We start from the raw sequence: 71,865 nt of genomic DNA, 5'->3' as shown, positions 1-71,865 counted from the left end.
AAATTATATTAAAAAGAGTTCACAGAATCACAGAACTGCCCATGTCAGAAGGGACTTTGAAGAAGGGAGAGAGAGAATGAATTTCTTAGATCTAGAGTTGTCAGTAATTCTTCTTGTCAGTCATAAAAGGAACAATACACAGCTGAAAAGTTTCTCAATATAAGATAAAATTTTAAATGAAAAAGGTAATATGGGAGCTGGGTCTTCAGTTATTACTGAAAATAAATAGGAGCTGGCTGATTGTCCCTTGAGCCTTCAAACTACCTTTCAATGTAAAAAAAATTTAGGGTTAATGTGAAAAAAATGTAATTTTAATCGTAACATAAATTTAATTGTAACGTAATTTTAATTGTAGTGTAATTTTATTTCTATCGGAAAAATAAATTTAAAATTTAAAAATGTGAAGAAAGTAATTCATTTTAATGCAAAAAAAATTTAATGTCAAAACCCACCTTTATAATGTAAAAAATTGGAAAAAAAAAAAGAAAAAAGAAAGGTTGAGAATTTTTGTATCCTGAGTGCTCTCACTGGTAGTAATTTTACTGAAAGAAGAAACTTAGAAATTAGTGTTTTAAAGGAGCCCCCTGCCCTAAATTAAACCATAATAGTGACAACAGACTGAGTTCAAATGAATAAAACCACAATTACCTCCCCAACTAAGGGTGTTACTCCATCTGTTCCATTAATCCAGACTTTTCTCTCTGTTCCCCTGACGTAGCTTCCATATGCACTTCCATTCACTAGATTTTGTGTGCTAATGGCAGGATCCTAAAAAAATCAGGAAACAGAAAAAAAAAAAAAAAGAAGAAACCAGCACACACTCCATTAATTATTGTAGGCAAGAAATGCAATAATTACAGAGAATAATGAAGTATAATAATAAATACTTATAATATTAGTGTTTAAAGGGGGAAAGGAGGTCATTAAATGCTTACCAGTATGATAATATATTTTTGTCCATAGCTGTGCATATACTCTGCAAAGTTAGGGAGATCTCTAAAGTTCTCTCCATCATAAGTGAAATCTTTCCTTGCCTCCATGTAATCAATGTCAGTGACCTGGGCATCCTGAAAGAGCAGGAATTCATCTTTTACACATGGAGTGAGATGTAAAGATTTTTCTGTTAGTCCAAAATAATTTCTTCTGACAATTCCTGCTTGTTTTATACTGAATTTACTGTGGGGACTTTATGGCAGTCTGGCAGAAAGTTTGCTGTCAGGACAACTTGGAAGCAACATCTCACCTTGGATTTACAGCCCTAATTAACTGTTCTGACACATCTTTTGTGCCTGAAAAGAGCTGCGTTTAAATTAACAGAATTTAAATGAATGCATATATTTGCATCCTTTCAAATAACCCCTGGACTTGTGGCTGTGTCATTGCAGTTGCCTGATTTCAAGAGCTATTCCCTTAAATCCAAATGTTCCTTCCTTAACTCTTTGGCTTAATATTAGGGCATTTTTATTCTATTAATACATCAGGTTAATGCCATCTAAAATCTAATTTTACAAGTTAATTGTACTTTACCTTTGACTGTCCATTAAGAACAATATATGGTTCCAGAGAACAATAAAAAAATTATTTCATGGACTAGGTGACATGAGAAGAAAAGTGGATACAGTTGGATATGTAAAAGTATTACAATAAAGTGCTCAAGTTACACTTTCTCATAATGGGTCTACCATTAAAATGCAGAAAAACCTCAGAAATGTCCTAATTTAAACTGAGCTGCTGAACAGCTTCCTCCTGCCCCCCTCACCCCATACTCACGTAGGGGAGTCCAATGGCCCTGTTCCTCTCCACCACATTCACCACCTCCTCCAGGGAGCCGTAATTATAGCGGCTCAGCTGGAAGCCCAGGCTCCAGTAGGAGGGAAACATTGGCAATCCCACGAACTGCAAGGGGAGAGAAAACATCCCACGTGCCATCAGTGCCCGTTTCCCTAAATCCACATTCCTCAAATCTGCTTGAATAATACCGCTTAATTGGGCTTTCCTTCCCAAATGCAATATTTTTCCTGTGTTTTTTTTCTTAATTATTATTTATTTTAATAAACAAAAATATCTGGGGACAAGGACCATTCCTTAAAATATCACTGAAACCTAAGCAGATCTTGAGAAGTACAAAAGATTCCAGTGATGTTTTATGATCATAAAATCATGGCATGCTTGTAAGCACACTGTCTGTGCTATAAAATTGCCTTATGCACAGGAATTTGTCCTGTGATTTACAGGAGTAAGTCACATTATTGAGATATTAGCAGTTATTCTTAGTTAGATATATACTGAGTCATGCCTTCAGTTAATAGGGTCAACACACACTGTCATACAAAGAGACAACAAAACTGAAATAAATCCCAAGAACTTTAAACAATCTGTTCAATGCACAACCTCTGTAGGTAAAGATACCTGCAGGTACTCCTGCACTACTTGCTCTGGAGTGTCTCCCAGGAAGATGTAGAAATCCAGGATCCCACCAATGGTTCTGTAGGTCACTGCTGGAGCAGGCTGCACCACAAACTCTGCCAGACAAGAGGGCACAAAACTGAGCCTGAAGACCATCTCACTCTAAAATAACTTCTTAATTTTCCAGATTAGCAAATTTATTGAAGTAAAAAACACAAAACACAAATACCCAAAGAACCCAAAGCCATTAATTGAACTTTCAAATAAGAATAAAAGGATTCAGATAACTCTTTTAAATGTCCAGGTTTCCATTCCTTTACATCCTACAGAGAAGAGAATCAAAAGAAATCCAATTGTTCAAGCTTTTATCTTTTAATTTTTACAAAGATTTCTTACCCATGGCATTGCTATTCATTAAGAAAACACCAAAGGAGGCTCCAGTGTTGTCTTCCAAACACAGGAAGAAAGTGTGAACTCCATATAAGTTACGCACTTCCTAAAATGATAAAAAGAACATGTAAGATGACTAAAATCTAACAACAATCTCTGTTCTGGGATAGTTCAAAATGTACAACAGGTAGAACCCGAAACTTAAAATGGAGCAAACAGCAAACATTTAAATCCTGACACTTCCCTACAGTTCTGTTTTCTCTTTCCTGGCATTATTCTCCTTTATGAGAACATTTTCCATTAAAACAAAGGTTCCCCAGTAAACAGACAATATAAGTGAGCAGATGTGATGGATCTGCAGGCAGGCAGCACATATTGCAGCACTATTTCTGGGTAATAGATGTGCATATCAAGCCAGCAGGAGAACTTGAAAGGTGCTTTCATCACCTTTGACCATAGATCTATATTTCTATTAACCCTGAAAGCTAATAATTTTATGTCTAATCTATGGAAATAAGAGTGCTTTGCTTCTTTTTTTTTTTTCCTTTCTAATATGTTGTTATTATTGTTTGTTTGTTTTTCCCTGTTGTTATTATTAGCAACAAAATCCCTTGGAGATGTTGGCAAGTGTTGCAATAGTTGTGTTGTTCTCCTGAAAAAGAAAACTCTGGTCTAATTAAGTAACAGAACCTGAGTGTTTTAAACTCAGTCTAACTTGATTCTGTTCACTGTTAGTTAAACTTAATGAGTCTACACTCGGTGGAACCTCAGCTGAGAACTATCTTAAACCAGAGATAATGGTGGGAAGGAGTCTCAAGGTAAAGGGTACATATTCCAAATCATTAATTAACTACATATAGTCATCTCACCTTCTAATTTCTGTTAGTACAGCTCCCATTTCAGTGAAACACTGAAGTTCTCTCTTAAATTAAAGCATATGGGTTGTTGCTTCATGAAATTGAGGTAATGGCAACAAATAGTCTCACAATTACTGAGAAATGGGTGCCCCAGAAATTTTTTTCATAAAGAGACAGCCAGAAAAACTAAAGAAAGAAATCACAGCTAACAGGCATATTTTATCTTGGAAAGAGACAGCTGTTAAAGAGAATTTTTCCATCATTTGGTGAGCTACAAGGATGTTACCAAAGCAGTATCTGAACTGAACTCTGCACACATTGCATTATTATCCTATGCATTAGGACATACTAATTATTTATTAGTCTGTTATTTATTTTACTTGTCAGTAGGAGCTGAAGACTCTCATCTATTAATGTTTATCAACTGGTTATCAACTACAAGGCGACACAAAAATCAGAAATGGAGGAATGTTCATCAGCACCATCGAGTGTGTCAGTGACAACATACAGTGCCCGAGAAGTCTTTTGGGAAAAACCCAGTGGATACATTAATGCCTAACAGGTTTGGGTTACAGAACTGCAAAGAATGAGGTGAAATGCAGCCAGACTTACTCCAGAGGGGGGGATGTCCCTGGCCAACATGGGCCAGGTTTTCCAGTTGACGTCGTGCCGGTACTGCTTGTGCACGTGCTCCCCCACCCCGTAAATGTTGCTGCTGGGCAGTTGGATTGAGAGCTGTAAGAACTGGTCAGCGTATACCAGGGGGCCTATGGTGGTGTCAAACCTGGTGAAACAACACAAAAATAATCAATCAATGGGAAAGTGTTTCAGCGAGGATCGCTGCAAGAACTGTTCAGTTGTTTTAGTTGGGTCCGGATGGCTCAGGTGTCCACCCAGACCGTTCAGGTTTTCTTGCAATCGGTGATAGCAGCAGATCTGTCAGAACTCTGATCCTTCTGGGGCCCTCCAGTGTGACAAATTGTGATAGAAGTTCACAGATTTTATAAATATCTGGACAATCAGGATTTTGGTAATGAAATGTAATGACACATTGGTTCCCACTTTACTTTTTCAAAGAGGCCTCCCTTGTGCAAACAAATTCATCAAGGATTTATCTCTGAGGGGCTGCCCTTACCCCATGATAACATCAGCTTCCTTTAGATACTCAGAGTCCAGCATCATTGTATCTTTCTTTTTCTCTAGAGACCAAAACTGTTATGAAATTAAACAAAAGCCTAAGGAAAATTTAGACAATGTTCCAGAGCACTGCTTCAACACAGTTCCATTGGACTGGGTTTGTTATTCCCCCTCCATACACCTGTTTCATCAGTCATGCACTACTGAGTACCAAGTCCATCTTCTGTGCCCTCTATAATTGCAAATCAATCATTGCAGAGGAATTCTAAGCAAGCAAACAATACTAATAAGAGCAAAAAGTAACCCCTAATTAATTAAACTTGAAACCTCGGTAATCCAAGTGGCCTGGCCCTGTGACAGGTAATCATTGCTGGGCTGGTTTAATAACCAGGTTCATCCTGACACTTCCCCTCTCTAATGGCCACTGGGTTGGGTTATTTATTTATTTTTAGAAAGGCAAATGGGATGAGAGAATCCAGTGTACAAGTCCATCAAATATCTAACTTACACCTTATATGACCAGTTCAGCAGTGGCTCACACAGCTATTCTGGATATCACAGGTCTAAAGGTGATTCAGGGATTCAACATGATTGCAACAAAGGAGATAAAAGATGCAATCAGGAGTTTTCCCACATGGTTTGCTCGTGCAAAGAGTCCTTCAGGTAATAAAAACTTCCCCAAATTAATTGAATAAAGCAGCTGTAGAGATTTCCCCCTATTGGAGGGAAGTAAAGAGAGAACCAGAACTGAAACCTTTCGGACAGAGCTCTCCATAGCACAGACTTTGCTTCCAAAGACCTCTCAGGAGTCCTTGCAGAGTATCCATCAGTCAAAAGATGAGAAGTCTATGCCCTGTGTGGCAACACCAGCTTTCAGAGAACACCAATGGCACCCCTGTCACCCAGCAAAGCACCAGAGTTACTCACAGCACTTTGCCATTGCTCACTCTGGTCACCACAAGACCAAAGGGGTTCTGCTGCAGTGTCACTTGGTACTTCAGGTTGGAGGCTGCAGATCCAGTGAATGCTTTCACATGCTCATGAGGGACTTCAAACCTCTGTCTTTTAGGATCAGTGATCTGCAAATATTTAAACAGAAGTGTTGGGCCTTTATAAACTAGTCCCCAATTCAAATATTTTTCAGCATAAGCGCATAGTTCTGACTCGGGGTACTTCCACCCTTATCCCAGTCTCCTCTTCTGCTTTCACTGTTATTCACTTCCAAATTCAATTACTAATTTTTAACCATTTTCCTCATAATACTTGACTCTGTCTTCCTGGATCAGCAGGAACCCACCATAAGATGAAGTCTACCACAGAAGCTGCTCAAGCCCAGAACTCATTGACACCCCACATTCATGGCATGGACTGTTGAGCTTTCCAAAGAAAACAGGAATCACTGGAAAAGCTAATGCTGTCTGTCAAAATGATTGAGAGGTATGGTCAGGCCACAAATAAAAAGCAAGTAAAATGTGTTTAAACCCAAATTTTTCCTGTGATGAGGACAAATGGTAGATAATATAAAACCTGAGATTTCCAAAGTCTCCAATTTTTCATGCAGAAATCCCACTGTGATAAAGCTGATGCACTGAGCAGAGAGGACAGAGAAAGGAGACAGGGATTTCAGCAGGAACCATGAGGGTGCCTCAGAGGGGTCAATCCAGCCCTCCAACCTCCCGCCTTGCAGAGAACACGAGCCTTGGAGCAGCAGAGAAAAAGGATTAACCTTGAATCGGAAGCGATTTGCTGTCTGATACTCCCCCGTGAGCAGAACAGTCTGGATGTCATTCCCAAAGAGGGAAGGTGATGGCAGCCTCTTCAACGTAGCCTCAAATCCTTGGGAGGAAAACACAGGTTACTGTGTTGTTCTGGCCACCAGCACATGCAGCAGTGGGGGAGCCCAGCCCGCAGCTCACCTGCCGTGGTTGATTTTTGTGACCGCACTTTGTACCCGTGTTTTGGGGAGAAGAAGCACCAGGGCACGCTGGTGTCGGCCAGGGGGCTCCAGCAGCAGCCACGGCGGGAGCAGGTCGTCTGAGATAAGGACATGGGAGGCACAAATGATCCGGTGTTACACAAATAAATGCATACTAAACCCATTTAAAAAGCACATTTTACCCCAAACACCAGTAATCTTAATAACATCTGCAATTGGATCAGCTCCTTCTCTGAAACTCTGTTGAGGGAACTCAGTGGCACAGAACACACTAAGGAGGATTCTTTCTGGATTCAGAGTCAACTTGCTTATAAAACATATGTCCTTACTTAAAACCACAAGATCCACAGGCAAAATGAACGTTTAAAAATAATTATTGAATGTTTAAAAATAATTATTGAAAATTAAAAAATAATTATTGAAACATTTGAGCTGTGCAGTATAGTGTCACACTATAGTGCACACAGTTGAGATGCAGTATAGTGTGATCAAAAGGAGGAAAGGAGCAGAGTTCACCAAAGACATCGGGGAGGTTGTTATAAAAGCTATCATTGAGTATAAACAAAGATGTGATCCCGGCCTCAGAGCTATAAAACCAGCACAAGAGATACCAACACCCAATAAAGCCAAAGTCAAAGCTTAATTAGGAATAATCCTGGATACGAGGAAACAGTTTATGATGGGGTACAGGATGAACTGTGCACCGAGGATTAAAAGAAGAGCTTGTCTCTGCTGTTACGTGAACTCAAACAGACCTTTACCAGCAGGAGATTTTGGGACAAAAAAACAGAAACCAAAACAACAATACACTAGCTCTGCTCACTGGAATTCGGATTTTACTGGTGTGTTCTGCATGTCTAATCAAACTTCACGAAAATTTTCCACAGCACCGAAGAGTTAATAAATATTTGCTTTCTTTCACCGACCTTGTGATCAGCTAATAAATTAATTTCTCCCTTTCTTCCTTTGTTTCTCCCTTTCTGTTTTCCTCCTGTTCTCTCATTTTTGCTTCTATTTGTTTCTATCCTCTGCAATCCTACTCGTTTTCTGGTTTCATCTTGAGCATATTCCGTGAATAAGGGAATCAAGGCAGACAAGAACCTTCTACATGAGCTTCAGCAAATCATGGTTTTCCCAGCTGCTGTTTATTGTAAAACCATTTGTGCAAACCACTACAGAAGAGTGATGTTATTCTAAGCAGGTGCCTGTGGTTTTCCAGCTCTGCTGGTTGCTGTGTCAGAATAACCTAAAGGACAACCTGATTGCTTCCAGGGGGGAATGTCTACAGGAATGAATGGAATCACTGGGCTGGGACTCTGTGTGGAAACCTGACAGCTTTCCTCAGGGCACGGGTTAGAGGTGAGATTTCTCTCTGAAATTATCCATGAAATTTGCTGCCTGGTCTTTCTTCACCGAGGAAAGAACAGATTCAGGAATCATTTATTTTACCTCTAATTCCATAGCAGGTACCCCCCAGTGCTCCAATGTGCACCTGGCCCTACATTTCTGCTGGGATCTGTAATTTGATTATTTTTAATTCTTTCTCACAGTTGCAACCAGAGCAACACTGTTTCCCTCCCTGTATGATGAGTGCAGCACTTAATGTGGGGTGACTGGTTCAAAGGTAGTAATTAAAGATTAAAGTGATCTGCATGACTTCCACAGTGCTGTGCATGTTCCTGGGGCAGGGAAGGAACAGCAAGAGCAGAGGAACAGGCTGTGATTTGAACCTTTCCTAACCTGTCCCCCCCAGGACTTGATTGAACTATATATCATAACAAAACCCATGGCATGACAGGAGCTTTGCAACTGTCATATCTGGAATTAAACTGGGAATTCCCTCAGAGATTGAGACAGCTGGCTAATAATTTTTTATGCTTCTGTGATTGACAGAAATGTCACACATCACACTGTTTTTTTTCTCCTAAGCTGCCCCTGCCCCTAATAAAAAGAAGATTCCAGGCATCCACCAGCTTCCATCAGAAGATGAGAACGTTCATAAAAAAGATGAAAAATAATAATTATTATAATTATAATACTCTTTCAAGGCTAACTATTACAGAATGTTTCTGAATGTGAGAGCACTGAAAAATAGAAGTCATAATAGAATCATGGAATGGTTTGGGTTGGAGGAGACCTTAAAACTCATCTCATGGTCAGGGAAACCTTCCACTAGACCAAGCTGCTCCAAGTCTGAGATGATACTTTTCACTGGGAATTTTAATTCAGTGGTTTTTAAGCCAAAATATCATTTCCATGATATTTTCCATAAGACACCCAACCAAGAGAGGAAGATGCTGAGGTTCAAAGTGCTTTTGAAAAGAAACTGTGGCCCTGTGTCTCACATTTCACAAGTCTTGCACATTTGAGCAAAGCCCATCTTCACCTGCTATTTCTGAACTATTACAAAGGCTAGATTTTGACCATCACACAAAACGAAGCTGTTCAGGCAGAGCTGTTTAAATAAAGAATGACTTTTTTTAACTGCTCGATGTCTGGCTCATTTTGTTTCCACCTGTCCCAAACCCAAACTGCTGGGGAGAATATTTTTGTTAGTAAGTGTGAGGTTTTATGGGAGAAAGAGTATTTAGTAGTATTTTCTAGAATATTTTCAGACCTTTGTTGCCAGTTCATCTGGGATGCAGTCAATCCTCTCCTCGTTTCGTATATTCGAGCATTGTGGGTAAAAATCTGTTTGGGAAACAAAAGAATGGGTTATTTACCAGCATCCCCAAACTGCAGGAATAACTTGAATACCTCTTAACACACTCACTTCTCCCACTGGCTCCATCTTGAACTTCTAAAATAGACTAGAATGAGTATAAATTACTGTTCATATGATTTACTTTTACCTTTGAAAAATTGCTCACGATTATTTCGGACGGGACAACCTCACTTTAAAGTTTTGGAACACAGGGGTAATACTGACAATATTGATGCTTTTATTTCTTAAGGTGTGCATTAATCCCATTTCTCTGTGGGTCTATATGCGTTGCTTCTTGCGAAAATAAGTGCAAAATTAAAATGAGAAGGAATTTTCTCTGTCCTAAATGTCCCTGTGGTGCTCTCATGGTGCTCCTTCCCCTGAACCACTGTTTTCCACAGGAGCTGGAATTAGAGCATCAGGTAAAAACACCTTAAAGCTCCATTAAGATGCTCCATTAAGATTTCAGGTTTGCCAGACTGAATTTAAGGTGACCTCCGGGCAGCTTTAGCTGGCAAAAGGGTGCACTGAATGTTACTTTACATATTTGGGAACATTGTTCATGTCTGGAATGAGGCCCACGAAGTGTAGAAGTGTGGCCTGGGGCTGACATGCACACACATCCCCAGACTTGCCTCTCTGCATTATCTGCACTTGTACTTTTTGCTCAAGGAAACTCCGACTCGTGACAGAAACAGGAAAATAAAATGCAGATATTGGCCTGAAAGGACAGTTTTATTAAAGCACAGAAATGTTTGCTTTGTATAAGCAATTATTTTTTGTTTTTTTTCTGCCATTTTCACCTTAAAGCTTTTTGCTTCAGTCCCTGTATGTAAATGGAATTACTCAAAATGGAACTGTGAGTAAAGCAGGTGCTCTAAATCACAGCCCTGTAACACAAGAGGGTTCTAATATACCAATACATTAGCAAGAAATACTGTTGGGTTTTAGGGTTATAATGTATCTCCCTGATCCCTTTTTTTTTTTCCCAGAGTTACCTTCTTTCATACTCACAAATTTTGAAATTATATGAGTTCTATGCTCATAAAGAAAGTCCAGCCACGGGAGGAAGAGGTAAAACATTTTTCATGACTATAAATTCTGAGTCATGCTATTTATTACATTCATAACTGGTAATTTTACTCAAATTATCCGTAGGAAGGACTGAGCATGATCCACCTTTGGATAATGGTAAGTACAGAACAGTGACACTGAATCAGGCAGCTCCCACTCAGGGGTTTTGCTCTGGCCCTACAGGATCCATGGAAAGTCCTTACCTGGATCTTTGACTCCAGTATGTCCTGTTGCAAAAAGCCCAATGAAGACACAGAGTATGGCAGTTACTATGCAGAAGAGGACGATCAGGCTGATCTCCAGCCCACTGAACTTCTTTTTGCCCATCTAGACCCAAAGAAACACAGTTGGCAAAAGGAAAACACAAGCAACAGCTTTGAAAACCCTACAAATTGCATTACCAATTCATTAAATTTGCAAAATTTTGAAGTGATTCAGGTTTTAAACCACATCATCTAATCCTGAGGATTAAACAAAACACTCTTCAAGGACTATGTGCAATAAATCTCCAAGCCAGGACAATTCACACAGCACAGATTATGGTTTTATTACACAAGTGGCCAATCACTGAGAAATGTATTTTGCTCCCTGAAAACCACTTTACACATGGAGAACAATTTTCTCCTGAGATTAACTACGGAGTTTCCTACCTCTTACTAAAATTCTTGAAACTGGAAACAAAGAAAATCTTCTTTCTTTTTATCCTTTTTTTTTTTTTTAAAGCTTTCTTTCCTGCTTTAGTACACACACAAGTTATCTTACAAAGGAGGAAGTTGATTAAAACTGTACTTGACAAAGCCTCTAATAAACTCTGATAATGTGTCCATGACACGTGGGAAAGGCAAGACAGAGGTAACGGGGTAAATTATTTACACAGTGGAAGAACAGATCATGTGTACAAGCCCGTGGTACTGTGGTTGCTGCTGAAATCACAACTTAAATGCAGGAGAGTGTGCTGATGGAGTCAGTGCCTTAAATTGCTGTAAAACTTACAATTTTCCCAGAATTTGGAGGGTTTTTTTGTTGGACAGAGTGGAAGCAGTTGCTCAGCCCCAGTCAAAGAACACCCCAGTGCTGTTAACACTGAACTGTGCACCAGCAATAAAACTAATTAAAATTAATCTCCAGCGTCCAGATCAATATCCGTTGGCACCTCCTACTGCATTTAACATTTGGTTAAGAACATTTAAGCTTATAAAACAACCTCAAATGCAGGGAAGTTGGCTCCTTTCAGTTAAATCAAGGAAGTGTGGGAATACATGTGCATTGTGTTGACACAGCAGAACACTCCTATGTGTTTTAGTGATGACCCAAAGCAATGAAAGACACTTTAAAAGAAACTTTTTTTTTGTGTGAAATCACAGTTTAAATCATTTTAGTCTCCTGCCTGTCATTTCTTCAAAGTACAACCCGTCGCCCTACAAGTATCCTCATCTCAAAAACCTCTTTTGCTGCGTCACCCCGCATGACATCAACCAGCAGTCCTAAAAAACTAATGGTCATTTTTCTGGAAACCAGGATCTTATTCAAGTTCTTGTCATCCAGACCTCTCCCCCTGCATTTCAGTTCTTTCATTCTCATGGTCTTCCCCCTGAGACCCAATACTCGGGAAATAAAGCTTTATAATTTATAAATATAAATCCTGTCATGTGATGTGCACATTCATTCAGCTCTCCAGAAACTTAGATGCAATCAAATGAGTGACATACCTTAAAGCTCCTCTGGTTCCTTCATGTGCTGCTCTTGGCTGTAAAGGTCAAGATGAAAACTGAAGCTTTATGTTCTGTGTTATCAGTTTTCTGCCTTGTTTGCAAACCCATCAGCCAATGGTAGGTACAACATAATTACAGGCACATTGCACACACTTTGGACTGAGCAGTCACTGAGATTATTGCAGGAATGGCTGGTTAATTATAAATATTTGGGTTCAATATAAAGCATCAGATTCTGCAATGAGGGAAAAAAAACAGCCATAAAATGCGTAACTCCTGGTTTCTATTGTCTCCTTTTCCCATATCTTTGTTACAGAACCTCCATGGAACCTTCACGTGATTTGTCACTCATATGTGCTTTAAGCACCACAAGAAGTCATTAAACATTCCCAAATCAGGAATAGAGCTATTTCAATAGTTGCAGGAGAGAACTGAATTAAAATCAGGATTAATTTTAAAATATTAATTTTAATAATAAACAGATTTCACGGCATGCTAAAAATAAATGTCAAAAGCAGAAGGAAAAGAGGAAAGATTAACATGGAAAAGAGTTTATAGGGAAGAGGCTTCAATCATAATCTTAATATGAAACCTTCACATTTAACTGAGTTTTGTGTTTTTCTCACAACAGATATTATATGACCTTAACATTAGGTCTTTGTTTTCCAAAGGAAAGCTTTCATGCTATTAAGTGTTTACAGGTTATTTTTCAACAATAAAGAAACAGCTGAGAAGTGCCACTTGTATTTTTTTTGAACCGTTCACAGATTTGTTCCTCTTCCACAACCTCACCTCTGACTGGGGAAGTGCAGGAATGAGACGTTTCCTCTGGGAGCACAGAGGGAATGGTCCTCTTTTCCTCAGTCAGCACTTCAAAGAAAGGAAATCAATGGCACACAAAGAGCACTGGGGCTCTCCTGCAACCATCCATCTTTGCCCAGATCAATGCCACCAGACTGCTTTTGGAATGCTGCCTGTTACTGAGCCGCCCCTCCCTCCTCTGTTTATTGGAACAACACCTGAGTCCCCACGTGTCCAAGCAAACTCTGGAAATATTGCTCAAAATGGCTAAATATGCTGCTTTATGAGTGCATATTGAGGCAAAAAGAATAGCTTCCTGTGGATTATGAAGATGATAACAGTGAGGGAGGCCTGAGGGGATTGTTTGACGTAAATCTCTTTTCCAAGGTGTGTATTTCATTTCAGTGTTCCAGGAAAGTGCTCAGTCCAGCCCAGCAGCTGTCCACAGCTTTCATTTAACCCTGCCATCAATAAAACAATTTGCTTAAGTGCTTTCCTGAATTCACAGTGCTGCAAACTTTTATTATCCATCACCTGGTGAACGTTCCCCGTGCCCTATAAAAGCACGAAACAAAAAGGCCTCACAAGAGGGTTCACCCAGCAGGATTCCCAGCTGAGGATGTTTTCATTAGTCTCCAAAGGGCATCAACAACAGGGCTCTCAGGGCAAAAGGTGGGATATTGAACTCCAAGAAGGAGGAATGGGAAAGGCTCTTCGGTCAGGGACACTGAGAGGCCTCGAAGACAACCAAGAGCTCCATTAAATCAAGAGCTGGAGCAGTGTGGGCTCCGCTGTGTCCTGCTCCGGCTTCCAGGAATTAAGAGCTGATTCATTCCTGACAGCTGGGAAGAAGAATTACTGGAAGCCCAGGAGTATAGGCTAGACTGGAGAGAATAGTGTAGGAAAACAAGGCAGGAAATTAGGCACCGCTAAAATGCAGTAATTTGAAAAGAGACATTTATCTCTTCTCTTGTAACTGGTACATTTTTTAATTAAATCATGTACAACTTGACAAACTTGTTAGCTGGTCAGAGCCAGCTCCCTGGTTGTATTCTTTCAGTCAGCTGTGCTAATAATTGGGATTTCAGCTAAGGGACCGTGTTAGGAAAAAGAAAGAGCTTAGAATTTTTTTACAGTTTCATGAAATTTGTTGTTTTTCAGGCATCAAATATTTAACATAACTTATAGTTAAGTTGCAGCTCTTAATTCCTGTAACAATCTGCTTGTGGATTATCAGTTCAGCCAGGAACATTATTATTATATTGTGGAAGGACATCACTCAGATCCAGTGGGAACCCACTCCCCACATGCCATGTTTGCATGGCTGAAACCACTCTGAGATCCCAGTTCAGCACACTGGGAGCTCTCCAGGGCAGCTTTTTTCAGTCACAAAGCTGAGCAGTTTTCAGAGTCCTGGAGTCTCCTCCAGACACCAAACTGAGCAAGACAAAGAACTGAGAAGCCTCACAAGTGCTTTGCAAACAGTTCCCCCCCCCACCCCCGGCAAAGAGACTCTGGAGAGAATGAATTTGGATTCATCCAGTGTTGTGTCATTTTCCCCAAACACCCCACAATTCAGGGTCAGGTGCTCTGAGCTTTGCCTCAGACAAAATTAGTTTTCATTTTATAGCAACTGACAGCCAAAATATTTTGATTTTGTTTACCAACCAGTTTCAGAAATAAAGTCAACTGAGTAATTTCATTGCAATGGGGAAGTAGAAGATATTTGAAGTTCATTTTCAAAATTAGTGCAGCTTTTCTAAAAGAAATGCAATTAGACATTGTACAGAAATGATCTTTTTGTAGGTAAATACTTCTCTATATGTCTAAGTGATGGAGTTTTGTCTCCATTCAAATGTCATGAAGTATGGCAAAGTTAATAAACATACTTTAAAATTGACTCCCAGCATTATTTATGAATTTTTATGAGGTCAAGTTGGAGACCAGTACTAATTATGACAGTTATTACAAAGATAAGAATTCCAATGGAATTTATGGTGTATAAAAAGAGGAAATTTTGCGGTTCTTAGTGGAAATTGAGGAAAATACTTGCTGTGAATCCCTGAAATACAGCTCAAAGTCTTCGTGCAGCCAGTGCAGTACACGTTGCTCAGGTGTTTGTGATGGTTCAGTGGGTAAGACCTGAAATCAGAGGAAAAATGTTATAAAATACTTCTAAAAAAACCTCCAGACCCTCTCATTCTTATTTTAATAACTGCTGAACACAAGAAGCTGAAAGTGAGAAGGCCTCTGATGTAGAAAGAACAAGTGTCATGATGGTTTGAACCGTAATCATGAATATAAATCACTTGATTATGTCTGGAAATTAATAACTGCTACTCTCCAAGATAGCAAATGGGAGGTCTTAGTAGAGCCAAGTCTTATGTATTGCCAGTATTTATTATCTACCTTTTCAGGTGAGAAAAATTCCAAGTTTGCACAAAAAACCCCCCACTTTTTCTTTGGCCATTCATGCATCAACATATGGAAATATCAAAATGTGGTTGATACAGTTATTTGATCAAAATCTCTTGCCTGCTTTTTGATATTTTTTTAGCTGTAATGAGAGAGCATTGGGGATATTCCAAAATGCAAAGTGCTCTGCAAGCAATTTGAACCTGTCATTTGTGGCTGACAGTATTAATTTTAGGATAGAGTTCACTGCCTATGAACAAAGGGGGAGAGGAGATTAACATTTGTTTCCATCTAATTTCCAGTTCCTGATAGTGCATCATTTTCAGAGAATACCACCAATAATTCAGGTACATCCTCACAGCTCTGGCGTTTGTGCTTTGGGCAAAATACAGAGCAGAGAAAACCATTCTTGAGTTGAAATTTGATAGAAACACCACTAAGAGCAAAGCTGAAAACAAACCCCAAAAAACAAAGAGAATTTTAATTCATTAGCACATCTTCCTGCTCCTCGAATACAAACTCACAGCTTGCTGACTTTTCACACCAAGCCCACTGTGGGTGCCTGTTTTGGAGCCTTTTTGCAGGGAATTGCTGACAGGTTTTACTTTCAATTCTTCTCTCAACTTCCTCAGCTTTACGTGACTTTCTTTTCCCTGCTCCTTCCTACCTGAAACGCACCAGCAGAAAGGAATTTTCACTTCTACCAGCAGATTTAGAGACATCAGAGACAGTTTCTGAACGTGGACATGTCAAGGTTAACCTTCAAGTTCAATTTTAACGCTGTGAATAAAAAATGGGCATTGCCCCACATGAAACCTAATTGGTGAAAAGCTGAAGAACTGAAACTTCCCTGAAACAGGAAAGAAAAAAAGCATATTTCAGGTTTTAAACCTCTTTAAAAAGACATCCTCCTCCTTCTGATTCCTCATAAAGGAAGAAAAACTGTCCCTTAAACCTCCCAAGGCATGTCATTAATTTTTTACCTTCTAGAAATGGATAAATTCACATATGATGTGCTCAGCTAAAGCACATACTTTCTAATAATTCAGCTATAGGCAAATGAGATTCTTGGATTTAAGAGCCCGAATCACCCCAGTCTGTATTTAGGCTGTCAAAATGCTCACTAACATAAAATAAATATTTATACAACTACCTATTTGTGCTTGTTTGAAGACACATATGCACAGACCACCAGGAAGCCCAAAAGTCTGCCAGCTCCAGCAATTCTTGAGTCATCCCTCAGGCAGATCCAAATCAGTGTTTGATGTACTTTCTAATGTTATTTAAGTAAAAACACAAAAAAATTGAGGACTCGAAATTTCTAACTTACAGAAGCATATTTTTTTTACAACCAGGAACATCATAACTTTTAGGAATCATTTTTTAAATAAGATTATCCTCTACGTTAATAATTATAATAGTAATAATTGTAAAAAGCTACCAATTATCTTAAGGGGCAGTTACAGAGCTGCAATACTGACAATAATCTAAAAGCAATAAAAAAACTCCAGTTACTAAACAGAGCTCAAAATACACCTTATCAAGCCCTAACTTCATAGTCCACAATTCCTAACCACTTTTTTTTTTAAATATATTTTTACTGAGCAAGAGCTGAAATGACAGATTGTGTCCCAGCTTTTGGAGGGAGGAAACGATAATGCTGAAAGTGGCTGCTTAATGAAATCAGTGTTTTGACCCTTTGCATTTGTTGTCAGAGCTTGTCTGGTGCCTTTTTCCATGACTTTCTCTGTCCTTGCTGCAGATGGTCCTCCAGCCACTCCTGTGCTTCTTGCTGCTACCGAGCAGGGGAAAAAAAAGCAAAGCCACCATTATTATACACTGATTCCTTGCCAGCTTTTTGCCTATTTAGACATTATATTGCAGGGGATTATTCAGCTTTGCATTTCTTTCCAGTAAAAATAATCGATGCATAATAATAACAAAATAATAACAGAAGGATTAAAGGCTCTGGAGCTTTTTTCAAGGAAATGGTGAATATTTAATAGTCAGATGTTTGTAATAATAACTGAAAAATATGAATAACACCAATCTTACTCCTCCATTTCTATGTGATAATTTAGCAAGCACTCAGCAGGAGGGCTGGTCTGGGTAAGGGTCAGTCCTGCAGGAAGGATTGATCAGCTCTTCCATCATTCCAGTGCTGGGAAACCTCAAAGTTCAAAGACATGTGACCTCCACTACCACAGACACCTCCAGGTAATCACAACTCCACAGTGACCTCTAAAATTGCACCCAGGGGTGATGTTTGTATTGATGAAGGATTCAAATCCTAAAATGTTAAATAAAGCCCTCAAAGCCTTCCGTTTGACACAAGCTTTGCTCACAAATCCTTACAGATTCTGATCATGCTGATTTTGGGGTTTTCTCTCTAAACACAGCAGCTGGAAGGTTTGTTTGGAGGGGTTTCTTCATGATATTTTTGCAGTCTCTTGTAATCTCAAGTGAGAGTGGGAAGGAAAACATCAAACAGTGCCAGACTGTGCCCAAAGCCTTGGGGGTCAGCAGAGCTGCCAGAGTTGTGCAGGTATTGAGCATCCCACCTCCAACCAGGAGCGCCCAGGGAGCTGCACCCACACCCACCACAGAGGAACCTCAGCCCTCCTCTGGTGGAAATCTCTGTGCGCTGACTGACTTTGCTTTCTGCTCACTGAAGATCTCAATAGAAGGTTGCTGCCAATTTTCCCTCCTCCAGATAAGATGTGATCCTGCTCTTTAGCCCATTGGATTTTCCTCTGTGGGCTCCACTTATCCTTCCTTGAGTCCCAAGTTCAGAGACAGAGGCATCAAACAACACAAATGTACTCAGAGCAGAGCATTTGCTGGGCTGATGTTCTGTCACATCATGGGGACAGCAAACACCACAGAAAACCTCAGCAAGGTACAGCAGCTGATAATTTTTAAAAGTGGCTCCAAAAATCAGCAGGTACAGGTTTTCCATTCTTTTTTTTATTTTCCATTCTCTTTTTTTTCCCCTCATTTTTTCCCTTCCCTCTACACCTGGAGGTGTGAATACCATCACTCAGTATAACCAGCAGACTTGTGTCTTGAAGGTCATTGGAGGTTCTTTGGTGTCACTGTCACCACAAGGCCATCAACACACATTGGCTTTTTAACCTTGTCCTTCAGGTGAGTTTACAACTCCCCACATGACAAACTCCCAGCACTTGTGGTCAATTTATTTCCATGCTAAGATGCTCTCTCAACCCATCTCCTCTCCCTTAAACACCACTACAAAAGCCTTGATTTGAATTCTTATCATTATTTAACGAAATATGGAGGAAAATACCTTGGTGACTCAATCTGGGGTAGAAAACTACTTGGATCAGGCACTGCTGTCCTCTTGGATGGCTGCTGGGAGAGCAAAGATCCCTGTCCATCTTGCAGTTAAATGATTTTACAGCTTGAGTGCACAGGAGGGTCTGAGCAGAGCCATGATCTGCAGAGAATAGAACACAAGTGTCCCACAAGAGCAGGAGCAGAGAGAGAAACACTCAGGTGAGAGAATGGAAAGACAGGAGCAGGGAACTGGTCAAACCAAGGGGAAAAACCTCAATACCATCATTTTTGTAGGCTAAAATTGGTGACTCCACAGCATGCAGGAGTGATCATGGAACACACTGATGACTTTTCCTGAGAGCAGAATAACTCTGATGACAAATGCTTGGGAGCCAAGGTGGCTGCCAAGGGCTGTCTGCAACAACCCTGGGTAAACAGAAAAACTGTGGATTATGCCAAAGGTAAGATGTGTTGGCAATGACAATAATGACCAGCATACAAGAAACACCCTACAAAATACTTCTTAAATTCCTAAATAACAAAAAAAAAACCAACTCTGCAGAGTCTTGGCAAATAGTTATCCTTACAGTTAATACTGAACTGCATTATTAAGAAAGGATGGATAAAGAAGGAATCTTTTACTAACTCTTTAGATTTACCAGTGCATCACTCACTCCAGGAAAAATTTACTCCATGGAAGGAACAACCTGAGTACCAGAATGACCTTGGGCTGTCCCTAAATTTTACTAGAGCTGAATAAAGAATTTTGTTTCAGTTGATAATACACTTTCAGAGACATAGAATTAACCAAAAGCAATACTAAAACCAATCAATACATTGACAAATTAAAGCAAATGAAGTTGTTACTATGGCAATATAAAACTTCACATAACAGTCCTAATTTATTGTGAAGGAATATGAAAGATAATGAAAGTAGTGATGAAGAGATAAATGTTACAGACTGTTGGATCTAAATTAGTATAAAATAAGCACCTTGTTAAATGAAACGTTTCTCTGTCTGATTTGGAAGAAGTGGAGCCAATGACACGTGTCCAAAGGGACTGGAACACAATCCCAAAGGCAAAACAATAATTAAAGTGCCAAAAAAAACCCTGGTGTGATAATATTGATAGAAAAATTATCATTCACCCACAGGAAAACATCTCAGGATGATCAAAAAATGAGTTGAGCATTTGTGGCCACAAGTGTTCAGGTGGAGGTACAGAAGTGATAAATAACAAAGAGAAAATAATATTGTGGAGCAGAAATGTGTGAGATAGATATAAATGTCTCAAAATTGGATGAAGAGGGGTTATGTAATACCATTAAAATGGGGAATAATAAGCCAAAGGGCAATTGGATACTGTCAGACAACGATGACTCATGGATATAAGGAATTTTTGGTCCCCTTTTGCCAGAAAAAATTGAGTGCACCTGATTTAAAATATACTGGTTGCCTGGTGTCTGTATTTGTACCAGGTTGAAGCAATGCAGTGATAGCCATTTTACTGCATAATTTAAGCTTTTCTGTCTGAGGCAAAGAGTGGAGGTATTGTCAAATCCATATCAGCATCTGGGTGATTATTGCAATCACAATGAGGTCAATGCTCAATGGAAAACGGTTGGACTAGGGAATGAGCTGGTTTTAAACTAATTTTTTTTCTGTTCAAAAGTCAACGTGCATTGTCTTTTGCATTTTCAATTCATTTGTTTTGGTTCTGTACAAAACTTCTATAATTCTGGCTTTCTAGTAAGAGAGAGGGAGAAGTAAGACCTGACAGAATGCTGAATTTCAAAGGATGGGCAGGAAGATCCCAGTGAAAGAAGAGGTTGGAGACTCTCAGCAGTTCTGTTCATATTTGGAAGGTGTTCCATAGGAGTGACATCTTGAACAGCAACAGTTATACACTTGTTTAATCTGCCTTTAGGGTGTTTGACTGGGGAGATGCCCTGGTCAGGCATGAACCATGTGGAGGAAAATCCATGCAGAGAACTTTGGAAGAAGTGACACTATCAAAATATCAGTTCAAGAAATTATTTAAGCGCCTTCGTTTATTTATTCCTCAATTAAGGAGTGACACTAAAAACAGTAGGTACGACCCAAGAGGGGCAGTACAAAGAGAAAAGCGGATAAAAACTCAGGGGAAATACTATAAAGAATGTTTGAGGCAAAGTGTCCCCAGGGTGGGACACATCCCAGTGCACAGAGTTTATCATCCCTCTTTTCCACAGGGCAGCTCTCTGGACTTGCAAGGGGACACCAAGCACAAAGCACTGATGGCAGGGAGCACTTCCAGTCTTTATTAAACGTAGGGAACAATACCTTGGCAAACTGGGTAAGACTGGGAGCAACATGATAACCCTGAATCTGCATTTTTAAAGCTTTAACAGGCCTATCCAAAGGTGTGTCACTGCGAGATAAAGCCCAGGAGGTTTGAAAAGGAGACTTTAATCCATTAGATATATTCCATATAAATAGCTCTGCTCTCCTAGACCTCGAGCTTTAACTGGAATAGAAGTGCTGTTTCCATTTCTTTTTCTTTTCCCAGTTATCTTGTTTTACAGCTTTCTCCACCCCAGTCCTTAGCCAGCACAGATCTACATTTAGGCAATTATTTCCCATTCCTTTGAGCAGAAATACAATATCTGATGGTGGCAAATGTGCAAAGCACAGACATTTCCGAGTCTTACTCCAGCATCTTATTACACTGCTCCATTTTCTCATTTGTTGGGTAATTATGGGCAATTAGGGCTGAGAGCACCAGGGTCAGTTTTGCTCCTTGAAGTGTGTTTGCCATCAAAGCTCTATTTCAGTCCTGACGTAGCACATTCAAATCCAAATGGCACAGAGAGGAAAACATGCAGGAGTTTGGTTCAGTCAAAGTTAGAATGGGCATCTTTCCAGTGATCCCAGTCCCAGAGCAGCCTCTCTGCGGGCATCAAACCATGATTGCCACTCACCTTTGTTCCCCTCTGGTTGGGATTGCTGGAGTTTGGGTAAAACACACCCAAGTGGATCCAGCAAAAATAAAGCTCATACTCCGAGTCTTGGGAAAAGCCACAGATAGCAGCTCCTGTGTGAAAGTTTAAAAACTGTCATTGCAATGCTATAAAATCATTTACAGCATCAAGATAAGATATGGAAGGTCATAACTCATGAGCTTGCACAAGGTATTCCAAAGACACTGAACTGCATCACACCTGAAAGGAAAAACAAGTTATTACATTCCTCCCTGTTTTGGTGTGCTGAAAATACACATTCAACAATTAGCTCCACTCCTCAAATAACTGAATATATTTCTCAGTTCAGGGGAATTTATGCTTCCCAGTTGCTCCATCAGGGACACAAGCACCTTTCTCTGCTGTGCATCCTCTTCCTGAGAACAATCCCTTTGCAGTCGTGCACTGGGAATCACCACAGCAAATCCTACACCACAATACTGGTCAGAAACCTGCCCTGATTAAATCCCACTGCTCTCCAGTTAAAGATCCACCTTAATTGCTTAAACAGCTGCTTTATAAAGCACTATTTACTTATTTTTCTATAGGATTTGCAGCTTTAGTGCCACTGTAATTACAGCGAAGAAACACAAGTCACTTAAATTACTGGAGCAATTAAACGAACTAATGTGCCACAATTATTTCTTCCAAGACAAACAGTAAGTTTTCCAGGCTCTTTTATTTCTTTGCAACACACTGCACAACATTTTCATTACCTCTTTGGTTTCCCTGTGTCAATAATGCTTTGGAAATGGCAGCTAAAATTTGAAAAGAAAAGACAGGGTATGTCATGTTTAGAACTGCTCAATGATGAGCACAGATCAAGTACGTTGCTGTTGCTCCAGGACTGAGCCAAAGTATCCATAAAAAGCAATTTCTCATGTCATAAAGCCTGAATTTACCTCCAGACAGTTCCTGTGTTCACTAAGTAAAGGGTTCTGGCTCCGCAAAAGCCTCCTTAGAAAAGAACAGCACTAAGGCAACATCCAGAAGCTCCTCTGCCTCATGGATGGAGAACTGAAATGACACCGAGTTACATAAAAAATTGATGTTCACTTTTCATTTACAGGGTTTTATGTGTTTTGCATGCAAATGCTCTTCCTGTTTGAAAGGTTTAGTAGTAGAATAAATTATTATTACAACGTGTCTTCAGCTGCACAAATGCTTCTTCAGTTAGTAGCAAAGAATAGATATGAGATATATATATGATGATATAAATACATTTTTTTCAAAACTCATCTTTTTCTAGAAAATTTAAGTGCAGGAATATCGGTACAAGGTGGGTAATTTATCACAGTGGTTTCTGTCATGGTACCCCTCCAAACAGAAGGAAATTTTTAACTACATTTCAGTTCATACATAATACACAGAAAAGCTGGTAATATTCCTCTCAGTGTTAAATTATTTTTTACTTACAATGCCCAAATCCTGTGGGACTGGGCTGACAGCAGAGGAATCAGATATTCCTTCCTGTCCTGTCAGCAATTCCATTCCTGCTTTGACTGGCAGGCTGCCAAACAGAACATCCACTCCAAAATTCAAGCAGCCTTGATATTTTCTTTCTTTATGGTAATATCAAAGTTACCAAGGGCTGTAAAGTCATTTAGACTTATAGAGAAACGCTGTTCCTTGCTTACTCCTGGAATTGTAAATGAAAGAGCACAGAGACATTATCACTAGATCAGACCTTATCTAAAGCAGGCTGGGGGACTGTTCAGAGGAACAGATATCGCCTTAGAACTGGGAAAATAAATGCTTGAAAGTAAAGCTTTATGCACACACTTTGCATTTTAAAAGTCACTGTTCCACCTTTTCACTCATTCTTGATTTGTTTTAAATAGAAAACATAAGTGAGCCCTTCTTAAATTAACAGGACTGAAAAACTGTCTTCATTTTTCCTCACTGGATATAAAGTGTAAGGGAAAACCAGCATCAGCCCTAGGAATAAACCAGGGAATCACAGCAAAACCTAGAGATAACAAATCCTTCATATTTTAATTACAGTAATTATATGAGACTCTCATTGAGCAATTACTGCTCCCAACAGTTGATCCAAACCCTGTTCTGTGCTCTGCCCTGGGAAAGAACACCAGAGTTGGTGGGTCTCCTGCTCTTGTTTGCAATGCAGAGCATCACCTGGGGGGGCCCTTGGTGGTGGCTTCACATATCTTGGGATGTGTTGGGACAAGAAAACACTCGATGGAGAGTAATTCCATCCAAATTAAAGTATCTGAGCAATAGCACTGTGGCCACCTTATTTCATAATGCAGGTCAGCAGTGCAGTTTGCCCAGCAGAACATTGATATGGATCAAGCCCTCAGAAAGGATATACCAAAAATTCCTCCCCATCCAGGTGAAAAATAAGTTTCTTTAGTGCCAGACTTGGGTGAACTGTCTTTAAAATGTACCTTGTAAATTGTGTCTGCTCAGGGTCAGTGATTTTAAAGCTGCTAAACTCTAAGTCTCTGTCAGGTTGTCCTGAGACAGCCGGGGATGCAGTGGCAGCTCTGTGAGTGAGTGAGGGTTTTTTCCCTTCTCCCTGGCTCCAAGTGCAGAAGGGATTTATTGCAGTGAAATCATGGAGGCAAAGCTGCAGCTCAGACCTGCCCAGACCCATCTCCCCTTCTCCTGCAACTCAGGCTCCCACCACAGATCCCTGTGACTGAAATATCCCCACCTGCCAGAGCCGTGCTCAGCCCTTGGAACACCCAACTCCACTGGACTGGAGAATCAAAGATAGGAGAATGAAGAGAAAGATGCTCAGGTATCTTAAATAATCTGCTGAAAGTTTCAGCCATAGGAGTGTAGATACTGAGTATTCATTTGCTACACATCATTATACCAAGGTGATATAGAGAGAGAACTTCATTTAGAAGATACTGCAAATCTTTTGGAACACTGTCACATCATCCATACAAACAAATCCAGGTGGGGCAGGGGAAGATCCATGTCTGAATATTAACTTGCCAACAATTCCTGAGAAACTGTTCATATTAACTGAATACAACAGAGGGGAATTGGAGCACTTTAATAAAGCATGAATAAATAATTGCTAATTAGTACTTTACACCAGTACTTAAATAAAGTCAAGCTAAGAAAGAAATATTTCAAGTATTTTACTCTATAGATAAATGCTAATGAGAGGATAATAAAGGGATGTACCCAAAACCCATTAGATATCCAAGCAACATCAGATGAGACCTCTCCATTGGCTTTATTCATACAAATTATCCTTAAAATATCCACTGAGAATTACATCCTATTTATCTAAGATCTCCTGACAGCAAGATCAAAATGACTTTCGGTTTCCTGCTACAGCTGAGCAGAAACACTCACACAGGGTATCCTGGGGTTAGAGGAGCTGATGTAGGTTAATGCATAAGCCTTCCACCTCTGGATAATTCCCATCAATCCTGCCTCGTTCTCCAAATGAATCCATACCTGCTCCACACAGCTTAATTGCTGTCCTCAACAAAATCAAAGCAACCTCTCAGCTGGAGCAAGTGTTTAAAACATGCCCAGACCGTAACAGGTCCACAGCCTAAATTCACAAGAAAAGTAATTTCCAAATGCCCAAAATGCCAAAAAAAAAAAAAAAAGGAAAAAAAGTATTTTTAATAATGCAAAAAGGCCCAAGCTGAAAATTTTAGATTTAGAAGAACATGGAGTAATTTAGTTGGAGGGACCCTCTAAAGTTCAACTCTTCCAGGGCACTTTGCTCCCTCATGTTTAGAGCTGTGGGATATTAATGAAAAAAACCAGTGTGTTAAACAACTCCACGTCAGAGACTGTGATTTGGAAAGAGCTCCTTGACGTGGATTTAAACAATTAAGGTCACATCAGAATCAAAGTTCCTGGGAGATTCAAGGATGTCCTCTCAAACTGAGATCCAGAAGAACTGATTTGATTTAAAATGTCCTTCTGTGACTGAGGGAGAGACAAAGGGGATGAGTCTTGCAGGCCACGGTGCCAGGGAAGCAGAAGAGGCAGCTGAAGCTGATATTCTACCTTTTCATAACTCTAATATTATTTCTTTCCATCTCTCAGGAAATACACATTTTTCCTCAAGTTCTGATATAATCTGGAAGAGTTTACATGGCTGTAAGCTCTACTACTGACAGACTTAATCATTCATTATCCTAACCCTTGTGGTAGAGGATTTTCCTTTTCTAACAGAAAACAGTTGAAGCCTTTTCTTTCTCCCTGTTCATTTGGAGTGTGGGAGGTTATTTGACATTACAGCATTGTCAGACCCTCTTAAGTCTTTCCTGTCCTCCCTTGCAGTTTAAATAACACATTCTCTAGACCTGTAACTGCTCTTTCTGCTCTCTGCTGGTCTCCACTTTACCCAAATCTGTGCAGAGCACTGACATCTGTCAGCAGATTGATCTCTCTAACTAAGGCCCACCAAAGTTAGGAGGAAAGATTGCTCATTGCTTTTCCAATATAACCCTAAGAACAGATTTTCTGGCCAGAAACCTTTTTTCCTAGGAATGAAGAATGGAAATTATACCTAAATTTATAAAGGTTAAGTATATCTCATAGTAGCTTGACTTGGTTCTGCTCATACCACTTTCTCTTACACTGCTCTATTCTTAGGCCAGTCTCCCAAGAGATCCAAATTTTCCCTTTATTATCCCATAAAATCTATGGATACAAACTTCTCTAAAATGTACTAATCTTTTATTTTACAGTTATTCCTTCTTAGTTTCTCTTAAAAGTTGATATACAACTCAAAGTTAATCCTTGAAATCCTGAATAAGGACTTTTAATCATCATCATTATCATCATCTATGCCATGAAACCATAAGAGAGGAAACAATAGCAGTGAGAACCAGAAATACAGAAGTTAAGTCGAGCAATCTGACAATTTTTTTCCACGTATGAAAAGAAAAAATACTGTCATCACAAGTAAATTGCAAACATTTTCCCTGAAAAGACAGTAACCTGTAAGTTTTGGGCAGGAAATAAAATCATAAGATGTTTTAGTGCTTTGTTTGCCAACAGCAGTGAGTACAGTAATAGCTGCATTATTTTAGGCCCTGCCAAAGGAGTCCATCGAGCTGTCACCCACATGTACAGCAGCCACCCAAGGCCTGCTGTATTTATGGCAGCAATAAGCAGCTGAATCACAGCTCTATTTCTTAAAAGCATCCCTAAATTCCACAAATTTAAAAAGCAGAGGCTTGAAAGTTTTCCTGAGAGATATGACCGGTTTGGTTAACAAGAAAAAGGAGTTGTACAAGTAGAATACATAAAGTTTTCTATGGGTTTCTTTCCTTTCCAATTAATTTTCCAATATTGCCACCACTTCACCTCTGGAGAACAAAAATGGTACTTTTTTGACATTTTACGTAGTTGTCCCACTAACAGACTGCACAATAACCTCCCTCAGCATCTCCTGCAGGGTGGAGAGGTCTGAGCTGAGATTTCTGATTTCCATGTCCTGCTAGGAAATATCTGACAGGGAGTTTGGGACTCCAAAGAGACCAAGGAGTGAAGCTGAAGGCTTTGGATGGATGGAGTTGAGTGTTTCCCTGTCTTAACCCTTCCAGCTGCCTGTCCTGACCTTCTCCCAGGGTCAGTGAAACGTGGAAAGGGAAACACAGTCCCCTTTTCCTTTCTGCTGCTTCTGTTAGAAGGGCTGGGACCTCCAGCAGAGGACAAAGTAACTAGGAAATCAGAAAAAGAGGAGTGAAGTTTGGAATCCCAAGAGTGGCTTGCTTCAAAGGAAGTTTAGTCAGAGCCCTGGACCCTGAACAAGTGAAAAAAAAAGTTGTGAATAAGGATAATTTTCAGAAACAGGAAGATAAACTAGAGAAATTGGACTGCTTAAGGATCTAGAAGATAGTTTGTTGTACCAGAAAACAGGTAAAAATGCACAAATTCAGATACTATACTTGCACCTGCTTGATTAGACAAAATACCTCCAGATCCTGTCTGCAGGATCTCTACCTAATTTTCAGAATTATAAATTAAACATGCACATAACATTGTAGTATTATTTATTTTTGCATCAAAGGTGGTGTTACTCTGACTGGATTCTTGTTGCAGTCTGTCTTATTACTTAAACTACAGGAAAACACCAAAGGAGGCTCCAGTGTTGTCCTTCAAAGACAGGAAGAAAGTTTGAACTCCATTGAAGTTAAAAGAACAAGTAGGATGATTAAAATCTAATAACAATCTCTGTTCTGGGATAGTTCAAAATATATCACAGGTAGAACCTGAAACTTCTCAAAAGAGAGCAAACAGCAAACATTTAAATCCTGACACTTCCCTATAGTTCTGTTTTCTCTTTCCTGGCATTATTCTCCTTTATGAGAACATTTTCCATTAAAAGAAAGTTCTCCCCCAATAAACAGATAATATAAGTGAGCAGATGTGATGGATCTGCAGGCAGGCAGCACATATTGCAGCACTATTTCTGGGTAATAGATGTGCACATCAAGAGAGCAGGAGAACTTGAAAGGTGCTTTCATCACCCTTCAACACAGATTTTACATCTAATCTATATTTCCATTAATCCTGCAAGGTAATAATTTAATATGTAATCTATGGAAATAGGAGTGTCTTGCTTCTTTTTCATTTCCTTTCTCATTTTTTTCCCCCTTCTGTTGTTATTATTAGCAACAAAACCCCTTAGAGATGTTGACAATTGTTGCAATAGTTGTGCTTCTTCTCCTAAAGGAGAAAATTCAGTTCAAATCAACAATAAACAGAACTTGAGTAATTTGAACTCAGCCCAACTCAGTTCTGTTCTCTGTTAGTTTAACTTAATGAGTCTGCAAAGAGCCATCAGCTGAGAACTATCTTCAAACCCCAACACACTAATTATTAAGAAGAGGCAGTTTATAAGAGGAATATTTAGTAGGGATAGAAAATAAATGGGATTATTTCTATAATAGAGCTTGTTTATAGTGAGACAAATGTGAGCTAATTCAGATTTTGGTCCCGAAATCAAAAACGAGCTTCACGACGTTTCACCAGCCCAAATCACCCTCTGCATCGCCTTCTCTAGCAATTATATCTTGACAGTGCCTAATTAGTTCCTCAAGTCAAATTCCCCCACAACTATCAAATTTGCAACGAAAATTTGAAAAAATACACTGCAAACACAGAGCAGGCAGAAGGCTCGGAAGGCACAAGAAACAGCAGTGGGGGGGTGTGGAATGTGTGTGCTCAGTTCGGTGGCACACGGGGCTGATACAGAACTGCAGTTTTCTCAACTCCAGCTGGATGCAGACAAGAACCAGGAGGTCCTGTTGAGCCCCTGGGTGTCCCCCCAGCAGAGCCAGGAACATCCATCCTGCCAGAGGAGGAGGCTGAGGAGCAGCAATTTTTATCCTGGTCTTAGGCGTGCTCTAATATTCCTGCTCTCTTAGCCCAGATCTTCCTCTCTGTGACCCCTCCTGTGACAAACAGGTACCACAAACACAGGAGGGACAGCCTAAAGAGTCAGAAATCCCCATGAATCACTAGCAGAACTACTTTTAGATGCCTGATTAATTAACTTAGCTCATAATGCTGTTCAATGCTACAGTTCTCCCCAGGGAGCTCCACCACACAGCACTCATCTCACCCCACATAAAACCAGTGTTTCAACCTCTTCTGAGGAAAAACTCCCAGAGCACGTGTCTTGAGGTAAGGGGTATGAATTCCAAATTATTGAATACATGCAGAGGTCTAAGTAGGCTGAGGGAATTGGGATTGTTCAGCCTGGAGAGGAAAAGACTTCGGGGAGATCTAATTGTGGCCTTCCAGGACCTGAAGGGAGCCAACAAAGATTGAGAGAGACTTTGGACAAGGGATGTAGTGACAGAACAAGGGGGAATGGCTTCAAAGTGAGAGTAAGTTTAGACAGAATATTAAGAAAAAAATCTCTCCTGTGAGGGTGGGGAGGCCCTGGCACAGGTTTTGTCCAGAGAAGCTGTGGCTGACCCATCCCTGGAAGTGTCCAAGGCCAGGTTGGACAGGGCTTGGAGCAACCTGGGCTAGTGGAAGGTGTCTCTGCCCATGGCAGGGCATGGAATTGGATGATCTTTAAGGTCCTTTCCAACCCAAACCATTCTGGGATTCTATGTCTAGTTCCTGTTGTACACCTATTTCAGCAAAACACTGAAGTGCTCACTCAAAGTAAAGCAAGTGGATTGTTGCTTTATGAAGCTGAGGTAACAATGACAAATGGTGCTTATTTGAGAGTTATTAATTAATCATAAATAAACTACTTTAGGAACTCCAACAAAAATATTCAAAAAATCATATTCACAAGTATTCTTTTATTGATGTTCTACATTGATTTCTTTCTCCAGAATGTGTTGGTTATGTCCTACATATGCAGGATTTTCACTGGGTTTTGTACAGCATTAGCACAAGTGAGTGCTTACAAGCCCTAGCAAATATTCCCCTGTTCAAAGCAGGAGCTATTTGTGAACAGAGCAATATGATCTGATTGTTTACATCCCCAAACTGCAGCAAGTACTTTCTCTGGGAATAAAAAGTTGGAAAAGGCAACGAGCAGAAAATGAGCATCGTTGTTTGAATTGGCACCTCAGCTGACTTTAACCCACCCACCCTCAGGGTGCCTCTGCCAGCAAATCATTGCAAGGAGGAACAGGCAGAGCAACAGCAGGTACCTCTGTGCACAACTGTTCAGAGAACTTGGATCAAAGCCTGAGGAACTCTCCATGCAGGTAAAAGAGTCTTCTCTCACAGCTATGGAAAATTGGGTGCCCTGGAAAATGTTTTGGAAAGAGACAGCCAAAAAAAGTATGGAAATAAATAACAGCTAACAGACACATTTTGTCTCGGAAAGAGACAGCTAACAAAGGGAACTTGCCCATCATTTGATGAGCTACAGGGATGTCACTGAAGCAGCATCAGAACTCTGCACACACCAGTGCATTAGGACATACCAATTATTTACTGGTATGTTATTTATTTTGTTTATCGGTAGAAAGTGAAGACTCACCTATTAATGTTTATCAACTGATTTTCAACTGCACACCAACACAAAAATCAGAAGTTGGGGAGCATTCCCCAGCACCATGGAGCTTGGAGTAATAAAACCTCAGTGGATATTCTTAGTGTGTCTACTGCATAATAGGTTTGGGTTCCAGAACAGGGGGATATTTGCACTCCCCTCTCCCACCAAAGCTTTCCACCCCATATCCCAGGCCAACTCCTTAATCCACTCACAGTAACAGGACAGGTGGAAACTTTCTGTGGGTGGACACAAACACAGAAATACTCCACTCCGTCAGAGTTTGCAAACCAAGGCCAGGGAAAATGAACCAGACCTGCTCTTGAGTCCTGCTGGGCCAGTCACCCCAGGGAAAGGCAGATTATGGCTGTGTGTAAACCAAGGGAAGGTGAGCACAGATTTAAGTAATAACAGGATCCTTAGAGCATTTCAAATCCCATTTGATGGCCACCACATCTCCTGTGGCAAATTCTGCACAAAGCAGCTGCTAAGCTTTTAATGAATGTGAAGTTGGTGTTGAAAATAGATACAGAGATGACTGTATATGGCTGTACAAACAGAACAAGCCAGAGATCAATATTCCTCTTTACATCTATTAGCAAAACACACAGTAAAAGTCAATTTCATTAATAATGTTTCTTCTGTTAATTTAATTTTGCACCTTTTACCTTTCTCATTCATTCCAGACAAACAGTTCCTCTTCCAAATAAGGATTACAAGAGCTTTGCATATTTAAGCTAAACCTAATTTCAATTCTTGATTCTATGGGAAGGACTGGGGAAAGGGTGGGGAAATCTGAGCATCCCAATTCCTGCTGTGGGCTAAACCAAGGAACAAATCCCTGCAAGGCACTGGATTCATGGATTCACCCTCTTTCCTTTAGCTCTGCTGTAAAGGAGAACACAGGACTCCAGACTTGCTTGACCAGCAAAGTTTCAGGTTGTGACTCCACCTGTTGTCCCTGATGGTGCCAAAAAGGCTTCCTCAGACACCTCAGGCACCTCCCTCCTGATGGATGCTGGGGACCAGCCATAGGGATCTTTTCCACAGCCAGGTGTGTGCCCACACCACCACCAAAATGTGCTCATTTTCTCTCTCGTGACACCAGTACTGGGATTTTGGTGATTTTTTTTTTTCTTAGTGACACAATAAAATATCTCCCCAGAGAGCCAAGTGCACCAGAACAGTTAAACCTCTTTGCATTTCCTCAGCAACATCAAATATCCTGGGTAAGGGCCTCCCGTAACTCATGGAAACAATCAAAACATTACATTTCATTACTTTTTTACTTAATAATGCTCATTTTCCTCTTTCATTCCTCTCAGATTTTGAATCTTTCCCATTGGCAAACGTATCAAACTTGGAAGTAGTTTTGAGTTTCTCCTCAGCCATCACTTCTTAAATGAAACAATCATAAATAGAATGCAATTGTGAGTTAAACCAGATTTAAAGCAGAAAGCAACTGCAATGAAGCTGATCCTCAGATTTGAAGGTTATTTTCAGCTTCATTAAACCAAGAGCTTACAGGGATCTGCAGGAACTCAGTTTTTCCCTGAAAGCAGAGAAAATTGCTTACTTTGAGACACCAAAATACCTTGATGTTTATGATTATCATACACAATTTCAAAGCAATAGTCTTTTATCTACTCATTTGATGCAGTTTTAATTAGAAACTCATTTTTACAACCATATTTCTGTGATATTTTTGACATTTAACCAAAATTTTTCATATAAGGAGAGTAGCACAGCTTTCTTTACATAAGCACAGACACATTAATTTTAAGGGTCTTTATGACTTCAGGTGATATATGTAGCTATTAATATATAGTTATATAATATATGATTATTAGTACATTATATAAATATTAAGTTCTACATAATTTCATCACTGAATATCATTATCATTAATTTTTTTCAGGCATGAAGGGCTCCTTAAACAAATAAACACACAGAAACTGCACAAACAACAAAACCAGGGGAGTTTGGCTTTGCTGCAATTTTAACCTGCTCATTTACCTTTTCCTTTTTCTTGAAAGTTAAAAATCCCAACACTAGAGAGGCTTCCTAAATTAAATAATCATTGATGTATTTCTGCCCAGTTTTAATGATTCCAACACTCTCTTGCCTGCCTGGTAAACTACTGAAACCTGCTGTTGGGGTGGAGAGAAGGCTGTAATTCCAATGAAACCATAGGAATCTTTCAGGCCTTCAGGGTTATGGTTTTGGGTCAGTCAGAACTCTCTTTTGGGGGCTCAAGTGTGACAAATTATGGTGGAAGGTCACAGACATCACTGCAATGTTTTTCTCTAAAGACCAAAATGCAACCACTCTTAGCAAATTAAACAAAGGCCCAAGGAAAATATAGATAATATTCCGGAGCACTGTTCCATTGGACTGGGTTTGTTATTCCCCCTCCATACACCTGTTTCATCAGTCATGCACTACTGAGTACCAAGTCCATCTTCTGTGCCCTCTATAATTGCAAATCAATCATTGCAGAAGAATTCTAAGCAAGCAAACAACACTAATAAGAGCAAAAAGTAACCCCTAATTAATTAAACTTGAAGCCTGGGTAATCCAAGTGGCCTGGCCCTGTGACAGGTAATCATTGCTGGGCTGGTTTAATAACCAGGTTCATCCTGACACTTCCCCTCTCTAATGGCCACTGAGTCTGTAGGTTTGTTCATTTATTTATTTTTTTGGAACCTAAATGGGATGGGAGAATTCAATGTTCAAATTGAAATATTTTGCTTACAGAGTAACTTACACTGAAGGTTATTTTGTGTATTTGGGAACACTGTTTACACTTCACAGTCCTCTTTCCAAACACAGAAATGAAATGTTACCTCAGGATGAGATGGACACACATCCCCAGACCTGCCTGTTCTCATTACCTGCAATATCTACACTTGCACTTTTTGCTCAGGGAAACTCCTACTCATGACAGAAAAAGGAAAAAAAAAAGCAATATTAGCCTGTGTGGGCAGTTTTATTAAAGCACAAAAGTGTTTGCTTTGTATAAGCAATTATTTTTTATTTTTCTGCCATTTTCACCTCCAAGCCTTTTGATTCAGTCCCTGTGTCTAAATGGAATTACACAAAAAGGAGCTGTGAGTAAAGCAGGTGCTCTAAATCACAGCCCTGTAACACCAGGAGTTCCTGATGTACCAATACAGGTTTTTATGGGTATAGGGATTTTTTTTTTCCCCACATAGTTTGGCTGCACCCACAAAGTCTTCCTGATCCTTGATCAGGAGTATCCTGATGCTAAAATCCCAATACAGACACGGACTACAGCTGTCCCCAGGCAGAAGAGGACAATCAGGGGGAGCTCCAGCCCACTGAGCTTCTTGCCCATCTAGACCCAGAGAAACAGGAAAAAGGAAAATACAAGTAATAGCTTTGAAAACTCTATAAACTGCACTACTAACTTATTAAATTAGCAACATCTATAAATTATTCAGGTTTTAAATCATGTCTCCTAATCCCAGTGTTTAAATAAAACACTCCTTAAGGACTGTGTGTAATAAATCTCCCATACAGGATAATTCACCCAGCACAGATTACAACATTATTACACCAGTGGGCAATCACTGAGAAATGTGTTTTATTCCCTGAAAACCACTTTACACACAGAGAACAATTTTCTCCTGAGATTAACTATGGAGTTTCTTACAGGTTACTGAAATACCTGAAATGGAAAAGAAACAAAATCCCTTTTTTTTTCCCCCTCTCACATTTTCTTTCTTCCTTTAGAACAAACACAACTACATCCTGTTTCACGAAGGAGGTTGTTGATTTGTGAAAAACACACCTGACAAAACCTTTAATGAGGTCTGATAACACGCTCAGGACATGTGGGAAAGGCAAGACAGAGGTAACAGGGTAAAGTACTTATTGCTACAGTGGAAGAACAGATCACTTGGATAAGCCCTTGGGATCTCACAGGGGCTGCAGTTCAGTGAAAGCAAAACAAACTGTCACAGGAGCTGCAGTGGTTGCTGCTGAAATCACAACTGAAATGTGGGAGCATATTTATATGGATTCCAAGCCCTAAACTGCTGTAAAACTCATGGTTTTCCCAGAATTGCACTTTTTTTTTGTGAGGCAGAGTGGAGCAAGGTGTGCTGTGCCAAGGGGGTGCCATTAACACTGAACTGTGCACCAGCAATAAAACTAATTAAAACTAATCTCCAGCACCCAGATCAATATCCATTGGCAGCTACTACTGCATTTAGCATTTGGTTAAGAACATTTAACCTTATAAAGCAGACTTAAAACACAGATAAATTGGCTCTTTTCAGTTAAGAACACGTGGGAATACACATGCTTTGCATTGGCATATCAGAACACATTCATGGGTTTGTACTGTGTTTTCATAGCAGGGTGTTTGTGGTGGGAGGCTGCAGCAGCATCTTCTGTGAGAAGAGACCAGGGACTGTGTCACGTTGGGCAGAGACAATTCCAGCCAGCTCAAAAATGGACCCAAATATGAGTCCACCTGTGGAAATGGGGGGGTGCCTGTGATAAAGTTTAAGAAAGGACAAGGAAAACCCCACTGCACAGCAGCTGTGAGACAGGTGTGAGGGAAAACTGTGAGAGAAACAGCTCTGCAGACAGCAAGGTCACTCCACCTGGATTCTTGGAAATCCCACAGCCACAGGGATGAATGGAGAGCAGGAGCAATGCTCACCCATTCACACCCCAGGGGAGTAAAGCCCGTGCTTAGATAACTTAGATAACTCAGTGCTTCTCAGTATAGTCATTAACAAAGAAGTATTTATAAATACCATACTTCTGGTCACATTTTCTCCTATAATTTTAAAATTTGTAGCCATTTTTCTCCAGCAGGGAATATTCAAGTGTGAAAGTCCGATGTATATTAAAACCACATATTTTTGAAGAATACACATCTTAAAGCTTGTTCCTTACAATGAGGAGATAATACTCAGCCGTCCTGAGTTCCACCTAACATGTTGCCTAGGAGTCTTAAAACCTAACTTGAATGCCACAGAAGGAATTATACACCTTAAACCCCCTCTGGTTCCATCACCTGCTTGAGTGTCACAGAACTATCATGGAGTCACAGGATGGTCTGGGTTGGAAAAGTCCTTAAAGATCATCCAGTTCCCCTGGGAATGGCTTCAAACAGAGAGAGGAGGGTTAGATGGAGTATTAGGAAGAAGTTCTTCCTTGTGATGGTGGTGAGGCCTGGCACAGGTTTCCAGAGAGATTGTGGATTCCTCATCCCTGGAAGTGTTCAAGGCCAGGTTGGATGAGGCTTGGAGCAACCTGGGCTAGTGGAAGGTGTCCCTGCCCATTTCAAGGGGTTGGAACTGGATGGTCTTAAAGGTCCCTCCCAATCCAAACCACTTTGTGATTCTATGAAATAGTTGTAAGACAATCAAATCCATGACAAAGCAGTGAATAATAAGTTATCAATTTTCATATTTATATGAACACATTAAATGACGTTTTCAAAATAAAAGTCAAATGCATAAGGAAAAAAAAAAAAAGAGGATTACCACAAAAAGAGTTTACAGGGAGGAAGTTTCAGTAACAATTGAAGCATGAAGTCTTTATATGTAACTGGGTTTGTCTTCTCAGATTTAATCTTAAAATTAAATATTTATTTTCCAAATCATAGATATGGAACAACTACATGTGCTATCTCCATTACCAGAGTCCCTTCTATGACATTTGACTGACTTAGTGACCTTTAAACTGTACCTTGCACCCAGTGGTAATGTTTGCATTGCTATGATGAAGGATTAGTATCCTGAAATGTTAAATAATGCTCCTGTTTTATACAGGCATTTCTCACAAATCCTTACAGATTCTTACCAGACTGATTTCAAGGTGTTCTCTCTAAACACAACAGCTGGGAGGTTTTTTAATTAAAAACAAACAAACAAACCCCATTTAAAAAAAAAAATCAAAGAAAACCAACCCAAAACATGGTTCAATATTATTTATAATTACTTATTGACTTATTAATCACAATATCAATTTGTTAAACTAATAACAATTTTGTCACTCAAATTCACAGAAGTCTGTCCTCCACAGAAGGAGCAACCTCACTCCTGCTGTAACCTTGTTGTGGAGACACTCCTGCTGCCATCAGATAAATTAAACTTGAGCATATGAACCAAGATCCCTTTAGAAAGTGGGGGATATTACAGTATCCCTTATTTCAACTGTGCCATTACTCAAAAAGGTTGTTGTTATGCTGGATATGACACTGCTCTCAATGAAATATTATGCTAATAACTGAAGAGACACATTGCTGTAAAATGGGCCTACAATGCTGCCTGAATTCCTTAAGGGTTATTTTTCAGGAAAACTGACTATACATTATTTTTTTTTTCCTATGAACTGCTATCTGGTTGCAGCAGAACTGCCAAAATATCACAGAAGCCCTTTAGTTTACAGTGACTTAAAACTGAATTTAATCATCATAAATAAAAAGGAGTAAATCACCACCTAAATTAGCCTATTTATAACTTTATCAAAAGTAAACACTGACCAAATTTCATTCATTCAATTCACATTAAAACTGATATTGAGCCAGTGAGATCTAATCCTTGAACCAAACCCAGAACAGAAATCCCTCTTCCCAACTTCAATGCCAGAAAAAAAAACCATAAAGAAGATATAAAGTACAAATTTATAGGAATAAAGACACTGTATTTGCTTTATGAGTGTGATGATTTCTGTGGGGTCATGTCCTGCTTTGGGCCTCACTGGGAACAATCATGAAAAAACAAGACCCTGTCTTGGTTCAAGACAAATATATTCTAGCCATCATTTGAAAAAAATATTCTTTCATTGGGTTTTACGTGCTATTCAGAATAAGACAGCAATTCCACTCTTTTTTGCATGAAAAAGAAAAGCCAAACACAACACCATCCTCCTCTTCAAGTCCATGGATAGATAGGAGTTAAAAATTGCAGTATTTAAAATTGAATTTCTGTGAGAGCAAACCATAGGCTGGTTTATTTAGTCCCTGTGATTTTTAAGGGAAGCTACAGCCACTGGTTCTGCCAATTCACGTTAGAAACACAGAAATACATTAATTTTATGTCTTCACCTCTTAGCAGTGTCTCATGAAGTTAAACACAAACACCTTCAAAGCTCCTTGTCTTCCATGAGGGAATATGAGGGGCATGTAGCTGGTGATTAGTGTGGGTCAGACAAAGATTGCAATCTGTTAATTCCTGGCCTTTAAACTTAGAATTCCCAGAGCCAGGTTGCCAAACTCAAGTACATATAAAAGGCAGATTGCACGAAAGAAATGCGAGGAGGGACGTTAGAGTGAAACAAATGGGGTTGAAGGGAAATCCTAAATACTTGGAGAAAATAAGCCAGAAGACAAAGTGCAACATCATTCTAAATATATGGTGGAGATTTGGTGCATCTACTGCAGATACAGGACAGTTTTAAATGAGGAAAAACTCATAATTTAGCCAAGTAGGATTGAATTACTACACAAATTCTGATTAGGATCACAAACACATAAATAAAATGGTATAAAGTTAACCCACATGCCCCTTAACTTTTTAAATCAGTTAAAATCCTGGGGTCATGAGAAACGTTTTCATCAGTGGTGAAGACCCAGAGGGAGTGAACTAGATATGGCTGCCACAGGTGTGGGCTGTGATTTAAAAAGCCTAAGGACAGTTTTCTTGTTTATATGAAACAAGCCCTATCTTTGTACTTTCCTGGTGATCCCCTAGGAGTGAAAACATCTTGGCTTTTCACAGAATCACGGAATAGTCAGGGTTGGAAAAGACTTCTGGAGATCCTCTAGTCCAACAGTTTAGGTGGTGTTTGTTTTGGCAAAATAAATACCTAGAATGCCCTAATAACTTCCCATATAGCAGCAATCTCTATTTATTCCCTCAGGGGCAGCACCAGAATCACCAGAACTGTCAATAATCCTGACATCTCACTGAAGCTCGTGGTGGGACAGCTCATAATTCCCTGGCTGCCACCACAGTCTCCAGTTGCTGCAGCTCCTCCCTGTGAAGGGTATTTTTAGCTGACTCAGCAAAGGGAGGACCTGCCCACACATTCCCATCCCCCAGCAGTGGAAACAGGTCGCTGGAAGGAGCAGCACAGCCCATGGAATGCTGTCCCCCAGAATCTGAGTAATGGTTCAAAAGCTTTCCTGCAGCTGTATTATAAACAACCACAGAAATCTTCTGGTTCAGCACCTTGAAAGCTGCATTGTGTCCCAGGCAGAGGACTCAGAGTGGTCCATCAACACCCAGGTCCTACAGCAACAAGGAACACAGGTGGGAACACCCTTGTGAGCCTTTAGTACCTTCTTATTCCTGGAGCTCCAGGCTGGTCACCTCTGGATCAGGAGACACCGTGGATCCTGCCCTGTGGGTGGGGTTTATGTTGGCTGGGAACCAGGGGGGGGTTCAATTTGCTGATGACCTGCAGCTGCTACGAAGCAGAAGACACAAGATCTGGGGAGTTTGGTTGTTATCAAGCCAAGCTTGTGGGTTTAGGGAATTCATCTAAGCAGGTACATCGATTTGTTCACCCAAAAAGAGGCAGCTGCATGTCCAGCACCTACAGAGGTTTGAGCACACCCACGTTTTTTGCTGTCAGAGGCCATGGGGAGAAACATTTAGAGATGTTTTCCAAACCTCCAGGGAATATGGGTAGGCATGAAATGAGGAGAAGTAAGCAATGAGTGTAAAAAAAAAAAGACTTGTGCTGTACAGCTTGTGAAAAAAAAAAAAAAACATAAAGGAAAAGAAATATAAAGACAACTAGAAACAGGAGAAAGGACAAGGAAATATTTAATATTTCATTTGACTATTTGCTGAGAAAAGGCTATTGGGAGGAAAAAAACATTCCATTCAATTTTGCCCAGGATTGCAAGCCAGGAAGCAGAAGCTGCAGTTCCCAGAGGGTAGCAATCTAATCACAAATGAGATTATTTCTTGGGCACTCTGGTCACCTGTGCTTGTATATCCCAGGTAAGTGGTGACTGTTCACCTGTGCTGCCACTTGTCCATGGTGCCCTGATACTGCAGGAAGCTGCTTGATTTCCAGAGCTGCTGTCACTGCTTTCTGTGGCTTTATTGCTACAGCTTATTCTCTGCAGTGTCAGAAACATCCTGCTGTGACTCTGGACTAAGTGACAGATGTCACAAACCTCCTGCCTGTCGCCGTCCCTGCCCCTCACACAAGGAGGGCTCAGCCTTGTCTTCAGATTTGCTCTTTGCTCCAGGTGAGGATTCAGACATTTCTCATCCCTTCAGCTCTCACTGCTCGTGTTGGAGCCTCCAGCTGGCTGACAGCCTTCACAGGAGATGTTTTTCCTAACCCCAGGGAGCAGCCCCACTGTGTGGTGTCACACCAGCAGGCTCAGCTCGTGCTCTGGACCGGAGTGACCTGGCCCTGAACCGGTGGCATTGATGGATCTATTCTTTCTCCTGAGTTTCTGCTTTCTCATCCCTTTCTTCCTTTCACTGTAAAGGGAGCAAGTGAAAAATTGGCTTCCTCGGGGCGAGGCAAAATCAGCACATGGAATTTACTGCTGGTTTGCTCAGCTGAAACCCCACAGGGTGAGTGGCCCCTGGAAGAAAAGGGTTTGTAGCCTGTCTTGACAGAATCCCTTCCAAAGTGCTGTGGCTGCTGGGGGGAACTGCACAACCAAATCAACTCAAAGGGAAACGAGAAACATCTTAAAACATCTGAATATTCAGTTATTTGTCCAAAAGATACTTTAATGAAGCAAAGAAAAAATGAATTCATCTTTGCTGTTTTCCAGCAGCCCAGCAGGCTGAGGTTTGGCATCTGCATGTGACAGGGAGCACAGCACAGGGACCAGCTGCCTGAGCCCTGCCTTGGGAAGGCTGGTTTGGAAATGCAGAGACAATTCAGGTGTTGTTTCCACCTTCAGCCTGTGAGATCACTCCCAAAAGGCATCACCTGCCTCCAAATGATGAGGACACTGTAGGAACTTTGACAGAAGGAAGTTGATCAGGACCAAATAGTCACATAGACAAAGAACAACTTTTTGACCAATCCTAAACTAAGTTTAAATTCCAAAAAAAAGTGTTAACAAGCCTAATTAACATGAATATTTCTGTGAAACTGGAAAGCATTATGCAATTGCAAATTATTTTTAGACAATGAAATGTTGGTTCTTAACATGTAATTTTTCCTGTCTGAAGACTAACACAGATGCTTTTTTCTAATTTTCTAAAATAAATCCTTCCCCAGGAGTGAAAGTCAAAGCTGGTTAGATACACTGTCAGAGAGGAAAGAGAGTGTGCCTGATTAATTTAAATTAATTTAATTTACCTTTCATGTACCAGCAGTTGAGCTGGAGAGTGACTGGGATCATGGGATAAAACTTGTATTCCTCATGTGACATGACACCCAGGAGGCAGCAACAAACCTTTTCCTCAGCAACTTCCATCTTCACTGCTTTTTTATGGGTGTTCCCTTGGCTCAACTCATAATTTTAGGAAGAAATCCTTCCCTGTGAGGGTGGGGAGGCCCTGGCACAGGTTGCCAGAGAAACTGTGGCTGCCTCATCCCTGGAAGTGTCCAAGGCCAGGTTGGATGGGGCTTGGAGCAACCTGGGCTAGTGGAAGGTGTCCCTGCCCAAGGCAGGGGGGTGGGATGAGATGGGCTTTAAGGTTCCTTCCAACCATTCTATGATTCCATGATAGTTTCAGTTTGTGCAGTCCTAATCTCTTTGTGGGGTTTGCTTTTTTTACCCACACTAAATCCAGCTCTATGTGGCCACAGATGCTTTGTTTAGGTTATTCCTGTCAATAAAAGAAATGAACTTCAATTGTTTTCTCCCATCATTGTTCCCTGGAAGCAGCAAGTGGACAGTTTGGAGTTCACAGCCCCATATCTTTGCTGCTGGTTGATCTGAAAGACATGAAGCAGCAGGAAGGCTCAGACTGGTTTAAAGAACAAATAACACTGAAAAATAAAAAATCCTGCAGATATTTGAAATTATTATTTCACTTTCCTCTTGAAGTTTTCATGGTCTGACCTAAGCAGTCCTGATCATCCACGTAGGGTGGGATGGGACTGTTATCCTGGAGGTCTGCACCTGCCTTTCTGCTGTTAAACCCAATCTCTTTACATTGGGTCTCTGCTCCTCGATGAGGAGTGGTGGTTGTGGAATATGACAGAACCTCCTCAAGGATGGTTGTTGTCACAACACACAGGAGCTACATCTTCTGGCTGCACCAGAAGCTCTTGTGGCATCACAGCAGTTCCTGGAGAAGGAAGAGTTTCTCACCCTGCTGCCTGTGCGTGTGGTTTGCAACCAGATCCCGGCTCTTCCCCTGGAGGAGCTGCTGTTGGAAGCAGGATGAGTAACTCAGCTTTGCTCAGAGGCTTGGAGGAACATCAAGTCTGCTCCTCAGTTAGCTTTTTAAGCATTTGAAAATAAGGGAAATCAGCAGATGCAAACAGATAAGCACAGACTATTGCCTCGGGTCTGAGAGTTATTTCTGTTGATTTAATAAGTCCCTGCTTGGTCAGCTCTTGCTCTAAATGATGAGCTGGTTCCATTTTTCAGGTATATGCTCATAGTGCTCTGAAAATAATATGTGGTTTAGTAGATAACAGTGCTGGAGATCGACTCCTTTAATTACCACCACTCTTGGATACCTATTAGGGATGCTTCCCCTGCCAGAAATAATAAAATAATTGATAAAGTGCAAAGAGTCGGGTCTTATATCAGTAAAAAAAATAGTTTCAGATCAAAAAGGATTAAGTTCTTGCTTTCTCTTCAAAAAAAATCTATATTTCATCTTCTGATTAAAAAGGAAAAAGAAGAAATATACTGAAATGTTTTGCCACTTCAGTCTTGGAAAATCAGTCAGTTGTTGTTCAAAGTCAGAAGGACCTCAGCTGTGTGTCCTCCCTACACAGCCAACCCTGACTGAGGCACTGGAGATTCCATTTTTGGAGAATTTCACTGCCTGTCTTGACATTTTACAGTTCCCTGTCCAGGTTCTTCTTCAGTTTGAAGTTGTGACCTGGGAAATGTAGAAATTTTGGGCTCGGTGCTTCTTTGTGTGTTTTTGTGGACCCCAAAAACTGTCCCTGCAGCTGAAAAAGCCTCACAGAGACCCCTGGCTCAATCCATCTGTACTTGCCCAAATTCTCCACAACAGGAGTGTTTCCCTGAATGAAATATTTGATGTTTGTGCTTTAAAGTCTCATTTACATTCACTTTTGTGCTTGTGTGGCACTTACACAAAATTCAGAGAGTTCTCAAGTAAATGACTGTTGGTACTTAAATACAGAATATGCTCTTTAAACATATAATTAAACCCAAGATACTTCCAACAACTGCACTGAAACCCACATGCCCAATTTCAAGGCTGGAGCCCTGTCACGTTCTGAGTGTGTGTTAAAATCACCTTTTAATTAAAAATCTGAGGGTTTTTTTCTGTCATGTTCTATGCATGTTTATCTTGCATGAAAAGGGGAGGTTTTGGGGTGTTTCCTCAGCATGGTTTTCAAGTGGGGGGTTAGATTTCCTTCTAACTCATCTCTGTTTCTGGCTTACACTTGAACATATGTTTATTTTGGAGGAAAAACGTTAAGCAACAATACAAGGTTGTAAATGTAGTGATGTAAAAAATGCCTGTTCATTATCCAAGCCTGTACACTGGGAATTTTCTCCTGACAGTTCAGTGCTCTGCATCAAAGTCACATTTTCTGAAAACTAACATCAAAGTGATTCAGCTCATTATGGTGCTGTAAATGAAAATGGAATCACTGTTATCGACTTTCCATTGACTGTATCACAATTATGTTGTAAAAGATGTGATCCAGAGTAGAGAAATGTTTCAGGAATTGAAAAATTGATCTGGCTTAAAAAAGAAAATAAGTTGGTTTTACTTTCTTATTATGACATTTAACAATTATTTGATTATTTAACTACTTTTGGTGGTGAAACTATGTAAGGAATTCTCTTCAAGGAAAATAGAGAGTCCACAGTGTGATCCTGAAGGCAATAATATAGGACATAATCAGTCCTATATAGTTTTTTATTTCAGTTAGGCAAAATTAGTCAGGGAATTCATAAAACAATGACAAATCTTATCAGAAGCCAATGAGCAGAATTTGTCTCTCTGTGGTTACCATGAACCAGATGATATTTTTAACAGATTTTGATCTTTCTGGAGAAGAGCTCAAGACCCAGAGATGTTCTGAAGTCCTGAGAACATTTGAAAAATTATTGTAATAAGTATGGTTTATATATAATAACAGTCATGTATATATAAATGAGATTACAAGGTGCTTTTTTACGTCACTCACATATAAAATGAGTGAATTAGAGAGGTGACTAACTTGTTATTTGATTAAAAACTGCTGCTGAAATGGTTTAAGGTTTGTGTGTGGTTCCTTTTCCCAAAATACCATGTGATCTCTACGTGGTTTTCCAATTTAGTTTCAAAAGTCCATCACTAAACAAGAGTTATCAAACAATAAACTGGCAAAGATGGAGCAAATCCTGACTCACAACTGTGACCTCACTGTAACGGCCTTGATTTGGCCATTTTATAATCTTGTGCTTATTTTTATGATTTGAAAAACAAGTTAAAACTGTAAACACAAGCATGACTCATTTTATAGGCATATTCTCCAAAAGATGCTTACCCAGGGTTTTTAAATGCTTGCTGGTTTATGCTTCTGTTTCCTGGAGATATTTAGAGAAATAATTAGAACCAGGAAGATGCAGAGCTACTACTTTTATTAATAATGCACAAACGTGGGCCAGCCAACAACTTGTACACAGTTATTGAGCATCTAAACACTACAAAAAGGACTCTATAGATTTTACATTAATATTATTTTCTTGAAAGCATTAATATTCTGGAATTTTGAGTCAATCAAGTTCCGCAGATTATAACTTAAACTCAGATAAAAGAATTAACAAATATGGGAATTTTGCCTGAACTAAAGTTTTTTTTTTCTTCCCTATTTTGTGTATGATTATGCATTTTTCTGTTAAATACATGCCTTGAATCACAGCATATTTTTCTATTCTAGCTGCTAAAATATAACCTTCGTGATTGATGCAGCATCAGTCCTTATCATTCCCTCACTGGAATTTCTGATCCCACACAAATCCACGTCCTCTGCTGAGATTTTTCCAACCCTGCAGCTGGGAAATTCTACCGAATAATACTAAATACTGTTACAAAAGGGACAAACCCAACTGAAACCTGACTTTTAGGGCTGACTGCAAGCTTTTAAAAGGCAGCTCTGAATTTTTGATTTTTTTTTTTTTTTTGCCTGCATAACTTTTGTGAGCCTTTCACTTTTCATCAGCAACGTGCACAATCTGGCACGACGTGATAAAACGGGAAGCGAGTCCACCAGGAAATCATTTCAGGGCTTTTTTCTGAGTGTTGCAAACCCGCTTTAGTGGCTGTGAAGAAACTTATTTCGTTGAAAGGATCCTTCTTGCATCGTGTTTCTCTGAATGGCTCTGCAGCAGCCACAGCTTTGCTGGGCTCTGTGTGTCCACAGGGATGTGCCCACACAAAACCACGTGAGGAGCTGTGCCCTGGAAAAGCAATGGGAAGAATTATATTCTGCTCATAACCCTCCCATTAAGGGTTTATTGTTTCTTAAATAAACCTAAAAACAAGCAATGGTTTACATTTTTGTTCCTCTCGTTAAGGACGATTCTGCGATTTTTCAGTTTGGATTTGCTCGGAAAATATTCAAAATAACCCACATTATCCATAATCCCTTCCAGCCTAATTCCACTCAGTGTTTACTGATGATGCTAGCTGACATCCCCAGTAACTGAGGACTAAGTTTAGCCTCCAAACATGCATGTTGCATGCAGTTCTGTCAGGATTCCCTGCAGACATGGATCTGCCTTGACTGAGAGGGATGTAATTTGTTTGCTCTGGCCAAGACGAACACGCGGCTCCCACGACACTGGGACGAAGCAGATCCTTTGTGGCAGCGCCTCCAGGCCATGGTGCAGATCCCTGTGTGCAGTGCTGCTGATCCCTGCCAGCCCTGTCCCCCTGCCTTGGCACTGCAGGTGCCTGTGCCAGCCCAGCCCTGCTCTTTGGCACCCAAAGGACACGCTGCTGCACAGATTTATCCCCCAGGGTGGAAAAAGGTAGGAGAGCTAATGCAGGGATAGCAGCCCAAATGCCAATTGTACCCGAGCTGGGAGGGAATTTTCACCGTGATTTCATTTTAGGCTGGAGAACAGGGATTTTTCATTGCACCTGAACGCAATGCAGGCACCTCAAAACAGGTTAAAAAGTTAGATCCAAACCATTCTCCCCTGCTTGGTTTCTCCCTCCAGCTGGCAGCACGCTGGTTTGAACAGCAACCCTGATCTTCTTCCTCACCATCTTTACTTGTGGATATTTCCCAGCATTTCTGAAGAGCCACCAAGGCCTTGGTGTCATCAGTCCCTGCTTGAGTTTTTCTTCCCTGCTCCCCATTTCTGGTCCCACAGTTTTTCTGTATCTGGCTCTTGGAGACCAGTGTGTCCCCTTCAGAAAAAAATCTGATTAATTCCCAGCTTTCACATTATGCTTTCCATGCAATGATTTGTGCTTTGAAATAGGTGTTAGCACTGTTCTAATTGCACCCAAGGTGGGAGGGAATTTTCACCTCGTTTCAGTTTCAGGCTGGAGATCAAGGATTTTCCGTTGTGCCTGAACACAATGCAGGCACCTAAAAAACCAGGCTAAAAATCAGATCCAAGGTATTCTTCCCTGTTTATTTTCTCCCTCCAGCTGGCAGCACATGGTTTGAATAGAAACCCCCATCCTCTTTCTCACCATCTTTACTGGTGGACATTTCCACCATGGCCTCAGTGCCCTGCTTGGGTTTCTCCTCCCTGCTCTCCATTTCTGTCCCCGGCTCTTGGAGACCAGTGTGTCCCCTTTAGAAAAAGCCTGACTAATTCCCAGCTTTCACATTATGCTTTCCATGCACTGATTTGTGCTTTAAAAATAGGTGTTAGCACTGTCTCATAGATAAGGAGAGGGAGACATGGAAAAACCACAGGGTTTTTCTGGCTGGCTGGTGTAGACTGAGATCTCCAAAATTCAAATAACCCACCCCAGCTTGGCCAAGCTGCTCTGCTGTGATATTGTTTCCCTTCTTGCAAAACATCTTTATTCCTATTTGCAGCCTCAAAGTGATGAGCTATTGACTGCAAGCAAGCCAGTGGCTGGAATAGTAAATAAATCTTCCATGCCACACTGCTGCCTCTGCAGCCAGAAAGCGAAGATGACACGTCTCTCATTACTTTGTGCTGTTCCTTGTATAATTTATGAATCTCCATGGCATGTGTTTTGAGTCGTAAATGTGATCTGCATCCGGGTTTGACATCAGGAATGCAAAGGACGGCTCCCAGTAACGCTGCTCCTCGTTCATGGGCAGAGTTACAGTAAATAACACTTAATGTGAAATATGTAGTGCCACAATAAACACGACAGTGGGCTGAGGTTGCTTCTGCTGAGGATGCTGAGACTACTGGCAATGAGGGAAGGAGCTCCAGCAAGGGCTGGGCACCAGGGTTTACAGGTTCTTTGCAGAATCCCTCCTCCTCGTTGTTGCTAAGGCAGCACTTAAGGTAAAACACTACAGTAAATTTGTTTTGATGCTTCTGTTACAATAAATTCTAAAAGCTCTGTCTAGATAAAATAATATCTGGTCTTCACTCCATTAAAGCTACTGAGGAGCAGCTCCAGGTAATCCAAACCAATTGATCCACTGTAAATGTGGATGTATCTCATCCACTGCTAAATATGAGCACAATGTCTCCATCCAGGGCAATTTTTCACCAGGTTCAGAGACTCATGTCTGCATTCTCTCACTGCCTCACTAAACCCAACCAGGAGCACTAAGCAAGATGCAGATTTACTATCAGGGTGCAATTGTGTATGGAAGTCTGTGAGATATCAACCACTGCAGGATGAAATGCTCTCTCTCCACAGGGAAAATAGCACAGCCAAGAGTCTCATCGGATTTCTGAGCTGTAGAAATCACAGAGATCAACTTTCGCTCTCAAACCAGGACTGAAATGTTATCTAATTTTGGAAAAATATTGTAGGTAAATTCTGCTTTAAATTACACTCACCTGAACCTATGGAAACTCAAGGGCTGATCTTGCACTTTCTGAATATACAGAAGGAATTGTTCCCTGTGAGGGTGGGGAGGCCCTGGCACAGGTTACCCAGAGAAGCTGTGGCTGCCCCTGGATCCCTGGAAATGTCCAAAGCCAGGTTGGACAGTGCTTGGAGCAACCTGGGCTAGTGGAAGGTGTCCCTGCCCATGGCAGGAGGGTGGGAAAAGAGGGTATTTAAGATCCCTTCCAACTCAAACCATTCTGTGATTCTATTTTACGATTCTATGGTATTTCCTGAGGTCCATTGGGAATCTGCTCTACCCAGAGCTGTGCCAGTGCCCAGCAATGGTACTGTCTGTCTCTCGTGCCACACAAGCTGTGTCTAAAAGGTCAGCAGAAGGTGAAAATACCTTTATGTGACCTCTCAAGTGCTGCTGGTTATTGTATTTCTCAGGTATTGCCCAGATCTTCCCCAGGGCCAACCTTTCCACAGAGGTTCCGCCAGTCAAAGGTTGGAGCCAATGATCTTGGAAGGACTTTTCCAACCTTAATGATTCTGTGAATCAGTTTGATAGGTACAAAACTTACTGGGATGATCCTCACAGCTCAGAGCTGAGCAGAGCTTCACAGTTTGGGACTTTCCTGAATATTCCACTTTTCTTTACTTGTTACAAGGTGCTGCAAAGTTAAGAATTGTAAACCAGCCCAAAAACAGAACCAGCTTTTCATCTGGAAGGCTTCAGGATCAAACATCTGTAAATCTCCAATGCCTCCAAACAGGGGGCTGTTTGGGCTCTCTCCACGGCACCAGGAAACTTGGAAAACACGTTGCAGAGAATCCTAATTTGAAGTTTTTCTTGTGCCCTGATTAAGCTGTGAAAAGAAGCAGGTGAATGTAAAGAGAGCCACCCACTGCAAGCACATTAATTATAGGTACTGCAAATCAGCCAATAATGAAGGTGAGACAGAAATCCAAGGCTTTAACAGCTTAACAATGCTCCTTCTTCTCTCGTTTACCCACAGCTGCAGGTGTGCACAGCACAGGCTTTGTCTTTGCAAGGCTAATTTGAGCATCCTAAGCCCGTGACATTGCCAGAAATGCTCCTTTATCCATGAATATTATCCTGCCATACCTGTCCTATGCAACACAGGCTCTCAGCCCCCGTGCACATTTTGTTTCACGCACAAATAAACAGATGAAAACCTGTTTGTGTGCCCTCCTTCAAGGACCATTATGTTTTTCAGGACCATAGCTGTGGCACAAAAGCTAAAAAAAAAAGTAAATATATAAATTGGGTCATTGAGACCGTTCTCCTGATATTGTGGTGACATTTCCCTGAGGATAAAAGAAAAAAAAAAAAAAAGGATGTGTTAAAGAGTCTAACTTCAGAAAAAACATCTTACTCCTGGTGTTAACCAGTCCCAGCAGTCAAGGACCTGCCCATACACAGCTGAATACTACAGGGCCAACTAAAGACACACATTTGGACTTTTTTGCTGTTCTTTTCATCATTAGTCATTCAATTTTACTGTTAGTTTGTTAAATTGGATGCACAAAGTAGAACTTTCAGTTTTAGTGCCACATATCACTGGAAAAGCAAAGTAGCTGCTATTTTCTCCACGTTCTCCTATTCTCACCCTTCCATTTGTCCAGAACTATCACTTTTAATAATGACAAAGTGGCAGCAACAAAGATTATGAACTCAGTCATAGTTTATATTTCTAATGATATAATAAAAAAGTGAGCAAAGTCTTTGATACTGGTTCAAAAGGATTATTCATTCACAAGCTCCTGTTGGTTACACCCACATTTCTGGCAATGGAAACCCAGTTTATTAATTTTAGGCCCTTTGCCACCAATACTTGAGTTCTTCTTCTCTTCAGTACTTCATTCCTTTATTAATCCTTAGGATCAGAGAATCCCAGAATGGTTTGGGTTGGAAGGGACCTTAAAGATCATCCAGTTCCATCCCCTGCCATGGGCAGGGACACCTTCCACTAGCCCGGGTTGCTCCAAGCCCCGTCCAACCTGGCCTTGAACACTTCCAGGGATAAATTCTTTATTCTTTTCCTAAAATAATCAATTACTGTAACTTCTTTTAGAAAAAAACTGATACAGGTAGAAAAAATTTTTTGAGTCCAGAAAACAAAACCTTCATGTGCCTGAGTGGGGTTTTTTTTCCATAATACCAGAAAGATTAAAGATTCTTTTTTTTCCCCCTACAGACAAAATTGACACAAATCGAAGCACATAAAAGTTAAGACATTTTTTCTAATAAAAAGAAAAAAAATTGCTCTATTTCTATAAATATAAAGGCTTGGGGAAAAAAAAGTATTTTCTTCTAAATTGGTATTATTTTCAGAAAGCTTCTCTCTGCTTCAAAAAGGAGTTTTCTCAAGATGAACAATGTGGGTTTTTTCTTAAAATGAAAACAATTTTGAAAAGGTTTTTGTTTGAAAAGGTTTTGTTTGTTGGTTTCAAGGAGTCACATCTTTTTCAGCTACCAAAAAATCATTAAAAAATCGGATTGAGGATTTTGGTTTCAAATTTTCCGACTTTTTCAACGCAAAATTTTTGAAGATGAAAAATCTTCAGCAATTAAATCACTACCGGACTGTTCAGACCTTAATCCTAACACTGCCACATAAATATCCAGATTTGTCAGTGATTTATTACCATAGCACAGTATTTCAATAAGTTAATAATTATTTTGATATGAATAATTTAACTTCTTGGTTGTTTAATTTTTACTTCATCCTAAAATCCCTTCCTACAGAAAGAAATACCAGTAACATAATTTCTCCCTTTTTATACAAATGCAAAGTTCCATTAAATAGAGTATCTGGACATTTAATAACACATTATACTCATAATATTTTTATGAGATAAGAAATTCTTACTGTCCTCCCCATGGAGGTGTGAAATTGGGAACAGGACTTTTATTCCAGTTAAATTGTAATTAATTTTAAATATCTAAATGTTCAGATCCAACACAACCACCCAAAGCTCCAGGTAGGATTAGTGGGTGGCATAGACCTCTCCCAGGGAATGTTTTGCTCCCCTTAGGACACGAACCTCTTAAGATCACTTTTCCATATTCTACCTGGGGAACAAATTGCATCTGATTAAAGTAGGATGGGTCTGTACCAACAGGATTTACAGAGGGAAGAGGAGGGAAAACAAAGACTTTTCTGAGGACAAATTTGTGGGTGCCTCTCATACTCCAGACGAGACCTTGGTGGTCAGTGACTGACTATTTGTTAATAAAATGCATTCTATAAAGCATTATCATTATTATTATGGTGAAAATACCTCTCTTTGGTTTAAGCAGGATTTGGTGAAGGGATATTTCCTCAAGGATTTTTTTTGGCAGCCAAGGACAGGAGCAGGGTTTTAGGTGGATGTAAAAGCTCGTGCAGGACTTGAACAGGAGCCTGAGAAACCCTTGTCCTTGTGAATCCACAGCCCATCCATGGGCCAGGAGATACTGGTGGCACCAGAGGTCATCACACAGCAATGATTTCAGCTCTTTGCACTCCCAGGGGATAGAAAACCACCCCCTGGGCGAAAAGGGTGATGACACACAGGGGGAAGAAGCCCAAGAACTGTGCTGGGCCGGTGCCAGCTCACAGGAGCTGAGAAGTTGGGCTGATTCATCTTCATTTTTAAACTTACTTAAAGAAATATTAGTGGCTGCTTAGAAAGCCTTCCAGAGGAACACCAGAGGTACCAAACCTCTTTGAGTGACCTCATCAGAGGGGGTGACTGCTGTGCTGAGGGCAGTGGAGCTGCAACCATTTAGACCAGGGGAGCCTTAGGCACCTACAGGGCTTTAGGGCATCTCATTTCTTTGGCTGTCTATCTACAGCATCAACTTGGTTTGTACATCTGATCCTAAAATCCACTTCAACATAAAAAGCCACAGCAAAATTCAACTTTACAGAAGGCAGGGTTGGTTTCTTGTTTCTTTAGAGCAGCAGTGCAAGCCCAGGTGCACCAAAGATTAAATTCATCCTGCGAGGAAGAGATTGCCACAGAGCATAAGGAGATTTGCAAACTTCATCACTCCTTTCCTGGCTTCAGTTTGTAGGTTTCCTGTGTCAATGGCTGCTCCCCTGAGGACACAGACATCCAGGCATCTTCTTGAACAAGTGACATCAGACAAACTTATTTCCCAAAGTCTCCGGATGCTCAGCAAAGCAGTGGCTCTCTGAGCTTTGTGATTCACTCTGCTCAAATCCTGATGCTTCTTGCTAAAAGGAGAAATTAGCCATTTGAGGATGATATTCCTGTGTGTGCCCCAGAGACACTGCATTCAAGTGCTTAGCCTGACATTAGGCCTGCATGAGTTAATTAAAAAATAATCATTTTTTCTGCTCCTCTTCTGGTTGCCTTCACTCAGGCAAATATGCTGAAATCACAAAACCAGCAAAAGGATTGCTTTAGCTAGAAGATACTATATGAATTCAGCATATTTTCTGCATAGAAATATGACATTTGTATGGAAATGACCTAATTTCTTGAACAGGCAGCTATATATCACAGAGAGTTTCACTGTAACATTTATGCAAAAGAGATTGGGAAGCACTTTCCCATAAGGTGCTTATTTCCTCCAGATGAAATAATAAGGCAAAGCATAATCAAGAAGCTTAGAAGAAATATTTCCCTCAATGTCATATGTTTCGAGCCACTGGGTATTTGTTTTGATTTCCATGATATTCCGTGTTTGTTTGTCTTCTGACTTAAAGGAAGCAAAGGGCTCAGAAAGGAATAATCCATTCTCCCTCTTTCCTTTTCTAATCACATTACAGTTTGCAGGATATGGCAGATTGGCAGCCTGACAGATCCACGCTGCCCTAATGACCATGGCAGCCCTGGCCTGGTCACTGGTGGAGGCCCAGGGACATTTCTGTGCAGCAGCAGCAGCAGCAGGAGTGCAGAGGGAGCTGGGAACGGGCTTTGCCGCTCGGGAGCCCAAATCCTCCTGACAAATCCACGTTACCATGACCTACATTTATCCCAGCACAACACATGTGGCAATTCAGCAATCGGCCACCATTCCGGGCAGACAGCTTAAGGAATGCTGACAGAGATCATTACTTTGCAGCTTTTCCCTTCAGCTGCAGAATTATGGTGTGTTATTCCAGGGCTGAGCCGCTTCCAGCTCCAGTGGGGGCAAAACTCAGGGTAACGACCAGCAACACAAAATCAAACCCGATGCCAACACATCACATCGATAGAGAGGTGCTATAGCCATAGAATACATAACTAGTAAGTCATTTTTAGGCTGCTTTTATTACAAAATTACAATTTGAATTAATAGTTGCACAGCTACAAGATTGTTTTTATGCCAGCGCTGAATGAAACTCTCTGACCTGATTCAACCCCACCGAAGACAAGTGCAAAATTCACCCTGCTATGAATGGGTTTCCAGCTGAGAGATCCTTTGAGCTTATCATGAATTAAGGTATAGCTTGTTCTGATGATGAATTGAAATGATTTAAAATCAATTATAACATAAAAGACATCCCAAACTAGATGTTCACTGAGCTGAGATTCTTGATTTACAGCCCAACATCCTGCCCCTAAATGGAAATCCATACATCACTGAGTCAATGTAATCAGACTTTGGATAACTTACTTTAGAGCAGAAAATTCATCTTTTTTTCCTCTGTTCAAGCAATTAGCATTAGCTGGGCATTAACAGCAACCAGAATAACTATCAGTGCAGACATTTCACCATCAAAAATCCATGAGCATAACAGAGACTTCCAAACAGTCAACAACCCACTTTGTTTGCCTACAAAACCAGCCCTGAGTCATTTTGGCCACCACTTTATGTCACGAATGTACAACGGCTGTGGAGCAGATAATGATTTACTCTGAGCCCTCTGGAAGAGTTAAACCCTTCCAGGCTTGTGCTCGGCCACAAGTACCACTCCTTTCTAAAGAGAAAAGAAAACTTAGGACACTTGTGCCAATATGATATTAATGGAAGCAGCTTTTTGTTGTGTTTTAAAGAAAAAGGACACACCGTTGAGTTGTGACTTCCCATAGTTGCATGACTATTTATATAGAGAAATATAAATTCATATAAATGTATACATATCTATAGATACACATATAATACATTTTAGGCATATACATACATACATATATACACACGGTGCTATATACACATACACAGATTTGTATATACATATATATAAATATATATATATATACACACAAATGCACACACAGCTTGCTTTTTAGCTAGCTAGAGTTATAAATTCTCCCTCCCCCACAGAGCCAAGATGATCCCAGCTGCCTCTGCTGAACACCCCACGGTTGCCTCTCCATCCCAAATTAAATATAATCCTCATTATTCTGCCGCTCTGGTTCCTGAGAAACTTGGCAACCTTTCGGAACGACTCGAGATGCAGCAATTCCTCCTGCCTTGCCTCTACTAACCTATTCTAGGAGATGCAATATGCTGCTAAGATTAAGTGTCCAAAATGCTAATATGTCTGAGAAGTGCCTCCACTGACCTACATTGGGAATGTAGGTCGCAAAGTGGCTATTTTTAGCTTCGTTACCAAAATGCCCATGTTTTAATAACAGTCCAAAGCAAGCCATGCTCCTGAACCCCCCAGAACTTTCCAGCAATCCAATCCTACACTGTAACAGTGCATTCATGGGTACACACTTAGACACACACACAGCACATGTGTACATAGTGTACAAACCCAGTGTCAGCATTTCCATAACACACGTCCCTGTTCCAGAAGAAGTAACGACACGGGAGGCAGTTACTCCTCCTTTGAGCTGTCAGCAACTAATTTTAGGAGCATCTCCGCTTTCTCCCTGAAGTGTAGCTGTTAGGGATCCATCTGCCCAGGGATTTGTGCTCTGAAGGCTGTGACAGGCTTTGGTTGGCTCGGAGGGGCTGGCAGAGCACGGGGCCCGTCACACCACCGGGGCCAACCTCGGGGGGCTGCTACAGAGCCGAGGGCCAGGTGGGCAATCCAGTCGGTACAGAGGGAAGTCTTGAGGTGCAATACACCACTCTACAGAAAAACCCAACAGAGAGAACCACATTTTCAGTTGGCCCCCGCTCCGGGCACGTGGGCAATGTGCAAACAGAGGGGGCAGAGCTTGTCGTCAGCCAAAGGGATGTCTGAGCATGCAGAGGGGTCAAAGCTGAGAATGCCAAAGACCTGGAGGCTGGTTGAGAAATTGGGCCAAAGGCAGGAAAATTAGGGTTTTATGAGATATTTGTTTACCTGCTCTAAAGAGTTTTCAACAAGATTTTCCTGCTGTTATTGACTGTCTCCACCCCAGCAAGAGGCACTTGGCTTTCAGGTGCCCTTGGCACTGTCAGCCTTGGCACAGTTCCCACCTGTCACAGCTTAACCCACCTCCCAGCAATGCCACTGTCATTCCTTCCATCAGCATTCCTGGCTGTAGTGTCACAGCCCCTCAGTGCTGACAGGAACTATATATATATTTATATTTATATATATATAAATTAGATACATCCACAATTCTTACTTTATTGGTTTAAAAGTGAAGGGGAGAATTTAACCATGGATTAAATGAGGACTCTTTGCCTTAATCAGTGCCTTTACTCCTCCTCAGGGCTGCAGAACAAGGAGCCCATAGCTGTGATTTGCCCTTTCTTTGAAGGAAACACTGACATAAACTGGATCTAAAAAATACCTTTACTTGCCATATTTCTTTGCTTGCCAATACTATCCACTTTCCAAAGCAGCCAGGGGTTTTGGGTCACTGCAAGAAAACATAACAGAAGTGATGCCACAAGAAATTGCTCTCCAATTAAGAAGAATGCATTAGCTACACATCTATTTCGGCAGTGCTTTGAGGACAACTGATCAGATGTGCCCTTGCAGGGCAGTTTAACAGCACCAGAGAAACTCTGGATGAGCTTTCTAAAGAAAACAGAGACAAAATTTTAAACACCCAGCTTTTTAAAAGCTCATTTTTCACCAACATGCTACAACATGATTTTTTTTAAGTGCTCCCTGTGCACACTGGGCCAGTCCCTCCAGTGGTGCAGCACCCCAGGGACTGGATTTCTCAGGGTGGAGCAGATTAGCTGGACAAATCCAACCCTGGAATCTCACTAGTGGGAATTTCTTACACCTCCCTTTGAGTCAGACTGTCCTGGGCACTCTCAGGACACGGCAGAGTGAATGCATATCAGCTCTACTGAGTGGCAATTCCTGCACTCTTTTGAGCATAACTGCTTCATTCTCTGAAGAAAATAAAAAGAACTACATTTAAAAGTCCTATTAAAAAGTATAGTTTGGTGAGAATTTTCACACTTTGCAATGTTTCCCTCTCTCCAGTCATACTCGGAACAAAATCAAACTAAAAAATCACAGGAAAAAAAAACAACCAAAAGCAAACAAACCATTAATTAACTTTGATTTGCAAAACCAAAGCCTCCAAAGCTCAGTGACAGACTTTGGTTAAAAGGTTATACAATAACAGACATTTTATATATATATATATGAAATAACTTAGAGACCAAGTACAAAACCAAAGGTTTTTGTAGCTTTCTAGAAAACTCATCTCAGTTTAGGACAGTCTTTTTTGACAGACTCAGTTTTAAACAATTTTGGTCTGAAAAAGTATCAACAAACACATTCCTGCAGTTCTTTAACATGTAAACCAGGTACTGTCTCTGGAAAAGCAAAGTAAAGCTGAGGAAAGCAAGAAAAAACTCCATAAAAATCCCATAACAGTATATTAATGCCACTGTAACATCTGCAGAAAGTCATTAACTTCAGATGAGATGGTCCCTGCAGGATAAAGGCTCCCAAACATTTCCTCTGCTTTTTTTTTTTGGCCGTTTGGTTGGTTTTTTTTAGGGTTGCTGTGACAGGATTCCCCCCTTGGCAACGGTGCCAGGTGCCACCACCAGCATCAGGGATGGCAGTGCCATCAGAAGCAGCAGCACATCTCAGGTCTCTTCCATTCCAGTAGTGATTTATCACAGTTCAGGAGCTCCCGTTTGGAATCATTCAATCCCTCCTGGAAAATCTGATTGCTGCAGAGAACCTCCCTCCCTGGCACCACGCTACAACAAGGTGCCAAATTGCTGTGCCACGTGCCACGGGCAGGATATTCCTCCCCTGCTAGTGGCACTTGTTTGAATTCCCAGGTACTGAGAGATTCAACCCTTGGCTAGCCTAAAATATTTCTTCAGGATTCATAGAATATACAGGATATCTCTGAGAGATTTAGAAAATTCTGGTGGAGAAATAAAGACGTTAGAAAAAGCAAACGGACATTAAAGATTCAGTGTATGACATGAGTGAGTTATTCATATTTTATGTTGTGCTATGCCCTCTATTTGTACCTATTCTTTTTAAGGCACCCAACAGCTGAGTATATCATGTACATCTTCATGATGCTTAAAAATAACCCCACACTTCAGATGAGCATCCTTAGCATTCAAAAATATAATGGTTGATGCAACATCCACCCTGCAGAGACTGCCCAGTGTGAATGTGGGACAGAGCATTCCTACAGCAATGCCAGTGGCTCTGCTCCTTTGAGCTTTTTCCTGTCATTTTTCCCCCAAAATGATCTGTCTGACACCATTCTGAAAAACACAATGTTGACCAATTTAACAGAAAATGACACCACAGGGGAGTGTTTCCAGATACAGTCCCAGTGATCAAAGATAACCCACAAGTTTCACCTCCTGGGGGAACCCCGTGTGTAGCAAAGCAAATGCTTTCCTCAGGAACACCCCAAACTGCCCCAAACAACCTCAACAAAAATGAGAATTACATAATTTTACAACTGGGAGACTATAAGGATCAAGGAAAAGACATTTTAAGAATAATTCTCTGAAACACAGTTGTCAGTGCCTGTTAATCACAGAATCATAGAATGGCCTGGGTTGGTATAGTTAATATTCTTGCTTTCAAAGAGAAAGATAATACTAATAAAGTATTTCCAAACAATTTGCAATTGTTACATTAATAATCTTCTTGGCTAGTTGGTTACCAATGACATTAGGCCTAAACTAATTTGTCTTGATGCAAATATTCTTATTTTAAAATCAAAAGCATTAATTTGTGAGTGAGGTCAATCAGAAAAATTACTAAATTGATACAAACCCATTTTCTCTGTACCATGACTCATTTTATTCTGAAATAGTCACAGGGAGCACTTGTCTCAACATACTTGAATCCACTTAATATATGCTGTAATTTTCTGAGATCAGATTTTGCTCCTCATTCAAGTCTGTTGACTAAATCTGAGCATAATGTGGTGTTTCAACACTTGCTCCAAGGGAGCAGAATTGGGCCTCCAGTCCATACCCACTCAAGGGTTTGTTCCAAGCACATTCCAATTCTTCCACTAGCTCAAACAGGTTTCAAACTGGGGCATAGCTACACCTGCCCAATCAAAACAGCAATATTTCAAGAATTGGAAAAAGGAGATGTCTTTCCACTCACATCAGCATCAAAAAATAGCAATTTTTGTACAAAAAGCTGCCGTGAAACTCCATATTGTGTGGATTTCCATTTCTTCCACGGAGAACAACTGTGTTGTACTGTAGAACCCATTCATAAATCCATCCCTACATAAATTCACTGTGAAACCCAGCTATGAGGAAGCCAGATTTAGAATCGGGCCTTGGAAAACTCAGAAAATAAGAATATGCCGTGCACAGCAGCCTGATTTCCAAGTGTACATAAATCCACATTGTAAAAGCAAGTGCCTTTGGAAGAAGTGCAAGCCTGGAACAAGTTCCCACCTAAGTGGCTGGAGCTCTGCCAAAAGTCATACCCTGTGGTTGAGTGATGTAGCTGAGCGATGAACTCCCCTACTTACAGCCAAATTCTACACCATTTTTTTTCATATGAACATTTCTGTTCAACCTAAACCCAAATCATCAGGTCTCCTTCCTCTGAAGGAGGTACTTGAACCAAGTGGAAGCAGCACAGAGCTCATGAAGTGCTGCTGGCACACCTGAGTTCTCCAGAAAGGTGCAGCACTGCAGATTGACATTTTGTAGAGACCTTTTTTCTCCTGCTGCTGGAAAAGTTCACAGAGAGAACATAAGTTGAATGAAAACACACATTTCTGAATCAGCCACACTCAAAAGTGGTTTTGTCTGGAAAGGCCTCTGACAAAACCTTGAGCTACCACAGCTTAACTCATATTCACTGAATGTCATAACAAATGAGGTTCTCACTCTCAATACTCATCTAACCAGAGCAGTTCAGGTCCTATCTTCCTGCAACAGACATTGGATTGCTTCCCAAAATTCAGATTATTATTCATACTGTAACAATGAACATCTTTCTCTCACTGTTGATACACTCAAGAGATCCATGAAGCAATTTCCAAGTAAATTTTTTAACCCAGGGCACAGTGTGACAGTGACATCAATGACAATATCCAGAAACTAAAAAAGAGCACCAATAATTGAGCACCATCCTTTCCATTTCCCTGTGTGCAGCTGTTATTGATTGGGACTTACCTGGCCTTGCTGTTCTTTTCCACCTGTAGGAAGAATTCCAATATAGTCAATGAGTGAATAGACCAAACACATGCTGAAAACTTTGCTACCAGCACCCTCACAGGCTGAACTGCTCAAACCAACACCAGGTACTTGTACAACAATGAAATAAGCTAAAAAAATATTTATTTAAAATAGTATCCCGTGAAACAGCTCTAATGTAACTGCAGATCACTTTGACTTTATTTGATTCCTTCCCAGTATCATGAATGCTACCAAGAATACTGCTGATAATGATATAATTAGCATTAATACTACCTAATAATTAGGTGTAACCCAGGTAAAGAGTCACCTATCACAGATCAGAGATGATGGATCCATTTTAGTTTCCTGCAGTGGAAAGCACTGCTGCCACCCACTCAGCCTCAGCTCAACACAATGAAACAGCAAAATAAGAGTCATCAACACACCCTTTAGACATCACACTTAAATATTGTCAACAATTCCAAAGCGAATTATCCCTTTAAACATTGTCAGCACTTCCAGATTGAATTGTCCCTTAAATATTGTCAACACTTCCAGAGCAATTCATCCCCAAATCATCTCAGTACACAAGGAAAAGGAAGTTTCCTACGCAAGGAAAGAAAAATAACTCAACATAAGCCAAAAATTATCTCTTTTAATACAAAATTCCATTCTCATAGAACAAATTTATTTTCCACTGAATAAATAGATCTGCTCACCGTCCATGGGCGAGATTACTGCCTATAGTTATGTTGAAATTCTCTTGCCTTTCTGCAGTTTAATTAAAATATAAACATTATTTGCAACCGGCTTTACTCTATTTGGATACAAGTATGAACACTTGGGGGTTTGGTGACATTGCCAAATGTTTACAGCACCACTCTCACTGGGGGTTGTACTTTAACCTGATTTATACAGCTCCACATTACTTTGCATGTAGGCTCATGGATGTAATTCTTACAGTTATTATGAGGAGTATCTGGCCTTTGCACTTGCATGTTTTACACCTTTAGCACGTACATGCTCTTCTATTATCCATTTAAAAAAAAAAAAAACAAACAACAAAACAAACAACAAAGCAAACGAATGAACTAACCCCAAGGGATTAGAGCTGAAGGCAGCTGTGAGAAAACACGGTATCAACTCAACAGAAGAAATTCAAATGGGTGACATTTTTACTGATGTAGTGGAGGTGATGCTGGGTTTACAGACGTTGGGAGCTGTCCCTGTGTCTCCAGACACCCACAGCTACTACCATGACTCTCCAAGACAGATGAATGCAAAAAGCCTACAAGGAACATCCTGGTTGGAGCTGTAAATAGCAACACTGGGGGGGGGGGGGGGGGGGGAAACAAGTATTTATGGGTTTATCTCTGTTAAAACACATTGTGCGGGGTGAAACCGAGCTGTTCCCCAGAGGGAGGAGGGCGGATGGTCGGGAGAGTGACCTTGGGGCGGGGAGGTGACAAATCCCGCTCCCCTCAGGACAGCGGCAGGAGCGCTCCGGGCAGCACCTTTGGAGCTCAGCGGACCAATAACCTCCACACACCTGGATACATCACCCTGACCGCTGCTCAGACAAATTATATTTATGGATAGATTGGGGATTTCTGTATAAAAATCGCTATTTGAAGAACTTCGGGGCGGCGCAGGCCGTGCCCCGCCCCGGTATAAGGCGCCCGGGGTACATTCAGCGGGGCGGGCGGGGGGCAGGAGAGGGGTCGGGAGCGGGTCCGGACCGGGAGCGGGGTCGGGATGCAGGAGCGGCTCCAGAGGCGGCTCCAGGAGCGGGTCCGTGCGCGCTCCCGCCCCAGCGCTGGAGCGCCGGTGCCACCTGGCGGCCGCGCGGGGCCGCGCACCGCGCCCGTCCCGGGGCCGGCGGGGACACAGCACCGGCGGGGACACGGTGGGGACAACGCGGACAACACACCAACGGGGACAAGATACCAACCGGGACCTGCCCCCCGGGGGCAGGGAAATCCGATCGTCTTTGGTCTCGCTCCGCTTGGGGCGGGAGCGGGGAGAGGTGCCTTTCCAGATCGCATCACCCCATTCCAAACTGGAAATGCGGTTTAATTCACCCCCTCTCCTGCGTATTTTGACTGCTCGCCCCGCACGGACTGCGGCTGCGAGCGCCGGGGGCACCCCAGCGAAGCCTCGGTGCCTCCAGCAGGCCGGGAGCCAGCGCTCCGGCGGGATGCGCTCCCAATTTTCCCGGTATTTTTAACTATCAGCAGAGCACAGCAGGGATACAGATCGCAAATCGGATTTGTGACAGTCTCGGGTGGTATCTTGGCAAGAGACGCTGTACAGGGTTTTTTTTTTCCTCTGTTAACATCACAGTGCATCGAACTGTTATTAATAAAATAGCGTTCAAGGTTATGGGAGGGAAGGAAATCTCCGTGGGGGAAGCTGAAGTTTCAGGTTCAAGCTTTGTATTCCTATATATATATATATATTTGGGGTTGTATATATATATATATATATATATATGCATTGTTTTTCAAAACGTTTTATTAGGAAAGCTATACCAGACGCATCACTGTACAATGATTAAACATTACCTTTACAATTTATATTCACTTGAAATTACAGAATAAATATATGCACATTGTTGTACCTTTGTGTGTGTGTTTGTGTGCGTGTATGTGTGCATGAGAGAAAACATTAAAAGTGCTTCCTACAAAGCTGTTAGTGAGAGGTGCCCAGTAGCTTCTTTTTTTTTTTCCCTTTTTCTGTATATTTGCATGTTGCTTTTATTAGGAAAGTGCGGATGTCCTCCAAAAAACCATGGCGTCATGATGAAGTGTCACTGAGCATCCCCTAGGTGTGTGCGCCACGTGGTGACATCCTTTGGGCTGCTCGGCTCCGGGGAGGGGGGATTTCCCCCAGCCCACGGGATTCCCCCCGCGGCCCCCGGGCCCCGCTGCCGCCCTGCGCCGGGGGGCTGGGCTGGCGGGGAGGTGCGGGGAGGGTGAGGGTGAGTGTGCGTGCGAGGGAGGGAGAGAGACAAGAGTGAGACATTCGAGCAAGACCCTCCCCTCCCTTCCCTCTTGCAGTTTCCAGGCATGCAGCAAACTGCGCTCGTTTGCTTCTTTGCATTTTTTTTTTCTTTTAAATAAATGTACAGAATCTGTGCCATGATGGGCAAGAAGAAAGCAAGCCACAAAATGCCATCTTCCCTCCCCCACCCCTCCAAGGGAAAATATCAAGGAAGTTTACTCGCAACGGAGAAAAAAAAAGTAAAAAAAAAAAAAAAGAAAAAGCCAACAAACAAAACAAACGACAAGAATAAAGAAAATAAAAGAAGAACGATAAAGGAAAAGAAAAAAGAGAGAGAGACACACACATAGAATTTACTTAATCAGGATCAATACAAAGATCCCCCATAATAATAATATAATAATAATAATAATATACCTTTATGACATGGCACAGTCAAAGTCTCAGTTTCAGTATAAAAAATAATGATTGATTAACATCTGCTGGCAAAAGTCTGCGAAGGCACTTCGTCGATTACTGATCTGAGAAGGGCCCTGCCCCGCAGCGCGCACATCTGGCGGGGCAGAGCGCACAGCTGTATCCTCTGCCCGCGGGCGGCGGGGTCGGGCGGGCGGCGGGGCGGCGGTCAGAACCGGTACGTGGTCTTCTCCAGGACTTCGAGGTAATCCGGCTTGGTTTGGAGTTTGGCCCTTAACTCGAGGTATTCGCTTGTGGGGGTTTGGTGGTCCGGGAAGCCCTTGCCGGCCGCGAAGAGGAGCGTCTCCTTCAGCCTGGCGTCCTGCTGCAGGTCCGGGTATTGCATGCCGGGGGGGTGGACGTGCAGTTCCTTCAGCTTGGGCACGGTGCCGTACAGGCAGTCCACGAAGCCCACGGCGCAGGGCGGCGGGCGGTCGCGGTCCCGCGGGGCTCCCCCCGCCGCCGCCGCCGCCGCCCCGAGCGCGCCCGCCGCCAGCCCTCCGCCCGCGGGGTGCTGGGGGTGCACGGCCACGATGGTGTTGAGCTGCGAGCTGGACACGGCCAGGCTCCACTCCTGCTCCTTCTCCAGCAAGGTGCGGTAGCAGCTGCCGGGCTCCGGCGCGGCGGCGGGGGCGGCGGGGTGGGCGAAGCCGCGCTCGCCGCCGCCCCGCAGCAGCTCGGCCACCTCCCCTCCACCTCCACCTCCACCGCCGCCGCCGCCCGCCGCCTCCTCCTCCTCCCGCGGCTTGTAGATGGGGTTGTTGCACATCTGGGTCACCGGGTGCGGGATGTAGTCGTAGACGTGGCCCGCCGGGGGCGCCTTCTCCGGGGACCGCTCGCCGGTGCCCCCCCCGCCGCCGCCGCCGCCGCCGCCGCCGCCGCCGCCCTCGGGAAAGAGCCTCGGGCAGCGCAGCGGCACCGCGCCCAGGTCCGCCGCCTCCGCCCGCGGGCCGCGGAACGGCAGCTTCCTCCGGCGGCGCCGCAGCACGAAGGCGAAGAGCCCGGCGGCCACCAGCACGGCGGAGAAGAAGAGGACGAGCAGGCTGAGGATGAGCACGGACAGCGGCACGGCGGCGGCGGCCGCGGCCGGGGGCAGCTCGTAGGCGGCCGCGCCGGTGGCCGCGGGCGGCGGAGGGGCGGCGGGGGGCGAGGCGGCGGCGGCGGCGGGGCGCAGGGCGGCGGGGCACAGCGCGGCCAGCTCCAGGGAGCGCAGGTCGCGGCGGGCCAGCGGCTCGGGGCTGGCGCACAGCACCTCGCCCACCACGCTGACCGAGCTGAGCGCCTCCAGCCACTGCTTGAGCGGCACCAGCTCGCAGGTGCAGTCCCAGGGGTTGAGCTTCAGGTCGATCTGCACGATGGCGTGCAGGTGCTCCAGCACCCCGGCCACCGGTAGCGCCAGGAAGTGGTTGTTGCGCAGGTTGAGGCGCGCCAGGGAGGTGCCGGCGAAGGCGTCGGTGGGCAGCGTGCGGAGCAGGTTGTCGTTGAGGAAGAGGAGCTTCAGGTTGGGCATGAGGCTGAAGGCCGCCGGCTGGATTTCCCTGATCAGGTTGTACTCGAAGTACAGGTAATGCAAACTCTGCAGGCCCCGGAACATGCCCGGGGTGAGCCGCTCGATGTCGTTCCCGTTCAGGTACAGGCTCTTGAGGTTGGGCAGGTTGATGAACGCCCCGTCCTGCACGTAGGAGATCCGGTTGTTCCCCAGGTGTAAGAGATCCAAGGAGGAAAAATTCCAGAAATCGGAGCGGTAGATTTTCTGGATCAAATTCCCGCTCAGGTACAACTTCTTGGCGTTCAAGGGCCTGGGCAGGAGCTCGGAGATGTTGTGGAACCCTCGCTCCTTGCAGTTGACCGTCAGGCCCAGGTCGTTGATGTGCAAACTACAAGAGCAGCCGGTGGGGCAGATGATGGGGATGGGGGGCCGGGTCTGGTAGGCAGCCACGGGGGGTTGGTTGGGCCCGGGGTACAGGCCGCGGGGGGTTGGGGGAGGCCGGGGCGCCCTGGGCTGCTTGGTGGGCTTGGGCTGCTTGTTGGACGTTTTGTACTCAACAGAGGAGGCGGTGAAATGGAAGGAGGACAGCATGGAGGAAGGCTTCGTAGGCCACGCGTTCTCCTTGCTGGACGACAGCTGAGGGATGCCCAGGCTGGCTTCCACCTCGGAGTCGGACAGCATGGGACACAGCTTGCTTCTCTTGATCTCCCTCAGGTCCTTCCCGTGGAAGTGGAAGGGGGTCTCGCAGGTGATGTCCCCCACCAGAGCAGTGTAGGGGATGCGCTCCAACCAGCTCTTCAGCTGCACGATCTCACACGTACAGTTCCACGGGTTCTCCTCCAGCTGGATCTCCATCAGGCTCCTGCCAATATGGTCCAACATCCCGCGGTACGAAAGGACTTTTAGCCGGTTCCCGCGCAAGTCCAAGTGGGTTAAGGACACGGACTTAAATAAATTGGTGGGAAGCATGGGGATGAGATTGTCATTTAGGATAAGGACCCTCAATTTACTTAGGTTTCGAAATGCCCCGCTTTCAATCCGTTTAATGACATTGTAATCTGCCTGCAGATATTCCAGACTTTCCAAACCCAGGAAAGTGTCGTTCCTGAAAATGTCCAATTTGTTTTCGTGCAAATACAACCTCTTCAGAACTCGGAGCCCATTAAAAGCCCCCGTCTGAATGTCCTGCAGTGCATTGTTCCCAAGGTTAATAGACACAGCATTGTTCAAGTGAAGAAAACTGTTGGTGTACAATTTCCTCATGGAATTCCTCTGCAGATAAAGTTTAAAAGGTCTCGACCACGACTCTGTTATCTGACTAATATTTATAAATCCTTTGTTGTCACAATGTATATGGAAAAGGCTCTCCTTCACTTCACAGTAACATGGATCAAAGCAGGGCTCATCCAGTTCCTCCGAGTCCTCTATCAAGGGGATAGGTGTAGTCCATGCTAGAGCAATTGTGCTTAGAAGAATTATCCACAACATCCTTCCTTTATGAAGTGTCTCTGCCATGGAAGGTTTCATCATTTGTTGGTGTTTACAAAACTGCAACGGGAAGAAAAATGCAGATTTCAGTACTTCTGCCCCGCTCCTTCTGTTTAAGCCCCTACCTGCCAGACTCGTGTTAGGCTCTTGGAAAGTTCAGCAATTGTTGGGCAGACGTTCACAACCAACTCCAGGGGTGTGGGATGGGCGAGCCTTGCCCTGATTTATACTTAAGAGATGGTAGACGGTTCCATCACGCGATAGCAGCCTCCCTTCTCCCCCTCCCCGTGGTAAATGCCACCTATAAAGAGGACGGCACATGCAGCCCCACACAGCAACACGAGCACACACGGGATGGACGTGTTGCATCTCTACATGATTTCCACCGTAGGACCAGCGTTTGGAACTCCACAGATCTCACACTCGGGTGCTTTGTAGCCATCACAGCCCGCATTGGCTACGGGGGGGGAAAACACCAGTGGGCAGATTTCTCTGGTGTCGCACTCCATCCTTCATCCATGCAAACTCCCAAAGTTACTGAGCCTCAACCCTCGAACCCCTCTCCCTCCTGGCTCAATATATTCCACACGTAAGTTCAGAGGAGTGTGCAGGGTTTGCTGATGTCCCTGGCAGAACGGATCCCCTCAGAAATCCCCACAGTATCTTTACCAGAGTAAATGGTTAACAGCCCTGATTCGAAAGGGAAGCTTCCCCTCGCAAATGCGCCGGTGAATTAATGCAACTGGTATATTATCAGATAAATACACACCACATATTAGTCATTTTAGCTGATTAAAGCGTTTAGAGATGATTAATCTTTCTAAAGCACATGCCCATGCGATCAGCAGATCTAAAGGGAAGTGACAGCTAAAGAGGCACCTAGGATTGAAACGCTCAGCCTGCCTTGGATTAGGGCATTTTGTGCCCCCAGGACCAAGCAGGAGACCCGGTTAAAAAGCTGAAAGTGGAAGAAAAAAAAAATACCTTGACACTTACCAGCCGATAAATTTGCTATCCTACTATATACGTTCCCGAATGAAGACACCATTCTTCTCCAATCGGATGAAAATAATGCTGCACTAATGAGATGCAGCTCCTTCAACATATGGTTTCACCCTTCCTTTCACCAGATATTTTAAATGTATGGGCACAGAGGAACGCTAAGGATGGTAATAATAACGGTGGTGATGCAGCCTTCCTTGAATCCCTGAAATGCCCATTAGAATCATTCCGAGCGATCGTTGCTTTTAGTCTTAATCTCTCAATAGAAAAGGTCCTTTTTGCCTTCCTCGTGCAAGAACTAGAAAAATTTGCCCCCCATCCACAAACTTAAGAGCAGAAAGATGCATTTAGGGGAGAGAAATGCCAGAGGAACAGAAATCCTTAGGATCAACTTGCAAATGAAACCCTCCCCTGTGGGAAAGAGGAGACGGTTGAAAGCACGAAAAGAGAAATACCCTCTGCAATTAAAACCAGCATCTAATTGGGGAGAAGGGAGAGAGATGAGAGCTATATTGCAGTATCAGTCTCTCTGTCTCCTTTGCAAAATATTAAGTTCTTTCTCTTCTGCAAGGGCTGTAATAAAAATAAAAAAATAAATAAAGAGGATTATTATATCTTCTTTTTGGAAGAGGGGGGTGTCTTTGACCCTAGGCGGAAACAAAAGGATCCAGAAAGGTTGTACTTACCGGTTTGCAGGAGAGATTTTAGCACATCGTTACAATAGAAAAAAAGCAAAAGAGGGAAAGGGGGGGAAAAAAAAGCTCGAGTTTAAAGATTGCTGGTTTCTCTCTGCCTCTCCCTCTCTGTGGCTCTCTCTCCCTCTCTCTCTACTCCTGCTGAAGCTGAGGCAAAAGGAAAAAAAAAAAAAAGGCAGGAAAAAAAAAAAAAGAAGCAAGCCTGAAACGTGCTGGGAATGCAATGAGCCCCTCAATGATCTTCTTTAGGATGCAGAGCTGCTGTTTGGCACACTCAATGGAGGAGGGAGGAGAGGGGCTGCTGCAGGCTCCAGCGCCGCCACCGCCGCCTTCTCCGGGCAGCGGCAGCGCGGAGCGGGAGGCTGGGGCGCGGCGGAGCGCGGGCTGCGCTCCCTCCCCGTGTGCGGGTGTGTGTGTGCGGTGTGTGCGGGGCGGGTGTGTGTGTGTGTGTGTGGTGCTGTTGTTGCCCTGGATCAGGCTTTTCCACGTCATGAAAATGAGCTTCAAGAAGGGGAACAAATGAAGGGGGCGCGCTTGGCTCCAGGTCGGGGGCGCGCATTTGGGAAGCCCTGACTATACAGTTTTTTTGGGTGGTTTTTTTTTTTTTCCTTGCCTTTTTCCTTTTTTTTTTTTTTTTTTTTTTTTTTTTTTTTTTTTTTAAAGAGAGAAGGAGGGGGCTGGTGGTTGGCGGAGAGGAAGGGAAGTGGGAAACGAGCAGATGGGGGAGGGAAAAGCCTAAGAAGAATCAGAGAGGAAAAAGACGCTGGGATGGGGCAGAATTTGCACCCCCCCTTCCTAAAAAAAAAAAAAAATACAGGAGGAAAAAAAAGGAAAAAAAAAAGCGCCTAAGTCTGGAGGAAATCAAAGCTGCTCTGACTACGAGTGCCAGCGGAGGGCTGCGGCGGGGAGCAGCCCGGGGGTCCCGGTCCGGCCGCCCCGCTCTCCCTGCCGCCAGCTCATCCTCCTCTCGGTCCTGTCCTGCTGCCTTTCCTTCCGTCCCGGGGCCGCTCCCGCCCCGCAGCCTCGCCACGATCCAGCCGCTTCCCGCAAAGCCAAACCCCTCGGGGGAGACACCCGGCACCTCCCGCATCCTCCCGCCCGGCGCGGGGTGTGCGCGGGGGCGGAGGGGCCGCGCCCGCGGAGGACGGAGCGGTGCCCGCCCGGCCCGGGAGCCGCCGGCAGGTAACGGGGCTGCGCGGGGGGCGCAGGGTCCGCGCAGGGGGCGCAGCGGGAGCTTTGCGCGGGTTCTCCCGCGGGTCAAAGTTGGTGGGTGAGATGCGCCTGGAGGTGGATGGGGGTCGCGGACGGGGGGCTGTGGGTCCCCCCTGGGTCGCACCCGGGCGGGAGGGAAGGGCTGCGGGCAGGGCAGGAGGCGACCCCCGCGGTGCTCCGCGCGTCCCCGCTGTCCGCACCCGCGCACACCCCTGCGCACCCCTGCACACGCACACGCATCCCCGCCCATCCCCGCGCACACATCTGCGCTCATCTCCGCGCACAGCGGGAGCCGCGGAACTCCCGGGGCATCCCGCACCCCTCGCCATTCCCGGCTGCCGCCTTGAACCCAAATTCCCCTCCCGCCCCCCGGGGTGACCCGGCCGGGAGGAGACTTAACTGGAACCGCGGCTCGGTAGCAAAAAGTTGAGGGGCAAAGCTGCTGGTGCGGGCGGGAGGTCCCGGGGGACCCGCGGGGTCCCGCCGCCCCGGGGCTGCTCTGCGCGGGCAGGGGCGCAGCGTCCGCGCCCGCGGACACGAACCATTTTCCCGCGGCTCCCGAGCTCTCCTGCACCGGTGCAATATGGATGCACCGCTCCCTCCTAATTAAATTGCTGCATCATTCATTTTCTGACGCGGGAGCGACATGGGGGACCGGCAGGCGCCGTGCGCTGACACCCCCCTTTGGGGATGGGGGGGGAAGGCGGACAGGAAGGGCGAGAGGGGAAATCACAACAGTTTGTTCTTTTAACAAGATCGCACAGCGGCTTTGGCAGCACCTCAGAAGAACGACCTCTGGGCGCTCCCCGCCGCACCTCGCTGTGTTTGGGGGGCAGACCCCCTTCCCCATGGGTGCTGGTCGTTGGGGAGGGCTGGAGTATAGGACGGGGAGCCCCGACCTATACTTTCCCAAATACCACCGAATATCGCTCGTTATCCTTGCCAGGGCTCCTGCCGTCGGGTTGTGCGAAGGGGCTGGAAGAGGGGAGGGAGAGGGGGGCTGGGAAAGGGGGGATGCCCCTGGAATGCAGATCAGCGAGCGCTGCGGGGCTCCGCGGGGAGGGACGGACATCCCGCCGGGTCCTCCGCCCGCAGGCAGGGCCGGTTCCGGGCCCACGGACACCCCTGTGCCGCCCCTGCCCTCGCCCCCGGCCGGCTGTAACTCGGGGCAGCCCCGCGGGATGCCCCGGCGGAGGAGGGGGATCGCTCCGCACCTCCCGCTCCATCCTTTCCGTCCCCGCAGTTTTCCAGCGGGGTGAGAAGTCTCCGCTGGCCGCAGAGGCGGCTCTCACAGGGTTTGTCCAGGCCGTGTCCTCTTGTCCCCGCAGCCAGGAGACAGAAGTCACCGCGGGCCATGCCCTGCATCTCCCTCCAGCCACAGCAGCTCACGGCCCTTCTGTCGCTGCTCCACACACCCTGCTGAGAACAGGACCGGTGCGAGTGAGATTGGCAGCAGCTCCAGAGAAGGCTACAGCTGATGTAACCAAGACTAGGACGTCACTCGGTTATTAATGATAATTATTATTATTGGCAAGCGAGCTATTTCCTTGCAAAACCCCATCCTGGAGCTGTGGAGTCGGCAGAGCTGCATCTCAGCAGGGCAGGAGCTGGCAGGTGCCCTTCAGCTGCCTCTTCCCAGCCTCAGTCGTCATGACTGAAATGCACCTTTCCTCCCTGACAGCCTTGTGAAAATAGAGAGACACAACTTAGAAAAGGATAGTTGAGCAGTCACTGTACTTTTCTGAAATATCCTCACAGCATTCCCTTTCCACTGGGGGCGAACGTTCCCCCCACTGCAGTCCTTGCACAGCAGGCATTCAATGCTCCAGTTAGCCTGCAGTGTGAACCAGCCCCTTCCCTCTCCAACAGAAGTGGCAATGGTGGAGAGAAAGAGGGAGTTTTCTTCCAAAGCTTGCTCTGCCTGTCCAGAAAGAAATATGCCAAGCTTTAATAGTCTCTGTGTCTCCAGCAATCTACAGCAAGGGCAAAAGCAATAAACAGTGCAAGGGCAAGGGAAACTCTCTTGTAATTATTATAGATGGGAGCTGCTTCCCAGCTCTCTCGGTTTTCTTAGAGCTAGGGAATGGTTTAGAGGTTCTGGATCCGAGTGTGGAAAGGGTTTATACACAGCCAGTGCCTGGGTTCCAGCTGCATTCCTGCCTAAAAGCCCCGGCAAACCCAGCTCCCGCTGGGCACTCACCCCCAGCTCCCTGGGGAAGGGAATCGCCTCCAGCTGCCTATTACTGGGGCAGGAGAACATGTGGGAACCCAAGTGTGGGAGGGGGAGCAGGGCCGGGATGTGATTAATCCGTGACGCAAAACCCACATGCACTGGGCTGGGAGAGCTGCCAGCCGGTGCTCCGGGGAGAGATGCCTCCTGTGCCCCTGCCGGGGTGCAGGGCACGGCCCACGGCTCAGGGAGAGCTTCCCACGGGGCATCCTGCCTTTGGGGGCCCCAACAGAGTAACACGGAAATCCTGGAATTAGGAGGGAAGGCCGGAGCTCTGGGCTGTGGGAAATACAGTGCTGGAACTCTCCAGCACACAGAGAGTGGTCCTGGGCAGAAACACTCCCAGCTGCAGAGGCTGCACGAGGCAGACACCTCACCGTGCCATTAGTCTGGGCTTAAAATTCCTTCACTGGTCTGGTGACCCCTTTTCTTGTCTCCAAGAGATTTCTATTTGTCTGGTGTCTTCAGATAAATATATTCAATATTGAGGTTCCCCTCCTGGTGCTTTTTTAGGGAATTTCTCAAATATTCTTGGGTTTGTATATTATAAATTATTCAAGAAGAAATTTTAGCATTTTTGAATATGTTGATAGAGGAAAATCAGAATAGAGAATCTTCTCTGAGTAGCAGTTAGTGAAGCAGTTTATGAGGCTTCACTTTTCTTTTTCCCTCTCTGTTCCTTAATTCCTTTATCAGACACGGACAGAGAAATAAAAGCATCAGATGGAATTTACCTATAGATCTTCTTTGGAAGAAAATATTTCTGTTGAATCTATATGGTATCATCCCAGTGGTGTTTTATGGACCACAACCTCTCTCGCTGTTGTATCAACAGTTCAGCCTCCCTTCAGGGGGATCCAAATTGGATGCAGAGGGTTGTCCTGTCCCCCTCAGGTCAATGCAGAGGTTTCACTGGCTCCTGGAGGGTCATATTTGGAGTGTG

At 43.0% G+C, this 71,865-nt stretch overlaps 2 protein-coding genes across 2 annotated transcripts in view; both read right to left on the bottom strand.

Annotated features, from left to right (window-relative positions):
* Positions 1–12,224, bottom strand: part of SI (sucrase-isomaltase) — a 44,650-nt gene extending 32,426 nt beyond the window's left edge. Inside the window, exons 1-12 of the mRNA XM_017833593.1 lie at positions 12,214–12,224; positions 10,708–10,831; positions 9,344–9,417; positions 6,707–6,824; positions 6,517–6,626; positions 5,718–5,869; positions 4,266–4,437; positions 2,803–2,902; positions 2,410–2,522; positions 1,771–1,896; positions 936–1,067; positions 649–768 (exon numbers count right to left, since the gene is read on the bottom strand). Coding sequence (XP_017689082.1) covers positions 649–768; positions 936–1,067; positions 1,771–1,896; positions 2,410–2,522; positions 2,803–2,902; positions 4,266–4,437; positions 5,718–5,869; positions 6,517–6,626; positions 6,707–6,824; positions 9,344–9,417; positions 10,708–10,831 — 1,341 coding nt within the window. The 5' untranslated portion in view covers positions 12,214–12,224. The remainder of the gene's footprint in view (positions 1–648; positions 769–935; positions 1,068–1,770; positions 1,897–2,409; positions 2,523–2,802; positions 2,903–4,265; positions 4,438–5,717; positions 5,870–6,516; positions 6,627–6,706; positions 6,825–9,343; positions 9,418–10,707; positions 10,832–12,213) is intronic.
* Positions 12,225–53,111: 40,887 nt separating this feature from the next.
* SLITRK3 (SLIT and NTRK like family member 3) lies at positions 53,112–67,767 on the bottom strand. Its single transcript, XM_017833604.1, has 6 exons — positions 67,472–67,767; positions 66,780–67,358; positions 63,531–65,843; positions 62,768–63,461; positions 55,537–59,367; positions 53,112–54,884 (listed from the first exon to the last, which is right to left on the bottom strand). Exons 3-4 carry the CDS (start codon positions 65,823–65,825, stop codon positions 62,976–62,978), a joined length of 2,781 nt encoding a protein of 926 aa, XP_017689093.1. The 5' UTR covers positions 65,826–65,843; positions 66,780–67,358; positions 67,472–67,767; the 3' UTR covers positions 53,112–54,884; positions 55,537–59,367; positions 62,768–62,975.
* Positions 67,768–71,865: the final 4,098 nt, after the last annotated feature.

Source organism: Lepidothrix coronata, unplaced genomic scaffold (assembly GCF_001604755.1).
Source record: "Lepidothrix coronata isolate B3197 unplaced genomic scaffold, Lepidothrix_coronata-1.0 Scaffold218, whole genome shotgun sequence".
Lineage (NCBI taxonomy): Eukaryota > Metazoa > Chordata > Aves > Passeriformes > Pipridae > Lepidothrix > Lepidothrix coronata.
Note: the sequence above shows the minus strand (reverse complement) of the source record. Positions and strands in the feature narration are given on the sequence as shown.

What these genes read in the sequence shown, in the direction of transcription:
- SLITRK3 (XM_017833604.1), bottom strand. Translation starts at nt 65,825, where the DNA reads ATGATGAAACCTTCCATGGCAGAGACACTTCATAAAGGAAGGATGTTG. An exon ending in CGCGGGAGGAGGAGGAGGCG is followed by an intron (nt 63,462 to 63,530) that starts GCGGGCGGCGGC and finishes GGCGGCGGCGAG; the next exon opens with CGCGGCTTCGCCCACCCCGC.